This window comes from Bombus pascuorum, chromosome 12 (genome assembly GCF_905332965.1).
Source record: "Bombus pascuorum chromosome 12, iyBomPasc1.1, whole genome shotgun sequence".
Lineage (NCBI taxonomy): Eukaryota > Metazoa > Arthropoda > Insecta > Hymenoptera > Apidae > Bombus > Bombus pascuorum.
This window is the reverse complement of record NC_083499.1, coordinates 10,417,532-10,489,620: the sequence shown is the minus strand read 5'-3', so window position 1 is coordinate 10,489,620 and position 72,089 is coordinate 10,417,532. Positions and strand designations below refer to the sequence as shown.

The 72,089-nt window shown below is 39.9% G+C and overlaps 1 long non-coding RNA gene across 2 annotated transcripts; it reads right to left on the bottom strand.

Moving 5' to 3' along the window:
- Positions 1 to 15,200: 15,200 nt before the first annotated feature.
- Positions 15,201 to 60,218, bottom strand: LOC132912570 (uncharacterized). Of its 2 annotated transcripts, none has more exons than XR_009659236.1 (2): positions 59,254 to 60,218; positions 15,201 to 15,695 (listed from the first exon to the last, which is right to left on the bottom strand). It is a non-coding gene; the product is annotated as an uncharacterized LOC132912570 (long non-coding RNA). The 2 variants fall into 2 exon arrangements; XR_009659237.1 differs by lacking the exon at positions 59,254 to 60,218 and adding an exon at positions 21,834 to 22,229.
- Between the last annotated feature and the right edge of the window lie 11,871 nt (positions 60,219 to 72,089).

Sequence of the window (72,089 nt, the reverse complement as noted above, 5' to 3'; positions counted from 1 at the left end):
CGGCACGTAACGCAACGCGACGTAACGTAATACGGAGAAATAATAGGTTGATGAGGGGGATGAACGTGGTTACACGTTGGGAGGGAGGAGGAGCGGAGGAGGCAGCGGCTACGCCGGCGAGAGGCAGCCACGGGGAGACAGGGGCTTGGCGAGGCACGAACCGAGCTCTAGGGGGTGGCGGCGTCCTGTTCATTATGCAACGACGCGACTGTATCCCCCCGGTACAACGAGCGCCGGTTCTCTGTTGCACCGGAAAACCGGCGCAAAGTACAATCGGGAGCCCCCGTGGTTAATGAGTCGACCGAACAAAGCGAAAAACCGTCCATTAAATAATGCGCGATGCAACGTCGGACCGCTGGAGCTCCTGGATATGCACGGAACCAACCGGCGAAACGGGATCCCCCTTTTCCTGGAAATTCACCGTCATTGCACCCAACGGCCCTATGCACTTGCGATTCGCGATTCGCGATTCCGACGATGGGGTCGTGAGTGGCCAAGAATTCGCTTTGGTAATTTACGAAAGTTGTTCGTGAGAATATTTTAAGGTCCAAACTCTTAAATAGTTATTATACCGACTATTAGAAAATAATGTGTATAAGCTTGAAGTGTACTGGAAATTTTCATACAAGGAGTTTGTCAGTCTGATTCAGGTAGACTATTCGAAAATCAAAGTTATAATCAGAGTTAGGATAGCATCATTTTAGAAATGAGTTTCGTTTGGTTGCGTGACAGATTTAATGCAACGGAGAAAAGAATATGCGCATTCGAGTTGGTTATTAGAAGGGAATAGAAAATATTAGAGGAAATTAGTTTAAAATTGATAATGAGGTATAGTATCTGTATTAATTTGATATGATTGAATTAACAATGGCAATTAAAGGATAATGGCTGTTTTTCTAATTTATTGGATAAACTGATCGAAATTACCTTTTAAATACCCGTTTTGACCAGTATATTCGCAATATGAAAAAGAATTATCGAAATAGTTCCGGTTACAATAATTTTTATATAGCATAGCGTCATTGGATCCGTTCATTCGTTTAAAAATTTGCACATTTTTTGCACAATTTCAATTTTATAGATAAAATTAGCTTTAGTCGCACAAATGATTAAAACGTTAGGCATCGTTTCTCACGTTAGATGGTACCAAAAAATTAAACGTTAAAATGTACTAACATGAAATGTATGCGGTGGATTGTTTCACATTCCAACAACCACTATGGTACATTTATTAATTTTCTCGGTATTAATTAAGTGGTTTCTCAACGTTCTCTCTTAACCAAGGTCCTTCCGCTATCTAAAGATTTCCGATATTATATACAGAATATATTATATGCAATTACGTTAAACCGATTACGCTTGATTATTAAAGATATAATATAGTGTATTAATACTGCCACTTCATCCACGTTAACAAAGAAAAATTTCTAGATGTTAATGATGCGTGTTTTATAAATTTCATTTCTCGTTCACTTTCTCGATTTCTCCATTGATGTTTCCATTTCCTTTCTTGACAAACTATTTCACCATATTGTGACTTTTTGTTATATATTTTCGTATTATATTATATTTCGTATATCATGTCGTCATCATTATATAGATATCACAATAAATAAATATTTGCAACTTCTATATTCTAATACTTTGATGGAGAAGTGATAGCTATGAAGAAATAATCTGGTTTCCTTAGATATAGCTCTGCTACGACCTAAAAATGGTAAGAATCTTTTTGACACTCGTAGACTTATAATTTTAGACATGTTGAAAATTTAATGAAATTGCATGATTAAACCAGTTTAATAGGACGAATAAATCAGAGGCGAAGCAAAAGTATTTTGATAAGAAAATTATTTTCTCATTTCATGACTTATTCATACGTACAGCTGCGTTTAACTTCAAGTTCTCTATTTGAATTCGTTGAATTACTAAATAGCCTCGTAAAAATATGTTTAAGAAAGTTTCAAAAGAAATCGAATTTATGTTGATAGAAATGATATTAATTAAATATTCTAATATAAGTTGTACAAAGATTACGTAATATTCTGCGTAAGATTTTCGAAATTACAAAACACAAATGGACTTTGTAAAACCACTGTAGTTTCACATTTATAAATGTTCAAAGCAATTAAGAGGAACAAATTGATATTGACGGAAAATATTAATTATTCTCAATGAAAAACTGTACCGATAACATAATGTTTAAAATAGCCATACATGTCTAATAACAGCCGATAGAAGAAATAATACCTTGCCACGTGAAATAATTTGCCAACGTAGACATAAAAGATTCTGGCCTGGCTGACGAAACGAAAAGGGTGGCTGGGTCGCCATTCACATTCGTGCGCGCGTAGATTCCCGGCAAGCAGTCTCGGCGAAGAGCGAGCTGACGCACCCTGCGTTTTATCTAAACTTTCATCTAAACTCCCCTATGCATCTAATCGCGCCACCCCACCACTATTTTCTATGAAAGGGCCAGGAAAGGAGTTGGAGTGGGGTTGGTCGAGGATGGTGGGGAAACTTGCACACACGCAGCTGCGAGCGAATAAGCGTATATGGATCGCGCTGGAAGGGGTAACAACCCTTAATAAGTGCGCACTCGAAGAGGGCGCAGCAGCTCGTGAAAGAGCGTTAAGAAAGATCGTCGTGAAGCTGTCTTAGGGAATTAACCTACAATTTTACGACCCTTTTATACCGCGTAACAATCATCGCGACCTTCTAGAATTCTAACCACCCTTTCTACGCTTTTTCGTGTCTCTGAATTTTGAAACGACAGGATTGATCGAATATGCTTTCGGTCGACGAATAGAATGTTAGTAATTTTGTATAAAGGTAAATTTTCAATTTTTCGCTTTTAATTATAGTTTTAACTAGTTTTATTCCTCATTTTTAACTGATATTTATGAAATATAGCAAAGAGGCTAGAATATTTAATAGGAAGATCGAATATTGTTTAAATATCTAAACAACAGCTACTATGAAGCCTAGATAACTATATTTTAACAAAATCTATTTCATACACGTACGTTGAAATATATTCTTTCTGTCTTAAGCATTTTTCAGCAACACGTTTCCATTCATTAATAGGAGTACCCTGAAACACAGCGAAACATAAGCGAAGCGTAAAAACCAGTAAATTAGAAACTCTACATTTACCATACCTACAGACTAAAACATTTCCTTTAAAAGCCAAACTACCCTTTATCATTTTAACAGCAAAAAGAAATATGTTGATTATTTCTTACGTGTGATAAAGTATCTCATTCAAGGTCACCGATAATCAATTCATTCAATCAATGGAAACGACGTTCATCTCAGGATAAATCGATCCGTCTATTTCCATTAGTACTGGTCACCGCCTCACGGTTTCACCAGGGATTTGTCTCGCCGAATCCAATGTCACGCGGAATAAAAACTCATTCTCTCGTGACGCGCGAGAAACGTCGTCGGAAGATTGCTAGGGTTTAAAAGAAGCGAAAGAGCGAGGTCGAAGGATGGTCAAGGGTGACGATCGCAGGGCGAGACGCGTCATCTCTCTCTGGAAAGGACGGAATTTTTTTTCTCCTCGCGAAGCGGTTAAAATGTAAATTAAGTCGACGTGCTTAAGAATGTGAGATTATTAAGAGAGACTGCCGCTTCCGCGGGTATTACATACTTGCGAAAACATTCCTCTACTTTTTATTTTTTCGTCGGATACGACCGCGCATTATAAAGCACATATTTTCTTCTTTTCTTTCTTTTGTCCCTTTTCCCTTCTCTCCGTGGCACCGTTGTTGACTTCCTCGAGAGACGCGACCACGCTCGTCGAGTGCTTCTTAAAGTTTCAACGAGCAGACCCTGCCCAGCTCAAGTTCGTTGCAGTTAGAAGAAAGTCCACGAGAGTGTTTTCCGCGAGAAAAATTTCAGCCTCGCTCGTGGACTTTGCAAGTAGATGGTACGGAGTAAGGAAAGAAAGTTGAGTGCACTTTTTATGTTAAATGAGACTACGGCGGTAATGGAGATCTGGATGATGGCGAGTAGAATTAACGGTAGCGAGAATCGTAATTTTCAAATGTGCACGGAATGGTATAATTTTACGCGCGTAATGATGCGGAAGTGAGCAAATTGTGAAATTTATTTAGAATCGTTTCGCGTTTATGGATGAATAATTGAAAGAAATATTATGACATTATTGGTAAAGTTGGAATAATTAACATTGAAAGTTTCTAAATAATTGTGGCGAGTTATAGGATATATGTATGTTTTATATATCGTGGAACATATTGAATTTAAAACATGGAATTTCTAACGGATTTGCAAGACACTCAGAAATATAGAAATTCGATAAATTTTATACTTCTACATGTATTATATTGTAATATAAATAGGTTTCATTAAATTGCTCTCCAAGAGTCATAGCGAAATTGCTAAGGGAATTTCTACATCGAACATAATTTAATTGTTACAAATAACTGAATTTGGAGACTTGGTTTGGTATTTGCAGAAATTTGTCTGTAACTGTATCGCATGGTCTAATTAATGAAATACAACAAATGCGAATATTAGAGCAGGAAGGTACCTACGAATACTTTACACATGGACGTGAAAAATTAATTAACGGGAGAAATGTAGTATATGTATAGTTTTATCAAAACGTGCTAACTTTAAAAATTACTTATTTGTAGTTCTAACGTTGCTTCAGGATTGAACAAGAATATATCAATTTTGTACATTAATACAGAAATTATATAGATGTCTACAACAGAACCCCATTGACAGTAAGTGAAATATTTTAATTAGTCAGTACCCAGTATTTAAAATACTAGTAAGATACTATTTGTATCGTCAAGCATTCTAAAGCAAAAATGTAAGTATATTAAAACCATCATTTCGATGTACACAAAGTAGCCATACTTCGTTGAGAAAGATTCGTATCGTAAAACAGAGCTTAAAAACCACCCCTCCTTTATCTCAGAAATTACTCAGAAGAAAACTTGTCCGTGCAATTCTCGTATGCTTGGACAGCAGTAAACTCTTCAAACCGGACTATGTCTAAGGCACGATTCAATAGCTAAAGGGGTCCGTACGATTAGATTCTCCCCTGCGCTCGATATTTCCAGCATCCCTCGCGAAAAGAGGGCGCCACGTAACCGTGCCTAGAACATATCGAATTAACATTCTTCGCGGCCCACGTCAAACCGATCGACGCAGGAAAAATCGTTCGCTGGCCGCGAAAGGTAAAACTCTCGACTATGCTGCGCTACTCTCTGCGTACATATAAGTAAAAAAACCGTCGAAAGACCGAGGAAGAAAACGGTAAAGGAAAAGGAGAAGGCAACGTATGGAGATAGTATGGAGGCAATCAGTGGCAGCGTTCGCAAGGAATCGCCGAGTACCGATTACCCGAGGCCATAATCGAATCAAGCAGCGCTATTTATTTTTCCATCCATTTAAAAACGTGTTAAAATGCAAAAAAGCGAATGGCAGACTACGAGAGGCAGGGATTGTGCGACGGTGGAGCGCGGCAGGACGGTTGGAAACACCGGAATCTCGCCGGAGGAAGCGGCGGAGGAGGAAGAGAAAGAGAGAGAGAGGTGGTCCGGGAGGAGAAAGATCGACGAGCACGAGAACGAGCGAGGCTGCTAGCGAAAAGGGATGCCAGGGGGTGGCCGGGGCGCACGCAGGAGTCCCGACAGGGGGGTGGGTAGCCACGATCAGGCCGGGTGCGGCGGAGTAAAGGGTGAAAATGCAAAAAGGCGCCGGGGGCCTCGCTCAATACCGAAGCGGCGGCGCAAGCGCCTTCATTTTGTTTTTCGTACGTCGCCGCGTCGCTTTCGTTTTTCCAAGATGGCCGCCCGCTCTCGCGTGCACGACGTCGGTAACTGGTCCCCTTGAAGTGGTGCCGTACCGCCGCCGCGCATTCTACTTTGCCGGCCGGAGAAGAAATCACCGCCGAAAATGCGGCCACGCTGCGGCGCTTCGCTCGCCGCGGAATTACTACCCCTTTCGAATCTCACCCCGGGAGACTTCGATACTGGTGGAACGACGACCTTCGTATTTGGATAAAAAGTCGCAGACGCTCACGTTTTTCTGAAATTGTTTTTATAATTCGAGTTTCTGCTTGAACGAGATAATAGTAACGTTCCGGTCTTTTTTCTTCAATTGAATTGATGTTATTAGTAAATTTTTAGGAATTACAAGTTACAGGATGTCGCTATCGATGAATACTCTTACGTAACAGTAACTTTTGTAACAAAAGAGATTAAATTTCAGAAATATTTACAAATTGGAAGGTATCTGATTATTATATTTGAGAAAAAATTATAAAATTGTAAAAGGAACTTATAATACGTCTAATTTTCTAATAATTATATAGCTGGTAAATTACAGTGCAACGACATCCGACCTCTTCTGATATACAAGTTGAGAATGATAATATTTTCTGAATTTTTTCATAATCACTCTTAACCTTTCATTGAATTTTTTGAAGCTCAATATTCTTACGGGGATCGAGTATTTTAAGTTATATAATTGTACAAGTGGGATTCGACCACGGATGGCTTAATTAATGTTATGTTATTTCATAGATATGCATTTCCCTATATGTATGCAATTTAACTTTTCTGTTGTAACAAATGGCTTGCGATAATTAATTAACAAAGATATTTAAATTATATTATAGTTATCTAAATATCGTGAAACAACAAATATTAGACATAAACATTGGACTGTTTTCATAGAAGATAACTAAAAGCTGATGTCGCTGTATAACAAAATTTCCATGAATGACGAAGCTCTGTATTCGTAGAGAAAAAAATTACCTAGAGGATAATATTAAAATCGAGAGAAGTTTTATTTGCACGTAAATTTCATATTGCTATTTCATCTTGTATCAGTATACAAAGAGAAAAAAGTACGACCGAGTAAAGTACCAATTTTTAATAAGTTCAACAACAGATTAGAACATTTCGCCTTAGAAGAAAAGTAGCACATAAAAGTAGTATATCATTACACAAATAACACGATACTGTAAATACATATATATGTAATTACATTATATTGCGAATAAATTCTAATACAATTCTGTATCGTCTACAACTTATAGTATAGTAAGGACTCGAGAGAAAAAATATAACAACATTTATATTAATATTAATCCACTTGCACGAAAATCTCCATTCTAATAAGCTAGTACGGCATATTTTAATAATTGAAAAACGTAACATTTTTCTTGCAACAATGAATTTCAGGACATCTTGATTGACACACGAAATCCTGAAAGCAGCACGTTCAAATTATTTAATGTGCGTCTGACACGTGACTCTGTTGAAATATTTTTTTCTCCCCCCGTTTCCTCCCTTTTTTTACGGAACGTCTCATTTTTGCGGTACATTTCGCTTCGTGCCTGTCGCTCCGTGTTAGATTCTATTAAAGGACATTTTAAACTTGACTCTTTTTTCCTTCTTGAAAAAATGAAAAGAGAAGAAGAAACCGATAGTAGATCGCGTAACTGCATTCTTGCCTCGTGTATTATTTTGACTTGCACCAAAATGCTTTTAAAGTGTCTTTCAGCGAATGCACGTGAACAGATCAGACGTTGGGATAAGTATCTTTTTTCTTTACGCCAGACGGTTTATTACGAGTATATAATTATGCATTTTCTTACGTTTTTTGAAAATTATTTATTTTGTAATACTTCTTTATAATTCCACAACTCGATGTACAATTTATAAGATATTATGAGACATTGGGGTATTAAAAAATAATCAATGTCGTATTGGATCGAGCAGATCGATTTCGAACGGGGACATCGGTATTAGCTTCGAGAAAAGTTTTTAAATATTAAATATTTAAAATTAATTATTTGTTACAAGACAATGACACGCTCTGGTTTAAACATGTATAAAATACCACAAAAAATATCTTTCAAATTTTAATCGCAACTAGAATGGTAGAAATAGAAGAACATATAAAAATATCTTAATAGCGAGAAATACGTATGTTAATATTTTAGGAGATTTTCACGTTCTATGCTCAGTCTAAATAATGCTGGCTCCCACAAATGAAATTCAAAAAGTAAAATTTAAACAGAACCCATCTGTCAACCTTCCACTCTCACTTTCCAATTTGCTAATGAGAGAATCAATTCCAATGTAGATATCAATCATAATCCATTAACAAATCTGAATGCAACTTCTAGATGCACATATCCCTTTGGACACTGAATATCCTCAACATCCTGCTTATTCAATGTCCTCTTCCCAGCGAATAATCAAAGTAATTATCATATCTGTTGAGACGAAACTGTAGTTCATATTGAATTTTACTATTAATTAACTAAAGTTTCCTATTTTTTCCATGTGTGTCCATGATCAAATTTTTCAATACAATATATAAATTTTAACATCGGAGATTAAACGTTATTATTTTAGTACATTAAAAGTGTAAAGTATATTAGTATCAACCTTAGGTTAATACCTGAACACTAAGGATACTATTACTTACATTAAGTTAATTACTAAGATTATCTAACTTAACATGCCCTATAGTTCGAATGCTCTGTTTCTTTAATTTGAATTGTCATCTCATTAGTACCTGTCACGATCGACTACCAATTATTCAATATCGTAGTAGCGTGACAAGAAAGATAATTCGACTTCCAGACGATTTATATATAACTTGTAGCAAACGAATTCAATTACAAATGCATTTACTTGGGATTCATATCATAAGCTTTATTGATAATGATTATGTGTGGGAGTATGTACATATATATATATATGTATCTTTTTCGTTCCATCCGCGATCTACACTTTCCTGCCACATAATTCCATCATTCGACATTGCAATTTCTGCTTCAAAGGGATATGCGTGCTGAAAACTGCGACCTCTATTTGTATTGCTCTTTCAACAACGTTCCACGTGGGACGAGTTTTTTTCGAGCGCGTCGCTACAGATCTGAAACGTAGAATAAATGATATCGACAACCGCCAGAACTTCCATGTCGCGTATTCTCGCGACTGTCCTGCCTAACGATTTCGACACCGCTGGAACTACGTATATATCGTTGAAAAACATATTAACAACGACTAGAAAAATGGAATAAGATGGCTGAAGAACCTTGGTATGTAATCAGTGAATGTTCGTTTCGTATTTATATTTCACATGTTGTGGTAAATTTTGTATCGCGTGATAGGTATATCAAGCGATGATCATTCTCTGTCTGGTAGATGAATTTGGTTATAATATTCATGAATATCTTGTTTTAATATGTAATTAGATAGTTCGAGTGGAGTAACTATTTCAGAAAGGTTTCGGTGTTTCAGTGAGAAATGTTTGTGTTAAAATATTAGTTCAATCTGAAGTTTAATTTTAATATTTGAATTTGATACTTACACAGAATTGCTCTATATTCTATTTTATAAACAATAAAATGTTACGAAACTATTAGAGCTGTAATTTCTTAAGATATTAAACTTAACGACACCCTACATTTGCGGAATAATTTAAGGAATCAACTTATAGAAAAAAAAAAAAAAAATATATATATATATATATATAATGAGATTCCACTATAGAAAAATGCATCGATGCACCGAGAAAGTTCACGCCATAGAACGATAGAGCTCGAAAAATATCGCAAAATCTTTCTCTATATTTTTTTTCAATTTCACACGAAACAGATGTAGATATAGTAGGATATATTTTCAATTCCAAAATATTATTTCTTAGATGCCTGAAAAATTCCAGGTGCTTAAACAATCCAAATCGGAGCGTTTTATCGTAAAACGGTCACGATGAATTAAAACGATGCAGAGTAACGTTTCAGCATGTCGTTCGCCGAATATCATCGCGAAATAACGAGAACGATTTGCAGTGAAAGAGGCGGCGTTTGCCGGAACGGTAGACCGCGTTGGGAAACAACGAATACTCCTATTTATCATTTCCGAAACGGTCGTTTCTCTGTTCTCTACCATTTTGAAAATCGCTACTCGCATTACCGCGGCGTGTCGACCGGAAGCAACTCGAGCTTCCCGGGTATTCGCGGTTTTCGCAATACCCTCGCAACGATCCGCTTCACTGGGAGAAGCGTCGAATACGTTTGCGCGCGACGAAACCCGAAACACTGTAACACCAGTGTCTGATAATCGACTGATAATTGCTGAAACGGTCCACACGCTTCAGAATCCCATCAGCGGTACATTACGGTAATAAGATTGTCCAGCACCTCGTTCGAATTCTTTCAGTATCGCGCACGAGACCGAACATCGACCTATCGTGGCGTACACATTCAATGCCGAATATCGTATCGTGACACGGATTTGTTCCAGTGACAAACACAAGAATATGATTTATACCTACATATTTTTGACATTTACGAGGTGTTTTCATTACATATATGAAATTTTATATTCAACATATAAAAGTTAAGAAACTTTATAATATATATATATTACTGTTTTATTATATTAATTCTAACTTATACAAAAAAGAAAATTACATACATTTCTAACATATATTTTTATTTATACATAATATAATTTACATATATCCTTAATATTTATAAATTTGTTTTATTGCGCAAACAGAATTATGTATTAACTATATGTGTGTAAAATGCATATGTAAAATTAAGAAACTCTATATATTTTACTATATTATATATAATATTTCACTGTATTAATTCTAGGTTTTCAAATATTAGAATACTTGAATTTCCCTAAATTTTCGTCAAATTATCGATAAAAGGAAACTGAATTAAAAAGTATTGTAAATCAATTTAATACGTGTATTGTACTTTAATTTGATATTGGCGATTAATTTTGAGTCAAATATAAGAATATAAGAAGTCACTTTTCACCATATTTCGAGGATATTGTTTAAGAAAATGTTAAACTTAGATACTCATTTTTCATTCCGCGATCAGCGTTTTATTCATTAGCGAAAATTACCGTATGTTCGTCATCGCAGCGAGAAAAAGTTACGCGCAGCATGCGTTTCGCCTTAATATCGCAATATTTCGAGAAGCATTTTTCTCGACGTAGCCATCGTGCATCGCTACATCAAAGAGTATCATTCCTACTATGATTTTTTAATCCCGCAATAAAATAAAATGCATATATGCCTTAAAGCAATCGTCATCTTGAATTGTACGTTGGATATGGGAATTTCGACTTCCATAAGCTTTCCGTGATTTTCATGAGCTGCTAGATCTACTTAGCAAGCACGGAACAATGGTGTCGAGCATTGTTAGCAGATAATACTGAAAATGAATATAATTCGAACATATACTCTAGCAAAATACCGTGATATCCAAATAGGAACGTAGACTAGGATTAGACTAACGCTTAGTAATATTATTATTTATCTAATCCAATATTTATTTATGTCGTTTTATGTTTTTTCTTTTTTGTTTTTATCAAAGTATTTTTACATGTAACAAAAGTTTTCATTAATTTGGAAAATTAAATAAAATCGTACTTTTGGATCTATAATGAACGTGGTTACGAAACAGGTTCTGCTTTCGATCCTTTAGAAATCTATCATTAATCAGCACGTCATTTTCAATATCTACTGTTACGTTTAAGTAAAAATATTCCGTAACATTTTTCATATTCGGTATGTTTAATTACGTATAAAGAAAAAATCGCCAATATCAAATTAAAGTACAATACACGTATTAAATTGATTTACAATACTTTTTAATTCAGTTTCCTTTTATCGATAATTTGACGAAAATTTAGGGAAATTCAAGTATTCTAATATTTGAAAACCTAATGACAAATGAAATCAATTTTTAGATAAATCGATAACAGGTAATTTGAAATTTTTTATTTGCTTAATGTGCGATTACGTTACACCCAAAGAGGAGAAAGAACAATATATTATCCGAATTATCAAAAATTTTATCACTATCGGAAAATTATCCAAAAAAGGGGAAGAATGCGATATCGTAAAATCTACATAGAAGGAAAAACATTGCTTTTGTTACGAGAGAACCCATCGTGCTCCTTATTAACTTAAATAATTTCATCCCGAAATGTTAGTAATAATTTTCTAAATCACATTTAATCTTTTGCAAAAAATCTACTTTTTTATTTTTCACTTGTTGTTTAACTTAATTATCCACTGAAGTTTCAATTTTTCCATTCGCGGCCATATTCCTTTATTTTCCTACATATACAGAGTGTATTTCATCGTACAGTAAGTAACTATGCAAAGGAAATCGATACTGACCTTGAAAGCCTCGAAAAAAATGGGCGAACCGAATATTTTTTTTTAATAAAATAGAATATAAATTTCTTTCGAAAAAGAGCAAAACCTATTACTACTGTTACTAGCTTTTATACAATTTTTCCGGAATATACGGAACAAGTTATAAGTAATTTACTGACGCTCTATTTTGCTGTTTCGAAAACATTTGCTTTCAATTTTTCGCAGAGTAAACGTTCTGATATTTAATCATTTTCTTAAGAGATATGCAATAGAAATTAAAACATTTTTTAGATATTATTTGCAGCCATTATTTCGCGTGATACAATTTCGAAAACCTTGTGAAATACATAAAAATCGTAAAATGCTGCAAATGGAATAATATTGAGATAACAAGAGGATTGAATTTTACATAAAAGTTTTTGCCATTATTACCAATGAAAAACGTGTTTGTTTAAAAAAAAAAGAGGAGTAGCGCGCAAAAAATACAAATAAACGTTTAAAACATACAAAGATAATATTCAAATATTTCACTCTAAAAATTCCTACGCGTCAAACAATCGCGTATTAAAAATGCTCGAAGCTACATCGCTTCTAAAATAAATTAATAAAAGAGAATCATCGTTGGGTACTAAAAGGAACCTGTAACGAGGTACAAGGACGTCTCCCTAACACACGAAGGTGTGAAATAAAAAATTCTACGACATAGAAATAAAAACAAAAACAAGCAGTAACAATAAAAAGAAACATCAAAGAATCTTATTCAAGATCGTAGGGTGGAAAACAAAATGTTCTCCAAGCAAGTTGCTAAGCCCTGGCAGCGTTACGGTATCGTCGACAAGTAGCGCAGCGATATTATACCATGACATTGCGTTTTCCGCGACATTACGTCGTATTGGCGGCCATTAAAGCAACTAGAACAGGCGTTCGCGAGTCTCGCTGAGTTTTAGCCGGCTGATCTCGCTCGCCTCGTTCCGCGAAAGATGGGAACGTGGCGGAAAAACCAGTGTTGAAAAAAGAGGATCCTCGTGACCGTAGATGCCGTGCATCGTGGCGAGACCAGATAACCGGCGATATTAAACATAATTCGCGCGTTTATCGCGCCGCGGCCGCTCGTAATCCGGCATTCGACGCACCCGCGCGCGATGGCGCCGCGACGACCAACGCGGTCGTTTACGCCGCGTGGAGAGCCCCGCGGAAAACAAAAGAGAGAGCCGACCCTTCGAAAACACGCTGCGATACCAAGAGATGGATAGATAGAGGGAAAAAAGAACGACGCTGGGTGGTCGCGGGACAGAGACAAAAGACCAGAATCAAAGAGAGCGCGATGCTGGTCGCGGAGAGGAGGACGCGATAGCGACGAAGGAAAACGATAGAAGGAGATAAACGGGAAACGAACGAAGGAATGAAACAAGGACGGACGAAAAAGAGGTTGTCGGGATGAAAAAAGGAAGCACGGAATAGGCTGGCGGAACAGAGACGGAGATAGGTAAAGAAAGGACGAAAGGACGAGTAAGGGTGGACGCTGGGGAAAAAGAGAGTTGATATCAAGCGAAAAGAGAGAGGGAGGCTCACCGCCGTTGGACATTAAGAACGTTTCGTGCGGCAATTTAACCACCTAGCAGGGACGCCGAGAGCGGCGCAGTCAGCGTTGCTGCTGAAGCCAGCCTGAACAGCTATATAGGCGAAGGGAAGGTATATAGCTGAAAAGAAACGCGGGAAAAGAATCGAAACGAGACGGACAGAGAAAAGTAGATAGGTTCCACCACGGTGTATATGTATAGCGGAGTTTATACGACTTCTTCGCGCGTGCGCCTGCACACCTGCAGATTAGGTTTAACAGCCTTAATTTTAAAAAATTGCCACCTCTCCCCAGACGATTTGCTGTCTCCTCTTGCCCCTCGGGCGAACTTCCTCTTGTTCTTCCCTATCCGACTCGTTCGACCGTTCACGCCACCCCTACGTATCACCTCGACACCCTTCCCACGACGAAACGAAATTGCGCCGCTTTGCGCCGTTTAGAACCAACTTCTCCACGGCCTTCTCTGTTTCTCTCGAACCCTTGATGGTGTTTCTACGGTCAAGAACTACAACCGAGGCACGTTGGCCATCGTGGACGTGGAAAAGCACGGACAGGCTCAGGCCATTTGCTGCTTGCCTATACGCACCGATCGGGATTAGACGTCACGAAGTGGCAGGGATATGTCGTCGGAATTTTGGGGAAAATTGTTTGGGGCTGACTAACGTGGACAAGGGTAGACACCAGGGAAAATAAAATTGCGAACCAATGGAATTTTGACCAGAGACTTCCTTCGTTTTAGGTTGCTGCGTTCACATCATAAGATAGTTAATTGAGGCTTGGGTAATACATATTTAGATGTTTCAATGGAATTAGTATGTTGTGTTAAAGATATTTCATTTTGTAATTGTCTCGAATGTAATTCGACATGTTAAGAATTGTAATTATCGCTTTGCTTTGTTTTTGTAATTGGGAAATTGAAATGCTGAACGATGCAAATCCCACAAGCGATGTTTTCTAAATCAGGAAACGTATTTATGTTAATACTAGGGCTTATATCGTTCATCGCTTGAATGCCATTCACCAACACCTTTATGAACTTAAAGGGAAAATAAATAGTAAGTATCTATTAGTTATTAGTTAGTAGAAACTTTTAATCGCGTGTTTCGAGATTTATCTATGCACGATCCGACTAATTTCCAAAACTAATTTGACCAGAAGCTTTTGGTTAATACTACTATTAACTAGTTAATTCTAGAAATACCCAAACGTATTTATCTAGTTTTAATTAACAACACACAATTAATTTTGTAATTAACTAGAGTAAACTAGTTCCTATAGACGAAAAGCATTTGCAACTACTATTGACAGAATTCGGCTTTTACCCATAACACGTGTACCAAATTACCTTTATCTCGCCTAAAAATACTATTCCTAGAAATACAACAAATACTCTAAAAGATAAGTAATAGTAAATAATAGCAAGGAAAAATTGACAGGTTGCCTGCATAAAATTTCCAACACTAATCTGTTACATACAGACACATATATTTCTCTTCTATTCATAATGCATACATTTCCATATATATATTTCTGTCAGAGGACAAATTGATGAACTCCATTTTTTATCAAGTTCTTAATTTTATTATGTACGTAATTGATCAATAATTAATTGCTAATAATTAATTTGCATTTAATTCTAAGATAAATTCTAAAATAAACGTAGAAGATAGTATTTGTAATGTCATCAGTTTTCTGAACTTTTCGGCGCAGATCAATTAAACGTCTCAACGGCTTATACGATATATAGCGGCTATAACGAGAAACAAGTTAATTACTAATTTTGGAACGCCTTTGATAACGCAAAAATTATTCTTTGTGCAATCATCGTCAGAACTCGATCATCGCCATTGCATTCTTCTTCCAGAGAATTTGACTCGATCTCCAGCCAGCCTCGTCCACGATCGAATCAACGTTACTGGTGAACCTGTAAAAATAAAACGAAGGCTATCAGCGATGTGAGTATAGGAGATACTTCTTTTTTAAAGTTTCGCGATGCGATCACGTGCCACGACGCGTATCGCGACGACGCGACTCTGGAAGCGGAAGAAGTTGCCGCCTTCTACCATTAGGCGCGAGCCAGCCGAATAACTCAACACGCGTGGCCCGTGTTCGCTTCGAGCTTAAATTGATGATGCATCCGGTGTATTTGCGAGTTTCGTCGGACAAGCTACGTAGAGCGTCAGAGAGAGGAGCAGAATATCTAGATGCCTAGATTAATTAACAACTTCGTAGACCGTCCCTTCTCGTGGACCCCTTTCCGTAATTCCGTGGAAATTTTTGCCCCGACCCCGCCCTCTCCCTCTTGGTAGCCGACTGTGCTGGCCGGCCGCAATAAAATCCACGTTGAGCCAGGTTCCAGACTCGTGTGAAATATCGCCGCGAATTATCATACCATCTGAAATTAAAGGGCTGAAATTTCGGGCTGGTACCGCGCCGGCGGTGGTGCCCACTGGAAAATAATTTTGATGCTCGCTCTCTACTTGTACGCACGCTTTTCCCACCCCCCGCCATCCTCTATGAACCCCCTCAGGCCGCTAATCCCGCTGTTCACCCTCTTCTTCCTTTCCTACCTTGTCTCCTTCTGTGTCGACTAACGTGGAACAGACAGAGCCGAGAGTAAAGTCGCGAGCAGAGGGACGCGAGTGGAGAAGGGACGAAAGCAGGCGGCTCGGTAACCGTGACGCGATGGGGATGACAACGATGGAGAGCGAAAGAGAGGTAACCGAGCCAGCTCTCGGTGAAGAAAGAGCAGGCCGAAAAGCGCTACGGTTATACGATGTTCTCGATCGTGAAGCGGAGAGACTACGAGGAAAAAGGAGAAAGTTCGACGCGAGGGACAGAGAGGACACGAAGGGTAGCAGAGAGCGACGTGGAAAAAGAGGTACCGACGATACTAACGTAGAGGAGAAAGGAAGAGGGCGACTTCCGGCGGAGCGAAAGGGCGCCCTCTTTGCCCGCTCGTGCGCATTTGCCTCTCTCTTCCTGTCCTCTTAGCCAGCGACCCCCGCGCCCTCCCTGCACCCCGTTTTTTTCTTTCGCGCAACGCGTCGCGCGTTTCCGGCACGGCGCGCGCTGCTTTTCCTGGTCGCGAGCGACGATTTTTCTTTGGCAGCGTCTGCGCGGCCACGCCCTCCCGCTGCAATGGCCGCGGGACCGAAATTTCTCGCGGGGGCGGCACCCTTTTCCCTGCTACCCCGCGATCTTTTTCCTTCTCGCTTGCAACCCAGCTTTCCCCTCGTTCGTCCTTTTTCACCTACTGTTCTCCCCCAACTACCCCCCACCCCAATTTTTCTAATTTTTCCACCGGTTTTTTTTTCCCCTCGTTAACTACTACCCCTTCACACGCTATACATCTCACGGCCTCTCTCCTCTCTTGTCCTCTCCTTCTCTTGTCTCTGTTACCCTTTGAATGAGAGCGACGACGACGACTAGTACGACGACCAGCAACAGCTCGCCGACCAGCTTTCCTTCTCTCGCCGCTGTGAGCTGCAAGGGTGTGTTTTAAGAGGTCTCTCAAACAGGCCCGTGGCTACGACGCCGACTGTCTGTGTGCATTGTACTTGGCTCGTGTAATGTGTACGTACGTCTTTGATCGAGTGTTTATACGGACTCGGCTCAGGAATCGATTGGTCCCTATGGTTAATGAGTCGCGCTGAATGCTATTGATGTTTCCGATCGATTTATGGAAGCTGCTCCGCTTCCATCGTTATCGAAGAAGAAACACAGGACAACCGTGGCGGACTTGGTTAGACGATTTGCCTCGATTGTCGTATCGATTTCGTTCGTATGCTTTTTAATTGATCTGCTAGTACGTAATTCGATCGGGATTTGTCAGGATCGAGCGCAACCCCAACGTCCACCAAACACGCTGGTTCAGCCTAAATTTGAAAGCAGGCAACGAATTTAGCATCGGTCAACCGGGCTTGTTTAGAGGCAGGTTTGACGCGATTTCACGAACCTTGGTTTTCGATGAATCGATAGAAAATCGTACTTGGTGGATGTTATCGTGGAAATCGATGAATCTGACTACGTTATAAAATAACGCCCTGTGAAGTGGGACCGCAGCGAGGACTCGATTTAACAGCCGATTATGCCGAACGATTAGCAAAGCTCGTGGATGTTATAAACGATAGATTTACAGGATTTAAGAGTTGATATCTGCGGATTAGAATTTGAGATATAATCCGCACTCGACGCGCTGTGATTACTGATAATGTGCTCAGCGTTATTTCATATTTACGCGACAGCTTGAAAATATTGCGAACGTAAACGATTAAAAGTAGTTAAGTTAATATACATACGATATTCCGTAGGAACGTTTTCGAAAAAGTAAGATGAATTCAGGTTTAAGAACTTCGACGAATTTTTCAAACACTAAATCACGTTAAAAACATTCGATCCATTCTCGTATTGTCGTGGAATATTTTCTTAATTAGAGCTAATTTGATCCGATGAATGACCATCTCTCGATCGTGTGTATCCAAAGGAGTCAATATTTGTCCGACTTGGAGAAATGTGTACTTAGCTCGTGCAAGCTTCTTGAAGCTTGTTTGGGTCGATAATTCGTGCTCGATGCTAATCGAACACCTATCAATCGTTCCTATGGTTGGTTTATCGCCTTTTCGCATGGCGGTGCGTTCGATCAGTCCAATTTGAAAAGCAACAGAAACCAAAAAAGATTCAATTAAGAAGAGAATGAACTTTTCATTTCCGCTTGAAACCAACATGAATCATCATCATGGAAGATTAAACATAGTTTTAGCCGACGTAACAATAATGAGATCGAGCAGTTCGTTCTTCATCATGGTGCGTTTGTAAATGAACGAATGATTAACATCAAATTCGCTGGAATATCGTGAACAGCCATCGACGCGATACCATGTTGCACCCATCCGCTGAAATTTGTCTATGAATTTTGTCATGAAGCATGCCAACTGAATTTTATTCTGAATACGAGCCTAAATTAGTACCGTACAATTCCTGTGGCGCTTTATTAGTACGCGAATGTTAAAAGAGGAAGTTAGAAGGGAAATTTTGAACGAGGAATTCAAAGGGAATATTAAAGAACGGGATTCGTTGAAATTACAAAATCAGATGATTTTTTAATTCGTTGTTCAAAATTACGTACCACGTAAACAACAATTTTCATCTACGGATAAAATATACAAAAATTTTCATTAAAAAAACACTATTGACAAAAGTTTTTTTTAAAACAGTTACTTACAGTTAGTTTGTTTAGAAACAGTTTGTTTAGATACATCGGAATACTGATTACAAGGAAATGAATGAATCGAATGAAAGAAACTTCTATGATAAAATATGAAAAACAATTTTCATTCAAGTATAAAGAAAGCAACATTTTTTACTCTGTAACACAAAAGAATATTAAACAAAGATTTAATAGCAAAAAGATTTGAAATCGGCATATTAATCGAACAGCGTTAAAGTAAGTCCAGGGAAAGAAATTTTCATAGTAAAATACAAACAAAATTTTCCATTCTAGAGTATAAAGGATAATTCAGAAAAATGTTTGGAGGTGGATATTACCGAGGAAATCGGAAAAACTTGAAGTAATTGGAATAGTAATTATACAGGGTTAAATAAATCGAACGAAAGAAGTTTCGATGGTAAAACGTGGAAGTAGCAAGAAGACAAACAAAAATTATTCAAACCATGAAACGCGTTTGTTCGACTCGCAAATCTTCCACGTAATTAACATTCTTCCAGGAAAGAAAAAGAGAAGCAGGCGAAAACGTTCCGGCTGATAAATGCAAATCCCGTTGGCTCGGCTATTTCGCGAGATGTCTCGCAATTATAAGGTAATCAGAATATAAACCTACCGTGCAAAACAATAATTTAATGCGTACAGAACAACGGTATCACGGTAGGCGGTCGCCTGTCTGCCGGTTGGTGCGATGTAAATTGTTAATTTTAATTCGACTACTCGTTATTCTGCCTAGAAATCCTCACATTGCCAAAAATTTCACAAAGGACCGTTATTATTCGAACAACAAAGTTTTCTAAAAAATTTCTTACACCAAAATCAAATTCTTATCTCGTGAATCGATATGATGGAACGAAGTGCACGAAAGATCATAACTTTGGTTTAAAGACTTAACTTTACTATGGAGCAACAGACAGTAACTGTCTCCACTGGTCGAAGATCGTGCTTTAATTGTGTTGATATCCGCGACGATGAAAATTAACGAGATTCATCAAGAGGTCCAATCCGTACAAACGTTCATAGCTCGTCGTATTACGCACGTATGAACAGCTATGAACTTCTCTCTAACGGTAGTCTCTCTGTGGCTCTATCTCTGCCTCCCTTCACGGCCCTGCAGCCTGTAGTGCACGAGCGCGTGTAAAATTTAACGAAATTTAAAGGGCTGGTTTGTGAGCTTCGATAATTATAATTATGCCACAGCCGCGTGTAATTATCCCTGGATTTCCATCGGTACGCTCAATGGCGATGCGTTGGCACGCGCGCGCACGCCTCGCTTTCGAAACGTCAAGAAATTATATAATCGTGAAATTCGCGAATACAATGAAACACGTCAGTCTCGTGTATCCGTTCAATGACGCGAAAGGAAGAGAACTCGTTTCAACCGAGGCCGTCCTCCTCGTTTTTCCCCTTTCCCCCACTATCGTGCTTTTTTTCTAGTTTGGTCCATTTCAACGCTTTCCTTCGACCAGGTTACTCTTCCATTTCGTTTGCTCATTTCACCGGGTTGGACGTTTTGATCGGGGAACACGGGGAATATTGGCGAAACGACGGGGAACAGTTTACGCGGACGAACGCGTTATAGAGAGAAGTTTGTATTGGCGTCGTTTAGTTCCGAAGTCGTTAATTGCAGTAGTTTGCAGATTTAGTAGAGAACTGCCACTTGGGGGGCTGTTTCACGGTACGCAACGAACGGAACTAGAAACGCGAACAGTCATGCGAACGGTTTTATGATAACGTAGTTCTCGGTACCAGCTTTATTCTTCCGCGTAATATTCGATCTTCTCGATCGTTCGTTTTATCCCAAGTCGTAAATTGGCGAAAAACAATGGCCTGGCGAGCTTTCGACGCTTAAAACTAAGGAAATTTGCCTGCATTAAACTCTCGGAAGCAAAAGTCCGCGCGGCTGGATAACGAGCGGGGTTACTCTAGCTGCGGCTTGAAAATCCACGAAGCGAAAAGCATCTGCATCGATGATGCGTTAAATGGTCGACAGCGTGCAATTACGAGACCAGAGGTGCACCGTCTAACGAAGTTCCTGCCGAATTTCACGTAATTGTTTGATACGGTGGACGAAAACTGCCGCGAGAAACATAAATTATCGTCGAGAGACATGGAAATTGCGCTGGCGGCGTGGTCGAACAAGAGGTTACACGAGAGAAGAACGTATATTCCGCGTAGAAGCTCGGCGACCCCGGCGCGTCGAGAGGCGCGCGTCGACGCGACGAAAGCGTTCACCTCGAAACGTGGCACGTGATCGATCGGACGTAGTCGCGATCGGTCGCATCGAAGTCAATGGGAACGGCGGGAACGGCGTTTCGTACGTTCGACTCGTGGAAAACAGATGGCCAAGTATTTGCACCTCTCCCGCCCTCTGCGCCGATACGGGGTTGGCCGTGTTTTCCGGACGCGCGGGGCGAGTGAAGAAGATGGAATTCTCAGGCGAGCGGAAAAAGGAAAAACGGGAAAAAGCAGGCAGGGGAAAAAAAGGGTGGAAATGAAAGGTAAAAAAAAATTTGGGGAAAAAAGAAAGGTAGTCGACGACGAACAGGTTGGAAGGGATTGAACGAGAGTTTTGCGCAGGATACGTAGCAATGGTGGGGAGCGGCTGGAGGGAAAAAGACGAGCGATTCGGAGAAGCAACGATGAGGTGGGGGTGTAGGTTGGTGTAGCGATCGGTGCACGAAGGCGGGAGAGGGGTTGGCAAAGCAAAAAGAAAGACAGAAAGAGGCGTGCAGCGACGGTATCGGGGGAAGGAAACTGAACAACGCAAGTCAATCGTGCGTCTCTTAATAGAAAAGTGGGGTCGATTTATGGGTTATAGGTAAACTCTGCACTCACCCCTCTGGATCATCGAGCCCGTGTCCCTCCACCCGGCATCCACACCCCCTTTCTACATCGCCTACACACGTCCAGTAGCGGCCACCGATCGGCCGGCAGATATCGCTCTTTCGTTTCCCATCGACACTATCCCCCTTTTTGTCAACCGCGTACTCTCCGCGGCCCTGACCGACTGCCACGTGAGAAAACTTGCACGTGATGCGCGAACGCGCGCAAGAACCCGATCTCGAGGAATCCTCCGGAGAGGAAACACCGCCGGAGATCCGGCGATTTCTGCTTGCCCGGAAATTTAAGTGTGTCTGTGTAATTTGGGATTATCGCCTCGCTTCGAGGATATCTCAGTTATTTGTTGTTGCACCGTTATTAATTAAGTACGTTGGGATCGATTACGAGGACTTGGTTGGGTCAAGTTTTCGTATGTTCGATTCTCAATACAGGGAATGATATCATTAGGAAATTTAATTGTTATCAGATTGCGGATTTTTATGCATTTTAATGTTCTTATGAGCGTAACTAGAGAAATGGAATCTCTTATGCATATGTTTCTACTTTTAGGTGTTAGGCACAGAACGCATAAATGATAGCTTTGTAATTACGTGTTGGAAATATGAAGAGTGAATGAAACTGGATTAAAAAGTCGTGAATTTGTTGGTTTTATTTCTAACATTATGGAAAACGTGATTCGACGATTTTATAGAATTTGCTTGGGATAAATGTTTATGGGGCGGATTAATTATATCGTTTAATCAAATTCGTTGTAAGCGAAACTGCTTGCAGAAAGGGAAGAAGATTGTAAAGGAAATTAAAGTTAGTCAGATGATATTATCTACATCACGAAAGCAATTCGGTAATTCTATTAAATATGTATTTTCATTTCAAATACCTTCGCACGTTTAGGATGCCAAATTTATCTACAGAGAACTGAAAATATATATTCAGTTTAATCTATGTATCATGCTTCCTTTCCAAATGGCGTATAATATTTAATAAAAACTATTAGTAATAAAGCAACGTATTAATATAAGTAAAGACAAAATGAAAAAATATGATTAAAAAAGGTCGAACACGCTTTAAGTTTCACCATATTTATATTGTAATACATCGAAAACTTCGTTTACATTTCAAAAATTTCATCAAGCTACCAAATGTATTAATGGGAGCTCTTTAGGAATAACAAAAAATTGTTAATGTTAATTTCGGTACTCTTTAAATTTAAATATTTGCTCGCATTAACTGCATAGTTAACTATCCTCGAATTATAATACGTTTCAAATCATGTATCTTCCATTTACATTACGAAGATGGAATTACCAAATATATCGATACGAAGAGAAAAATTCGACGAAGGATGTTTAAATGACTCCCAAATCCTCTAAGAAATTATCTAACAAATAAATCGTACAATGACCGAAAACTTCATCCACTGCTCGAACTTTATTTAAAACGCTACAATTTCGGCCCACCAAAGAAAGTTAGGCTATCTTAACGCTTGTCCAAGCGGCGATGTGTTCGCGGCGGGGTTGATTAATAGTCGCGTCCCAATTTCCGTGGCGGTCGCGTTTCCGCAAATGAAGCGTGCCGCGTGGCCGACGTTATACTATTTAAAAGGCAAACAATTGAAACGTATGTGCCCACGCACGCGAAACGAGCACGACAACACTAAAAAGGGAATGGTGCGGAGATACTGGACGTATAAAGAATGAAAAAAAGAATGAAAAAAAAAAGAAAGAAAGAAAAAATACAAAACACGAAAGAGAAAAAGAGCAGAAAATAATAGTCAGACTAGAATGAGACTAGCCAGAATTTTTTCCCCTAGAAAATTTGTCCTGCCAAGAGACGGCTATGATACACGGACACATTTTTGCAATCGTTACGATTCGCCGGGACGCTGATCGCGTATTATGAACGCAGAAAGCTGTGTAATTCTCCTTGGTCCGGAGTTATAATTAGTTGAATTTCCGAGATTTCGAATTCACCAGGAAAGGAGACTCGACGTTCCCGCCGGTATTCCCCGTAATTTTTTTGTAATGTGCGCGCGATTGCGTGCACCGTGTATCGCCAGTACAGGGCGGGAGCCATGACTGCGCTCTTTTTTCAGGAATACGCGATACACGCGCAGGAAAAATTAGCTCGTGAGAATGGCCACGGGGTTTCGATCTTCGTTTATGGCTCGCGCCGCCGTTGATGGAGGGAGTAATCGATTAACGATCGGGGAAATTTTGTTGTCACAGGTCGTACGCCGTGAATTTGTAGAGACGTTACGAGGTTGTTCGTGCAGGGTTTGAGTGAAAAGTTGTAAAGACGATGGATTCAATTTGCTTGGAAATGTGAATAATAGCGTTCGAAATACGAGTAGCGATTTCCTGCGCTAGCTAAAACGAATTGAAAGAAATCAGAATTTGAATTATTAGATAAATGCGTGGATGATGCGAAATAGAAGCAAAGAGCAAAAGTAAGACTAAACCTGCCTACATTTGTTTTAATATTGTCCGCAGTTCTTGGAATTATTCCACGTTAGATTAATTATAGCAACAACCAATTTATAAATTTATGGCAAATCTTTTTTATAATTCTATCGACATTTACGATCTTAGATATATGAAGATTGCGTTTCAGCTGCAGGAATAAAAAACGAGCTATATAAATAATCAGCTTCGCACTGAAACTAATCGAAATAACGATATTGAATTGTTACCTGAGCTAATTTGACGAGTGCGTGTTAGGATTTGAAAATTTAACAAACCGCTTCCTCTTTGTATTTTTGGAAATGAAGGATGGTTTTTAATACGCTTTAAATTCCGATAATAAATTTTTATTCCGTTTCGCTCATCGATTTCTTTCTTTCTCTCTGTTATATCAGATTATTATCAGATTACGATATTCCTTCGAATTTGCATCTAAAATTTACGAACCAATCTCTACCAACTAATCAATTAACAAGCAAGAGATTCTATTTTGTTGAGAACTGTGTATCAATATTTTCGTATCGCGTAACATTTAGAGTACTGCAACATCGAACAAATTATCCTCGATACACCGAGAAGATATGTGTAGATAATTTGAAAACGCATAGGGATATTACTGCCCTAAATGGAGACGCCCGGAGAGTGACACGTAGAACAGAATAGACATTAAACGGACATTTCCATCGGTGCCTGATGTAACGTGGACGCATAATTTCCAAAAATACATCTATTCCCCGTGCACGACCACTATCAGCTATCTACAAACATTAGCGATAATTATCATTATTGCTAATTGATGTATACGCAGAATTATATCATTCTGATTGATCCGTTCCACATCAAAGCGGCGGTCATGAATGAGTAACAAAAACAGGCAGCCTCTCGTCCGCCACTCCCCCTACGCACGCTGATGTCACGGAAGAATCCTGACGAAACATAAATAATCAGCCCGGACGCGCGAGCAATCGAATTAATGACAATACCAACGGTTCGGTGCCCGTTAGAATCGCGTTATCAACGAGAGCGATCAAGGTATCAACCGGTTACCGGTTTCTAATTTTGTATGCAAATCTGTCACGACCGACTAATTGAATCGAACGTAACGCACGAAATTTATCCGGTTGATCGAGGTCCCTGGAATGCACGATTCTCGAAAGAGAAAAGCGGCAAGACCGGCTACGATACAGCAGGTGCAGGACTTTTTAGTACCGGTCGAAGTGAAAAATTCGTAACGAAGTAATGGAAGTTAAGCGACGACAAAGGAGATAAAATTCGAAACTTTCACGATCGAATTGAAAATGCTTGTAGACGGAAGAAGACGAGGAGAAAACGGGATGTGGAAGGTATTCATCGCTGATTAAAATAACACCACGATCAGACGAAGGTATACGGTGAAAATAAAGAACGAAGAACGTAACGAGACTGCGAGGCGTCGATCGACGAGAAGCTCTCGCGATCCGGAGACTAATAACCCGATTTCCTGTAAATTTCGCGCCGGCGGGCCGCTTCTTTTTTCCCTAGGAAATAACCGGTTTAATCAGGGACGGCTTCCTTCCCGTGCTATTTGCACGAAATTTCGGAGTTTCGAGCCCGCACGATACGTGTGGGTGGCACAGCTGCGCCGAATGCCTGCTAAAATTAGGATGTGCCCGCGTGCGTATATGTGATCGTGTGTCTGGCCGTGTATACGTGTACGCGCGTTCTACTCGCGCGTTCGTCGTTCCGTGTGTCCGTAGTAAGCTTTTGCGCTCTCTCGGCCGTGCTTCGCCTCTCTCAATCCTATCGCGAACGCGAGCTCACGTACACAGATATACCAGCCTGCTGTGCGCTACGCGTCGCCTCTCTTTTTCTCTCGCACTCTCTCTCCGCGAATCTCGATCTCGCTTCAATCCTCTCTGGCTGCGTGCTTTTTTCTCGTGTGCGCGCACGAAGGTCGGTCGCTGGCCAGGCGCGAGGACGAGGCGAGCGGAGAGAAAACGCGAGAGAAAGAGAGAGGCCCGGTGGACTGAGGGAGGAAAAGAAAGGGTACCAGGAGCCGAGAGGGTCGATAGGTGGGCACCGACCACCCCAAAAGTCCGCGCACCACCGCCACCACCACCCTTCTGCTCTTCCTCGTTCCTCGTTCCTCCTCGTCCTTCCTCTACCGTCGCCTCATCCTACGGCTCACCCTCTGGCCTCCTCGTGCCCCCTTGGACCAACTGCTGGGGCGGGGGTGCGACGCCCGCTTTATAAATATCTACCGTGGAACGTTAAACAGTTCGCTAGTTACTAATGAAAAAAGAAATAACGCTTGATATTAGTTGCTGCTGCGCCCTTGCGCGACCATTTGTCGACGAGCCGCGTTCCGCACCGACGAGACGGAAGGGTGGAACGACGCTCTTTTCAGTTATTTTCCAGCCGGTAATCGATAGGCAGAGACGCTTTTAAGAATGTGCAAATTAAAAAATCCATAGTTTTAAAAAAGTCCGACTAAACGCTATAGAGCGATTCAACGAAGGATCAACGATGATTCTAAAGTTTCGAGTTATCTTTGTCTATATTCGTTTCAGTGTTTGTTAAACATCGAATTATTTTATACAGGGAGACTACGATGATTCTGATATTTCCTTTTTCTATATTCAACTTTATTCTTCTTAAATACTGTATTATTTCTATCAATTATTTTATCTCGATGATTGTACGACGAAGTTTACTTCAAACGTGTCATTAACTTTGACAAAGGATCCTGTTTAAATAAAAATAAATATTTATCGAGTAAATATCGAGTTGCTAAATTTCTGGCAGCTTGAACGATCAATCGATTTAATCTGAACCAAGTTTTCTAATCAAACTTTCGAGTAATCTCGTGCGACGACATATAACGACGGATTATGCATATTCTTTAAACGGAACGAAGTTCCGAATTAAAGAGGTATGAATCAAAATTCAGTAAAATACGTGATCGAAAGAAATTATCTTGATTAAAATTCCAGTGCCGCGCCATCGGGTGACTCGCGAAAAAAGAGCGCAGAGAGCATCGTGTAGGCGCGGTTTCGTAGATGGTGATCGATATCGGGGGCAGAGGGGGCGAGTTTTTTAACGTCGCCGGCGATAAATGTTAACGACCACGGGACGAGGTACGCGGGGGGAGGCTATTGAAGGGTGGTTACACGTAAGAGTGGCGATAACCGGCGATAATCTCGTTTGGTCGGATACTTACTTATTCATGCAAATATTTATAATTCACCGTAAGCGTTTTAATTGCATTAGCACAGTAACGAGTACTTGCACGCGTTCATTAAGTATGGAAAAATGGCAGGGAATAGGTTGTCGGTGGTTGCCGGTGAATTTTCAAAGGAAAATATTGATCGCGGTGCCCTCTCTAGCGCGTGTCTTCGCCTCTCGCGAATTTATTTGCACTCGCGCGACGCACTGCACGGAAACAGAGAAGAGACGACGCGCGGAGGCGGAATGGAAAGAGAGAAACAAGAGGAACAGTGAAAGAGACTTGAGCCATAAAAAAATCGGGCAATTTGATCTCTTTCTCCCTCTTGTAGAACACTCAGACCGTACACACGGTCAATTTCATTAGCCGTGCATTTCGAAAACGGATTTGTTCTTTGTGCCTGGGGTCCGGGTAATAAATTCCGCGGAAATGGAGACGATGGGAAGCGAACGTTACTCTCGAAACTCGCCACGCGACGCAAGAAGCATATAGTAATTATTGATACCATTCCCGCCACCGGCATGGTTTAATCATCGAATTGTGATGAAACTGACGCAAGAAAGGAGGGAAAAAATGGAAGAGAGTAAACCAGGCGAAATAAGTAATCCGTAAACGTCAGGTGTACGCGCTGAGTATCTCTATCGGGCAATCGAAGAAAACAACGATCAACGGTGGTTCGGCACAGAGATACGTCTTTATTATTAACGCATAAAGAGTCGGTTAATTGGAAATTCATATAAGCGCCTAAAATATGCAAATTCGGGACAAAGAAATTCATTTCGAAGTTTAATTAAAAACGAGCGAAGCAAAAAAAGAAGCGAGAGGAGAGAAAGAAAAAAGAGAGAAAGACAGGAAAACAGGAAAAATAGGGGAGTAAGAGAGAGAGAGAGAGGGAGAGGGAGAGGTAGGATTCCTAGCTATTATGCGTCAAACTTGGCGCACCTGCTTCTCCCTGTCAAATATGCCGCGAAATTAAATCAGGCTCAAAATGTTCTTGTAATGAGAGTGCCATAGTGAAAAGAGACGAAAGGGCGAGAAAAAAAGTACTGCACGGTCAGAGTTGTCGAACGGGAGGAATTGCGCTTAAATGCTCGAGCACGGTGCAACGACCACGCGAAGAAGATCCGCTTCCGGTTGAAAGTTCGCGTTACAAAGCGGAACACAGGCTGTTCCGGCCACCCGGTGGATTCGAGCGTACATGCACACTCGTCCATCCAAGCTCTCGAAGAGAGTTGCGCGAGCGAGCAAGCGAGCGCCATCCCGCTTCGGAGGGCGCTGCCTGACGTCTGAGATTTAGAAGCCGCAAAATAACAAAAGCTTAAACAATTTCCGCCTACCAAAGCGGGACCATTCTCCATTCTCGTGTCGGACGTCGCGTCATTGTTTGGTCTTGCAATCCGCGATGAGGAAGGGATGGACTAGTCCAGGGCGTGGAATGAGGAACGAGATGCCACGGTAATATGTTGCAGACATATCGCGCAATATCGCTTTAAATAGTACGTCGCGTGGTGCCCTATTAAGAAGGACACCAGTGTTCTATGCTGGTAACGAGCTCGTGAAATATTTGGCTCGGCGTTTTTTTCTAATGACCGCAAATATAGGGTTTTATTCGGCAGGAAAGCGGCGTCAAGCAACGTTTCAGTATTTTTTTTTTTTTTTTTTTTTTTTTTTTCGAGAAATAGATTGAGGTGCTTCGAATTACGTTTTTATTAATGCTTCGCGAGAGTGTCAAAGCAAGTCTCTTAGCAAAAGAGTTTACACATAAGAATAATTTTGCAGAGGAATTTTCTTTGTAAGCTCGAAAGGGTAGAATCTTGTGTTCTTAGATTTATACATATACTTTACGAAAATATTTCTTAGAAAATTAAAGATTAAATCGTTCCAATAACTTGAAACTTGCACTACTTTTCATTTACTACGTATTTAAATCGGATGGATTAATTATTGTAGAGATATCGATCAATTTTTTAAGTTCCGCAATACTTCCCGCAAGTTATGAATCAGATTTGTTTGACAATAATTTATCCTCGGTCCATTAAAGGATTATTCAGTCTCAGTAGCGATGATCGAGAGAAAAGTAGCCTGTATGTAGTTTTCAAACTTCTTTTATTAAAGTTCTTTATATTTTACTGATTCAAGTAACGTAACGAGCGAAAGTAAATCAATTGTGATAGCGATAAAACATTTTCGACATCATAATGCTATCTAGTTATAAACCTTGCAATTAATAACTATCAAATCTAATTGGATAAAATAGCAATAAATAATAATCGTTTGATATATTTTAGCGATATTTCATGAACGTCGATTAACGAAATCTTCGGTTGATACCTGTGACACAAAGAGGAAAGGAAAAGAAAGTAAAGAAAAGTAGAAAAATAGAGAACAGACAAAGCTCACGTCCACTCCAAAAGCACGATCCTTATCCTCGGCTACTTGTCTGGGGATGTTGCGCGTAAAGTAACTCCGCCGATCTACGTGCGCTGAAATATCAAAAGACCTTCCCCACCCGGCTAAGGGAGGGACGACGAAGAAGAAGAAAAAGGGGTTGGAGGTCGTCGCGGTGTGTGTCGTTGTGTCTTGCAGCAGCTTCGTGCTACGTTCGTAAGTATGTAGTGGTATTAGCAACGTAGAAGCTAGGCAGTATTCTCGACAGAGTTGTTGTCGACTCTGCTCGAGTGCTGGTGGTAGTATGGTGGTCGGTGGGTGGTGGTTCGGGCGACGGTTATCAAAATTGCGCGTGCCATTATAATTTTAAAGCCGGCTTTCCTCGCAGCACCGCCGCCTGGTCGTTGGACCACAGGAGGTGGCAGAGTTCTGGCAGTGGGTAAAAGAGGAGGAACATAGAGAAACGGGTAGGATGAGAAAGAGGTTGGAGGAAGTGGCGGCGAAGGGTGGTTGGGTGGCACGGAGGAAGTGGAAGAGGAAGAGGAAAGAGGTGGACGAAGGGTGGCAGCGGCGGCAACGAGGGTGTTGGTGGGTCTGTGTGCACACGCTGGGGATTGAAGTTCGGGACGGCACGGGGGTGGACGAGCAAGAGAAGGGCCAAAGGGGGTGGGTCATTTATTTCCCTCCCGCACGGCATAATTTATCGCGAGGATTTTCGCGAGAACACGCAGAGAGCACCGCGATAGAGGAAGAGCTAGGTAGACGAGAGGAGAGAGGAAAGTAGCAAAGGGAGGGTCGGGACAGAGGAAGGGTGGAAAAAGGGTGGTCTGCCGGCGGCAGCGGCCGCGGTGGTGCCGGTGCCGCGCTGCTGCGGCAGCAACTCGCTCGGGGCATCAAGAAACTGATGTAAATGGAGGCAAAGTATACGTCCTACGAATGCTCGTTCTCGTGTCCTCGTCTTTGATAAAAGGACCCTCGATTTACGGTCGTCTGCAGCCGGAATTTTGCACGCGAATTTCGAATTACGTCGTTAACGATTCCAAGCAGCCCGGACATTGTCCACGGCGTTCAACCTCTCACGAATTTACCTTCTATTCAGCCTGATTGTACTCTGCTTGCTGAAAATATTCTCCTCTTAGATTTCAAACGTTCCGATTGGACGTATATCTTATATCGATTTAAAGAAATATTTACAATTGTGTATTAGAATTTTTTGAACGATGCTTTACGATTTTTCCTCTTTCGCGTTTCTTTCTTGTCTTCTTCGGAGACATCGGCCGATCGGTAATCGCAATTACTAAATCAACACGTTATTTTCACGGGAGACACGACGATAATGCAATTTATTATTTCCAACAGCGACCGATATCCGTCCCAAACGTCAATTTCGAGGCTGGTTAAATACAAAGTACAACTGAAACAATCGTAACCGGTCTAGAATCGTTCAGTCGTGACTATTATGCATGTATTTACTTTAGTTCATTATGAAATGACAGGCGTCATAATTAATGCCAGATGTATTGCGCGATTAGAATCGCGGAAGGGCGCACATTTTCAACGTAAAACAGACGAACGCGCGAGCGCACGCGATCGAGCGAGCGAGCGAACGACGGGCTTTGAAGCTGGCGCGTATCAACGCATTTACAACAACCACGTATGACGATTTACGTGTGAAATTTTCATGAACGCGTAGCATAGTTGACAAAAATAAAGAATTAATTATAATTATAGTATGTTTAACTCGGTAGTGTATTATTCGGATATTGAATATTTATCATTAATTTTTAAACGATTTCGATGGTCTTATGACTATCAAATTTTACTATTTATTTGTTACGATTCAACCAAAATTCATATATAATCGAATAAAGCGATCGTCTGTGAAAAAATTGATTTATTATCGTCAAGAAAAAAGAATAATAATTTATGATATGTAAAATTTCGAATTTAAAAAAATTATTAAATACAGAAGGAAACTACATCAACTTTCGTTTTGTTGCATTTTCTTTGCAATTTCTGTATCAAGTGGAATTTTAAATAAACACGTGACGAAATAAGACTGTGACAATTTTGAAGATGTATCATTACCAAGAAGAAATGTAGTTTAAACGACGTGTAGAATTTCGAATTTAGGAAAGTATATCGTTACTTAAAACTGTGTTTTCTTTCATGAGTTATGTCTATGTTTTCCAAGGCTCAGTAGATGTAACAGGTTTGTAATTTCAGCAGTACCATGAAGATCGGCATCGATGAATGTTAGTAGACGGAAGTGGAAAGAAATACAGACACACCGTATCAGTTATGAATCGAAATTTTGCGGGGAATGATAGCTGCTAAAAAACGTACCATGCCCGCAGTTATTTATCCTGCGATCGATTACTTACGTGTTATTGTTTCATTAACAAAAGGGAGGATGGACACCGTTTGCGTTCAAAAAATATTCGAATTTTGTCCTGCGGTAACGGAATCGCGACGTGTTCTTTCTCCCAACATCGGGAACAGGACGTTTTTTTAGAATCCTATTTGGTTTAAAAATGTTCGGGAGACGAGATGGAAAATGACGAAACGTGGATAACCTGGACGATAAGCAACTATATCTGTACAATTTAAACATTCTATATAAATTTATAATTATGTAATTACTAATTATTTATACGACGATCAATGTAATAGAGTACTCAAAGCGTTTCCGAAATCAAGCAGGGATTATCGATTAGAAACAAATCACTCTTCGTCTCCGACATAACCTGACACAGTTTAAAGCCAAGACCATATGACACCCTCGACCGCGTGACACTATCATTCATACTCGTCCATCCATACATCGAATCCTTCTCATCTGTATATCGATCAGCGTCCACGCCGCGACCGAGAAGCCGAGCATCGTTGGGGTAGGGGTGGTCGAGCGGAAGGTGGCAAAACACGCGAGGAGAGCGAGCCTTGAGGACGCGAGTTTCACTCGACACCGATACACCATTCGGTTATGGCAGCGAAGAAAAAATTAGTATTTTTTACATCCATTAGCAGTTATAAAAACGGATACAAAAAACAAAATAAAAACAAAAAAAAAAAAATAACTGAAAAAGTGATAGAGCGTTAAAGAGTTGGCCATGGTATCCGCGGAATTCCAATCGATTCGAGAGCCTTGAAAATCCAAGGCAGATTATTTTGAAATTGATCCCAAGCTCGGCGCCATCGTCCGCGGAAAAGTAGCGTACTGCGCACACCCGTGCATGGATAGCCCCTTCTACAACCCCTTTTCCACCCCTACGATGCCGACGAGGACGAGGAGACAGGGTCCGAAGAGAGGGGAGGAAAAGCTCGGAAAGCCACCCTCGCACGACTTCAGAGGGGAAAAATACACGTCGAAGTGAGTGCGGGACGTGAGAGGGTAGCGGCGCTGACGATGTCGCTGTCGTTGTGATAGTAGTAGTGGTGGTGGTCGTGCCGACGGTGGAGGTGGAAAGGTAGGCAAAAAGTACGGCGGGTCCGGATTGGACTATTAGCCTGGGGTGGGGCACCTTTTCGACTGTCGTTCCTCTTTCCTCGCTGCCCCGAAAACCATCGTCGGGCCGAGCCACGTCGTTCACCCTCGCTCGTCAGCTTTCATAAAAAATATTTTTCCTCTGCGAAACGGCACTGTACAGGGCCCCGCGGAAACTCCATACACTCCTGGTCTTTTACGCGATATCGGTATTGTTTTGTGATTCTCAATTCAATCTAACAGACGTCCACCGATTTGCTCTCCGCAGGAAGATTCGATAATATTTTTAAGAAATCCGCGACATTATTATTCCGTAGGATTAAAAGAAACCTCGTTGCGAAAATTTCAAGCTGAAATACGAGTCGAAAGATCGAGTATTAAGATGAAATTCTGGTAATTTTATATCGGCTCTCTTTATGTATAGGATTATGATAGAAAAAAGTGGATTTGCGATTTATATTAAGACCAAGACAATTTACGAACTTGACAATATGCATGAATCGTTGAATTGAACGAGAAAGGAGTCCACGATTAGAGTAACTAACTTAAATGCGTTTCTATCGCTTGTCTTCTTCGATTGATTTACAGAAACGTGTGGGAGATGTACAAGAATGCGACATAATGAAATATACGAACACTTTTAAGAAATCTAGAGGGGCACAAAAAAGCTATTTAACGAACATCGAGGTCACAAATGCATTTTAAATAATTAACCTGCGTAGATTATCAAAAACTACAAAACTGAAAATCTTTGGCTCTTTGATAACAACCTACGTTACGAAGAACACTTCGAATTTTAAAAATTATTTATAAATTACGACGAGTCGTCATTTTGTGCAGAATTCCAGATTCAAAATTTGAATAGAAAAACTGGATTTTGGAAAAAACGAATACCTGGCGGAGGTGTCTGGCGTCTTTCGATACACAGTGCGGAGCAAAATAGAGGAGAAAATAGAAAAAAAAGCGGCCGGTGACCGGCTCCTTGTCGCCTAATGGAAATTTCTCGTTTCAGCGCGACGAACGAGCGGCGAGCCGCCCTCGAAACGCAAAAATTGTCACTTTCAGCCGCGCTGCTGCATAATACGCGTTACGTAGCGATCAGCATTCATAGAATAATTTCGTTCTAGAGACTCGCGCGCGACCTATCTGCCCGTCACGGTTGACAGGCTTTCCGCGGACCCATTTTAATTATCTCATCCTCTAAATTATTCGCCTGGGAAAGTTCGACTTCCTACAACATCCGCCCCTTTTATCTCCCTCGCGACGATTCTCGAATTGTTCGAGAAATACTTTGCGATTAATTCAATCCATTTCTCAGTCAGAAGAAAGGGCAGGATTTCGCGCCGAGGTGAGTTTGAAACTTTTAGTTGTCAAGAGATAAATTTCAAGAATATTTCCGAGAAACATCCAAAATCGTAGACAAAATGAAGGGAGAAATACCGGGGGTGTAAGGGATCTTAAGGGGTGCAACCGATCTTGAACTTTATTTATATTTCGTTTTACGTTTTATATTTGTTAGGAGAGATTATTAAATTCGACGTAAAGGTGCAAAGTTTTAGAAGATTTGGAATGTTGTTTGTAATTAAAGATTCAATAAATAACGATCGCAGATGTATAAATTAATGGAATTATTATGAGAGTAGATTATTTTTGTTAATTTTGGTTGCCATGTTTTGTTCGATACAATGTTTAACACCGCAAGGCGGTGGAACTTAGAAAAATTTGTCTAATTTGTACTTTTTGCAAGATACGTTCCAAAGATGACGAATTTGAAGCATTTGCTACAGGTTACACTTCTCTAGAGAAGATTTCTAAAATCGTAAAATAGTTTAAACATTATGAAAATATCATGATATTGAAGATTTTAATAATCCATGTATTTGTTTTTTAATATTCATATAAAACGACTTTTTAATATTATATATATCTATAAAGACTATAAATAATATAAATATTATAAGGAATACATAAATAACGATACAAAAAATGAATAATAAAGAAATAGTAAACTTTTTTAGCAAACGATCTCGTTGAGTCGAATGAAAATCCATGGAGTCGACTGTTTAATTATATTTCGTTGTGGGTGAATAGTTAAAAGCATCGGCTTCAATGCTGCTACCTTATCATTTGAAAGTCAAAAATTCTATCGGGCGATAATTTGCACAGCAGTTCCCCTACATCGGGGAAGACCTCGCGATAATCGAAAGCTTTCCGGTCGCGCTCAATTTATCTTTAAATCGTCCTCCCGAAGGCGTCATTTTATTCAGGAAATCGTTCACGGCCGGATGCCTTTTCATAATTCCCCGTAATGTCCTCCTATCGGACGCGTTTCGACCGCCACCGGCCGAGGGAAAGGACGAGAGCAAATAGGGTGGATCTACCGAAAGGAAAGAAAAAAAAAAAGCGAGAATCGAGGCAAAAGAGAGGAAGGTACGATGAGGGAAAAAGAGAAAAAGGCGGACCTCTAGATCCCGACACCCAGCTCGACGCGATAATTAATCAAGCTAAGAAAGCCGTACGACCGTGAACCGTGGCGTCGGTCGTGGGGGTAGTGGTCGAAGGGAAGAAAGAAAAAAGAAGCAGAAGGAACGAGGAGGAGACACGAGGCTGAATTCCAAACAGAAAGGTGGCAGCAGCTTGTAGGCAGGGAATTTGGCGGGAAAAACGAATCCAAACACGACGACGGGGAACACGCCGAGCAATACATCACGTTCTTCTACTAGCGGAGGGAACAAGTGGCAAAAAGTAAAAAAAAAGGGGGCGGGAAGGGGAAGGGAAAAAAGAACAAAAACTACGGCTACCTTCGAGAGGGGGATAAACGATTCTCCTGCTTTTTCGATTCCTCTTCTTTCTCTCTTCTATCTCTCCTTCATCGTTCCTCTCTGCCTCGATCTCCACGCTCCCCTACCATCTTCTCCCTCGTTTTTTTCAAAGCGACGCGTCACGGTGGGGAGGAAGCAACTCCACTCCCACAACCACCGACATCCCTTCTACTTTTCTTCCACCACCGCGACTCCGCACACCACCGAAAAGAGAGAAAGAGAGCGAGAGAGGGGGAGGGGCAGAGGTGAGACTCATAGAGGGGACGGAAAAGCGGGCGGAAGGTAATTTTTAAAACGCCGCTTGTGGGAAAATAAAAATTAGGCGGGGATGGGGAAAGACCTGGCAGATCGGTGGTCTTCCGTGGTAACAGAGGAGAGTCGTCGAGTGGAGCACGTAAGAACCGAAAGGGAGGAAGACGCAAGACTCGTGGTATGGGGATCATTTTTCAAGAGGGAGAGAAAAAGTCGGGGAACGAAGGGTGGAGAGGTCAGCATCGAAAATTGGTGGGGGCGAGAAGAGAAGGGGCAGCTGGAGGAACATATCGAGGGAACCACACGGTAGTCGATGCCATGCCACGGTCTCCGTGGAGAGGATTGGGAGAAATTTACAGGATGTTCCAGAGGAGGCATCGTTCTGACTGACTCCGGTTGACACACACGATGCTTTACTCTGAGGGTAACGTGCTCCACAGTGATCGGTTTGGCGGGAAACCGTCGAACGTTACAAGATAAAAGTACGCTTAACGACTGACCGATACACGCGCCACATTGCACGGCTTTGATGTTGTCAACGTCCTGATCAACGAAATTCTGTCGAGAATCGACATCAGGTCAAAAGAATAATTTACGTAATTCGTATTAAATATTCCGGCTAAACAGGTTGATTATTTTTATTGTCAAGATTTCTATGGAAATAGAATCGTCGATAATTACGTGGAAACACGGACACAATCAGATGTTGGTAGTTTATGAACGACGATGAAAAATGCAGTCACAAGGAAGAAGCTTAGCAGCGATTATTTTGTTCAGGATCAATTGACCGTCACGGTCGAAAGACACTGAGGATATATATTAATGTATTAATAGAGACGGCGGGGAAAAAGTGAATTCATCGAAGCAGCACAATCCCTGGCTCGCCCTCTCTCATCGAGGGAGGATCAGAAAAATTTATAGGGTGTTCCAGGAGGTATCTGCGCTCCGCGCAAATTTATTGGCACGTGCGATGCGTCACGGAGAACTACGTTATAGCACAGCTACGGATCGATCAATTTGCCACGGGAGTTATAGGTTACCTGACAGACGCGCATCTTTAATCCCCGGACTGGCTGGATGTGGAAAAAGTTATAAAACAAATAAGCCCGCACATATCTGATGAGACTCGCGCGTTATAGTTTCGCGTAAAACACAATATCCTGCTACGGTAATAGGAATTTATTATCGTGATCGAATAAATTAAATTATCGGAAACAAAAGCGAAGAAAGCGAAAGAGAGATCGAGACAGGTTATAGATGGACCTTTCGGAAATTTTCCATCTACGTATCTTTCTGCTGGAAACCTTCCATTACAAAAAGATTTCACAAATAGATTTTAATATCAACCGAAACAAGATATTGCATTATTATGAAACTGTAATTTATTTTATGAAGATAGAATGAACAAAGGTTTCTAAAAATCGTTGGAACTGTCAATTATAATTATTAAACTAGCTAATATTAAGAAATTAGATTTAGAACTTTTGCGATTTATGCGATTTGCCATTTTGTGTTATGGGCTCATTTTCCAGAAAGCTTTTGGATCGTACGTGTCGATATAGGTCATCAAGGAAATGCAATTTATACATCTCAATTTGCTTTACTATTGTCATTGTTTAACAATTTTGAAATTACGATTACGAGCTCTCTCAAATTACATCGAAAGTATTACTCAAGGCGTAAGCACTCCGTCGAATGAACTTCGGTAACTAGCCAATTAGTAATATCAGAAACTAATTTACATATCACGCATTGACGCGTAGTTGTTTCACAATTACGCAACAAATTACAAATTATCGAAACGCGTGAAAAAAGTTTCCCTTCAAAATATTTTCTAATTTTCAAAAATTACTACGACTATTGTTGCCTTTAGCGAGACAAATCGTTCATACGTCACTGCTATTTACGTATAAGCGAGCGTAAACGTGCGTGCAAGAGTGCAGGCGAGCGCAAGTGGCGCTATTTTTCTATCCTCCTCGCTCGAAATTTAGGGAGATTTAAAACGCTAGCTGGAAGTATTGCTCTGTTCCCATTTATTGGCACGTGCGATGCGTCAGGAGAAAACACGTTACAGTACACTGACTGATCGGTTTGGCGGGAACACGTCGAACTTTCCACGGTGAAAGTTCGATCGGGCCGCGCGCACTGCAACGAGCAAATGCACGCGAGGGTGCATCTAACGGATTGCGTAACAGCTCGAACGCCGCTCCATGGATACGGAATCATGACAGTTCCTACCATTTTTGTTCGATCCTCCGCTCTTTTCCGCCCGGAGAGACACACTTGGGACTCCTCTCTTTCGAAACTTGGGATAAATTGTTTCCGTCCGTCCGTTGCCCGGCTTTCAACAAAATTTAAACGTTATACCGTTACTATCGAATTTCTACGAATTAAAATACGGCGGAAAGGATTTTTTACATGAAAATGTATAGCGAGGAAAAATGCTATTCAGAGAGTGGTCGCGTTATTATTTCGGTGAATTTTAATGAATTTCAATGTAAAAATAAATGGCGAGTACGTGACGTCTTTAAAGTGTTTTCTACGGTAAGAATTTGTAGGTACCCGGGTTTGAGTGTTACTTACGCTCTGTGCAAAGTAATTTAGCATTCCGAGAAGAAAACACGAGGTGTAATAAGGAAACACGAAAAGCGAGATACGGGGCGCGAGAAAAGATGACTAAGAATGTATGCACGTGTGTACACAAGAAAAAGGTAAAACTGAGGAATAATCGAGGAGCATACGTAGAAAATTGAAATAATCTTCTTACGGCAAAAGAATATAAAAATACTCGGCATATCAAGTTAATTCTCCATGTTGTATATTTTTATAAATTCCTATAAATTTATAAATTTCTACAAACCAATGTTTCTAACTTGGTCAAAAAATCCACGAAAATTTTCCATAGTATTGTTGACATCTTAAAATAAGCTCTTTCGCCTGTGTCAAGAAACAAAGAGATTCCCCGTTTTTGCTGTTCCAACCAAAAAAACCTAGGAAATCCACGACGAAGGCTGGACGGTCGTTTTTCATCTGCCAAAGGAGCAGACAAAACTTTCTCATGACGGTTGAAAATTACACCTGCGTCCACCGATGGCAGGGACGAGGAGAAGGGACGTCCGCGACAGAAATTGCGAGTAAAAATTAATTATCGCTCGCGCATCCGTTTTCCTTCGATTTTCGAAACGACCTGTCATCGAATTTTCGCCAACCCCGCGACAAGTCGAGCCGCGATCGAATTATCCTCGGACTGTCCATTGTGAACGCGCGACTGGATCGCGTGCGCATTCGTAATTCGTCGCTGGCCGCACTTAGCCGCGCTAAATTGCGTTCGCGAATCTCGTTAGCGCGGCGCGTTTCTGGTGCGCGTCATTTTGCACAGGGAGAGAGCGAAACTTGGAAGGTGGCGGCCATGATTCTCGGGGTCGCGAACGGGCCGGACATCCGGCGGGAGATCCGCAATTAAACGCGGACAGGAAATCGCGCGCGAGCGAGCGAGAGCGATCGGTCGCGCGCGCGCCAGCCACGTAAATTGAAAAATTTCGAAATACCGTGCCGGACGACCGCGCCGATCATCCGCTTGCGGTTTCGTACGTGAAACGTTGCTCTCTGGACGTTTCCCCCTGGCTGTCCGCCGGGAAATCGTGTTAGAATTTCACGATTCGATTGGAAACGATTGGATCGACCCGTCTCCCTTGATCTGCTTCCGAAGGAGATCATTTTTCCAACGTGTCGCGTAATATAATTTCTGTTGATTTCATTTCTCTTTTCGTTTTAGGGACTCGATGTAGTTTACGATACCCAGAGAATATTGAGTTAAAGCGGTGGGCTGTTTCGTGGAAATTTTTAGAGCGTGTTGTATGAACTGTATTAGGTATTTCGTCGTCATTTTTAAGGAATTGAACGCGATATGATTTTAACACCCCAACAATTTCTTATTAGATAGAAATATTCAAAAAAGATTTGATGATAAAAGAAATGTTTAAAATTGAAGAAGTACGTATATAAATTACCTTGTTATAAATTTTGTTACACAAATTTTTATTCGTAAATGAAATGAAATATTTTGACTTCGATCCTTTACATACATAATTATGTATTGATATTTAAAATGAAACATTTCTATTTTTAAATTATATTTTTACTTTCATGTTCTTTTCGGGGGAGGGGATTATAGAAATCAATTACCACTACGAAACATCAGTTAAAATTCTTTGTTTGTTTTCTCATTCGTTATAGCTGTAACATGTTTCCGACTATGTAAACACAAACCCAGGTACAATTGATTATTTCACAGAACGAGAAGTAATCATTAAGAATGCACACGACAAAAACGATGCTGTATAATTTGAATGGTTGCAGACAATAATCTATAGCAGACCGCATTTTGCCGCGCTAATTTGCGCTTGCGAATCTCGTTAAGGTAACGCCGCCAGTCGAACATGTTCCAGCAATTTTGGTACGATGTACATGAAAGGGAGAATTGCTCTATGAACCGGCGGAACAATGAAATCTGCAATTAAGCTGAACTGGGAAAAGTAATATGCGCGTTACATACATTGGAAAATCTGGAATCTGTACACGACCGAAAGAACCGTTCAGAAACGTTCCAAATAATTTTTACCAACCCAACTACAGCGGCTGGGTGAACGCCCTGCGCGCCATGATTTTCGTGATTCAATCATGAAATCTATCGAACCGCATCGAAAAAAGAATGGTACAAAAAAAGGAAGTTACTAAGGTAACGTGCAGTAAAGGGCGAAGAATCAAAGTCTCCAGACTATAAAAAGACACGAATCGATACAGATAATTTATCTATCGAGAAATAAATTAATTACGAATAACATACAGCTCGTTATTAGCTTTTCGCTTCTGTTTAGAGTACAGAAACAGAGAGTTCCTCTTTGCTTTCCAAATTTACAAATAGTATTATTGAATTACGTGCGTTACTGCTGAAGCCTCTGATTCAACGTGATCAGATATTGCACTTTACCTCAGTAATGGCAAGAACGAAAAATAAATCCGAGTCGCAAAGTCAAATGTTCTTATCGTCGAAAGTGACACACTAACGTGTCCGATTGAAAAATCGTTTTTTAACGTACGAACGTCTTACTAAATTTTGTCGCGCTGTAACTGGATAATTCTACTCGTGGAAAGTGTAAAATGTCGGGCATACAGTTTCAACGGCGATTTCCCCCGGATCAATAAGCGATCTACGATACAAGAGGATCGTTTATTACAATTCTCTTCATCGGTCACGAAATTCCAGCCAGCGAGGTAAAGGCTAATTAGAAGGGGATGACGCAACGCGCTTTTAAATTCTCTGTCACATGAAAACCGTGGAATCCGTCTTAAGCCGCGTTCACTGTGACCCCCGCGATCCTCCGTCCAGTCCTGTCCTTTTTTCCCGTACGATAGAGGACGCTTAATACCCTAATTAATGTAATTTGGTTTCTATACCGACACAACTCCCAACTGTCCGACCGAAACCGTTCCATACTTCCCCCGATGGCCACCCCTCCTTCCAGTATCATGCCCCCACCGCCCCTTGTGTCTCCGTAGCGTCTCTCTAGCTTCTGTATATTCCAGCCAGCCATCGGGTCAACCCCTTTCCGGCCGCCGAACGGCTCGACGGTCATCTAAACTTTTCCCGTAATTAGTTATAAATTTCATTCGCGTTCTACGTAACAATATTCGTGCCCGACCTCGCTGGAACACCGTGTACCGGTGTGTACGTGCGAGGCCGACGAGGGTCGGCGGTAAAGGAAAAAGAGACAGAAAGCAACGACACTGTGCACGGAGGGGGTTGTGGACGTGCGAAAAAGAGAGGGCGAAAGGTGGTAGGAGTAGCTGAAACGGCAAACTAGAAGAGGGTGGAGAATGAGGGTGACAGGGGTGAAGAGGTGGAAAACGGAGGTTGTGAGAAAAAAGGAGACAGAGAAAGAGAGTGGCGGGAGGACGGAAAGAGCGAAGGTTGAACGGGAGACGAGGAGATTCGAATGGGGTGAGAAAGAGAAGAACGAAGAGAGGCTGGTTTCTAGTTGCCGGCGGTGGCGCTGAGCAAGCGGCAAATCGGGGAGGGGAGAGTCACAAGTATGGTGGTGGAAATGGAAAATAGAGGGGAATATTGTAGCCGGGGGACCGATAGGAGAGGGTTGAAAGAGGCTGAAGCTCCGCCGCCGGCAGAGAGGGGGTGCACTAACGAACGACGAACGAACGGCAAACGAACGAACGAACGAACGAACATACGGCGGATAGAAAGAGAGCAGGACGGAGAAAATTCGAGCCCTCTACACCCTCTAACCAGAACAGGCTGATAGTAGAGTGGGGGTGGCGGCCATTTTGCGAGCCGCGAAAAACAGCCCTACCACGAGATAGCGCGAAGGGGGTTTCTGCCACCGACCCCGCAATCCTTCCAACCCCCTGCCGTCCCCCCGATTCGTTCACGCCCTTACTCTTTCTCTCTCGAGTTTCTCTCTACCCTTTACGGAACTACGTCAACCCCCTCGCCGCGGACGTGTGTGTTACACGCACACACTCGCCGCTCTCTCAGCCGCTCTTATTCCCTTGATTCCCCCTACGATCCTGTATTAAGCGCAAAATGTGGACGAACATTAGGCACTAACGTTTTACTTTAAAAATACATTCGTGTTTGGGGGATCTCCGTCCGCCGTACGAGCCTCTCGGGCTTTTCCATGGGGTTGATTGTCTTCTGGAGGATGCATCTCGGTTAGATAAAGGGTTAAACGGAAACAGTTCTCCTTTGTTTTTTTTTCTTTTTTTTTCTTTTTCTCCTTCTGCTTTTTTCCTATTCGTTCGTTCCAGAAGGAGGAACGTATATAGCTTCGTATCTACGCCGGTAACGCTTTCGGTTATTGGAAATTACCTTTAAACCTATAGCACGAATTTACTGTTTCGTTGTTTCATAATCGACTTAAAAATACTCCCCTGCGGTAGAAATTACGGACTGAAACGTCGGCTCGTATTCAAAACATTGATCCCCGTTCTGATTATCTGATTGCCAAAATAATAACCGAAAGGTGTATTAAACGTTGTATATTATTTGTCTCTAATAACGTCCACCGGTACACGTGTATATATATATATCGTATCTTTCGCGTGATTTTCTCATCTGATAGAAACGTAACTCGAAACCTAGGATAATTTAACCGTCTATAACCCGATTTCGAAACGGACGGGATAGTAGACAGAAACATGGCACGTAATGCATACGCGATACTTAATTAACGCGTCGCCCGTGAAATCGAAAGTCCCCGTGACCCACATATTCGGGGAAATTAAATTATTGTTATTTTCGAAATCACCTGTTGGCAATACTCCATCTGATAATATCCAGCGAGCCACAGAAGCGAGAAACGGCCGACGCCGATATATCGTGCGCTGCGTTGCTGATTTTTCGATATTTTCCCGAAAACTTTGACACCCCGACAAATTACGGGCATTGGTCGCTTTATCGGTGATACCGCCGGCCTCGATATAATTACGTAATGCCGATGATTGTTATACTGTTTACATTATTACCGGCGTACCGGCTATTTATTTCGAACGCAACACGTGGCGCGTTTTTGCTTTTCGCGTTGTCCCGTTCCCGCCTGTCCCGTGCCATTTTTCACGACGCGAGCTCCGTTGTCGTCCGACACCGTGCCTTCGATCATGTGTTCCCGTTCGATCAGACACTACCCCGCAACTACCCAGCCACGCTCCACCGAGGGTTCCATTGATTTTAATCTCGAAATCGAATTCGAATTGCAATCGAATTCATCTGCTTTCTTTTTTCTCTTTTTTTACACCTACATGGTGGGAATAGGATGGTTTTATTAAAATATTGGTTTGTGGAACAAGCCGCTTGATTTTTCATAGCCTCCGTTAGCAGCTATTTATCGTAAGCAGTCTGCGAAGATTTACGAACTAGAAATTTTACGAATACAACGTGGAGATTAAGCTTTATGAATTATAACTTTAAGTTACGTGGTGATTTTATAATTGGCAATTTAAGCAAGAGATTAAATTTCATCGATTCCAAATTAAATACAGTGTATTTGTATACCATTGTCCATATACCATTATAATATACCATTGTGTCTCTTTACTAATTAATCGAGTCCGAGTAGGTATATTAAATCTTGATATCGTATTCTGTGTAGCCGCGTCAATTTCTTTTAAGACGGTTTTTTTCTCGGAGGAAATTGAACGCAAGGTCAATCGATTCAATCGAATCTATCAACTCGTTCAAACATCGGAGGCTTTTAGTTTCGACATCAAATATTTTACACGTGGCACAAATTTTTTCCAATACTATTTTTGTCGATAAAAATCGTCCAAAAAATAAGGTAATTCGATAAAGTCTACCAATTCCATCAAGGATAGGTCACTTTCCGTTTCGATATTCGATCTTTTCGTACACGCATTTGTCGATAAATATTTTAAACAGTAACAATTGAAAGAAAAATCAACTCTTCTTATCCGAACAAAAAGTATCTTGTTTTTATTAGTAGACAGATTTCAAAATCTCGAATATGTTGATAATTAAACTAGCAAATTTGAATATATATATTTCAAAGAGTCAAATATTCTGCGTATGAATTTATAATTAGATTTTGTTTAGCACAATCTTCATTAAATAAAGTTGAAAAGACACAGAAAATGCAATAAATGAAAAAGGTAGTTGCACACTTGTAAGTATATCTATCTGGACATTTACACATTATTTAATTAAATTCAAGTATATTAAATTTTCTACAATTTAAATATAAATAATTTGATATCAGTTGAGATATTTAACATTAAAAAAGGAAACAGTGGAACGTAGTTAAGAAAAAAAGAATTTATCTAGAAAGAAACATGGATACGTATAAATACTTGTTGCATCCACTGTAATCCGTCCGCTGAGATCTTAAAGACGGTAATTTTTGTCGGATAAAACACCTTTTCACAGACCAGATAATTTTTCCTTTAACGCATCTCCCTATAACAAAACTAAAAAAATGTATTTCGGAATCCAGCGATAATTAACTCGGACTGCGTGATTTCAAAATCAAGTTATCAACCAACAAACAAGACACCTACACCAACTCGATACTTAACACGCTCACTATTGATCGAATCTTCATTAAAATGTATTTTCATATCACAAAAATTTACATCCGCTTTTCGAATAAATTAGATACTATAAGAGTTCTCTCCAAAATTTCATTATTTTTGATTAATACATCAACAACCTCTTTAATATACTTTTCAAAATCAAAATCTTTGATATGAAATACAATTTCGATTGTCAATAAAGCATTAATACGTCGTATTCCAATGAGTATGCGTAATCGTAAAGGTCTATCCCGGCTCGAATTCAAGACGTATTATGCCGAACCTGTTAAACCACTCAAAGTTGAAGCCATTCGTTCAACGGGTATTCAACGCACAGTGTCACGTATCGAGTTGTCGAGGTCGCGTGTCACCTATCTCCTTTATTCTTGCGGCATAACGAAACGTCACCCTTAAGCTTTAGACCGGTTGGCGATCGGTCGTCGAACAGGCTTCCTCCGATCGGTGCGGTGGTGGGTCTGCCCCGAAAGCCGCAGGTGCAACGAGCGAAAAATTGATGCCGTCCCCTAACGCGCCGAGACTTTGTTTGGAGAGGTTTCGCGCGGCGTTATGCCGGAGCAAGTGATTCCTCGGGAGAGGTAGCGGGTACCCGTGAGGGTTGCTCCGGACTGCGTAGAAAATAGGGGCTGGGGATATTTCCAAGGCAAGGATAGAAACGAGCGAAAAACAGAAAACGAAGGGAGCAAGGGTAGGAAGGAATAGAGCCCAGCCGGAGGACAATCGAATTCGTAACAGCCGTCTCGGACGGCTCGTTTCGTAGCGGCCCTCTCTCTTATTTTCTCCCTGGTCCCCCGGTGACGGCCACCCTCATCCACCCACCTCTTCGCCCCTTTCCTTCGAGCGCTTTTCTACGACTCGCTTTTCCAACCGGAATCCTCACCCTTTTCCGCCCCTCTTCACGCGTTCGTAGCCCTTTTTCCTCGGTCTCGTTGGTCGAACGAGACACAGCACCCGGGACGAGGGCATTACGTCCAATTACAAGAAGCTTTCAGCAGATCAAATTCGGTAGCGTGGCGGAGTTTTGATCACGACCCAGAAGAGCGGCTTGGATCAATTGGAAACGAGGCGGTATCCCCGGGTAAATTCGTTTCTCCGTAAGAGAGCGACCGGACACACCAGCGGAGCCTGGTCTTTCCTTCTTTCTCTCCTTTTGATCGACTCCGCCGGACCATGTCCGCCGTGCGTCCCTTCGACTTTATTTCGCCGCGCAACCGGCTCGGCCGATTGGAAACGGACGCGACCGGGCACAAGCGTTTCTTTCTTTTTCTCGCTCTATTTCTGTTTTTCTGTCTCCCTCGCTCTGCATCCGCGCGCTTTTATAGCGCGTTTCTGATCGTTGAAGCACGCAGCCCGCTCGATACACACACGCGTACGATCGCGGGATACGCGCGGCGCGCTCTGGCAAACGCTTCGAAAGTTCCTTTGTGTTTTCCAGCGTTTCCTGTCTGGAAAGGGTATCCGATATCTCTTGTCGCGCGCCGTTGCGGCTCAGATAAAGAGCTAATTCGCTCTCTTCGCCACGCTTTCGAGGAACTGTAAGCGCTCGTCATTTTGCAATTTCGCGGCGCGCTGCGCGCCCGTTGCGTTTAAGGACGCTTCAAAAGCAACGAAACACACGGGTTTTGCTTTTTTAAGAGAGATTATGTTTAGGACCCTTTGCCAGTCTCTGGAAGCACGACTCTCCAAGTGTATGAGATGTTTAGTCGGGTAATCGTATGTTAAAATTCTTGTGTATGCAGCTTTTCATAGTAAATTGCTTCGGAACTCTTGGAAATTTTACGGTAAAATTGATGCCAAGTCAGACAGATTATGTCTTTCTCGTCGAGTAATATTCATAATTTATTCGAATTATTTCGTCATTTTCAACAGAATATCTTTGAATAAACGATAGATCATTTCTAGAATGGAGAATCAGTGAAATGTATATTTTCATAATATTATCACTTTTTGATGTTATAATTTTTTAATTGTCGCGTTGGCCGCTATAATAGGTTATTAGCGACTCGGTTGAAATCATAAGTTGAATTTTATAAAAATAACTCTTTTTATTTCCAGAAAGATGAATATGTTCTTTAAAAATACAGAATGAGGAAGGATCTATTCGAAGTTTGTTGAAAAATTTGCTAATTGGAACGCATTCGTTGATTCCCATTATCATGGATTTTGGAGCGTATCTAGCACTCATTAAAAATTGAAATCAAAGTTTATTTTGCTACGTTCACCAGATATTTGTCTAGAAGTATTCGTTGTTATAAGATTACGATATTATTGTCGATAGTATAATTCGCTCCGTTTAAGCTCGTTGCGTGATGAAGTTATCAATGATGGAATAATTAATATCTTTTTCGCCTGTTTTCATCGATAAAATTACAATGTGTATATATTTCGTAATTTCATATTTTTCTCAAATTTTATCTCTTTTTTTATTCCTTTAAGAAAAGTAACAATATTTTTACTTTCACTTACAGAATCGCGGAAACTTTTCCAGAAATACGCGACGTCGAACACCAACCACGTAAAATAAAAGGAAAACGAAGTAGTCTGTACAACGAAGTAAGTAATTAAGAAAAGTCAATCAACGTGAAATTGATTTTACAGAAGCCATCAATTCGATTTTCATCAATAGAAAGTATTCCTTTTAATCTCAATAGTAATCTCATTCTCGTTAATACACGCGCGATATACACACATCGTCTATTTTACTATGTAGATACCACGTTCGAATTTCTCTAAGCCCAATGAAAATCGTCTGACGGCTTGGACGCCGCGTTACTCCATCGCGAAATTCAATCACGTACTGCATTGTACGCGTCTGAGAACAAATTATGTTCCTCCGTTAATTTCACGCGGAAACATAATACACAACGGTCGGAGAATAGCGCCTTTTATCGATTGCTAAAACCGAGCGGCCAACGTTTCTGTCGGTGGTGCACTGTAACCGTGTATTTCCTGCAATTCCCTCGAGAATAAACACGTTTATTCAGATGCTAGACATTAGCTTGAACAACGCCGACAACTACGAGGTCGTCATGAAAATTACCTATGCAGGGCAGAAAATTACTTATGCAGGGTGGTCAGTGGGCGGTGAAGAGACGCAGACGATGTAAACGCTCAACTACCGTGGAAAAATGAATGTGCCGTCTGCACGAGAATGAGTTATATAGATTGAAGTTTCGGAAAAAGTTCGTTAAAAATGGCCAAGAGGAAATCTACCCGTGCGTGTGTGCGTTCGCGGAAAGGGTGCTAGCCCACGAGCGCGCGCCCAAGCGCACGCGTATCCGTAAGTCGACGTTTACAAACGACCCTTTACACTTGTCGCCGCCGCGCCGTGAGATATGTCTTATGACTGAGAACCACGAAAAAAGATCTGTTGCATCGCGCATTCCGTGTTTCCCGCTAAGCATTCCGCTTACCACATGCTAAGCTCTTTTTGTAAACTAACGAGATTTAGTGGCATTTCTCCCTTCCTTTTGCCTGTTTAATTCGGAAACAGATGATAATAAATTTTCGCATGTTTCAAACTATTCGACTGTTGATCAATATTCGTTGTTAAGTACAAATTAATGTCTTATTAATTATTTATAACTTGCTTACTTTGTTTACTGTACTCTGTACAATTCGAAATAATCTTCAGAGAAAATGTTACGTAATGGCAATAAATCAAGTCTTCTATATCGTATATAAGGAATCGAAGTTCGATTATAATAATTATAATCGCGTAAATATTAACAATAAATATCATCGAACAGTCTCGATTAAAATAACTTTTCAATTTATCAAACTACGTCATACATTCATTTTGAACACCTCGTACAGCATACGAGAAAATGGAACAATCATTAATTACAAAATTTTCACTATCTCCTCGCAACAGTAATAAGCAGATTCACATTATTCGATCTTTCGATGTTCACGAAACAACATTGACAGGATACTTTTTATTAATCGTGGGACGTTGCACGGAACGTTAGGTTAGCCGGCACCGCTAGGATATCATCGAAAATCCCAGTTGCTCCGGACAATAAAGAGGCTGGGCAGAAAGTTGGCGATGCAAAAGGTACGATAACGTCGCGGGAATTCAATCATAAAAACTCCGGGGGGTAGGTAATCGTTTCATGCGCTAAGTGGCCTCTGAAAGAAATTTCCGCTGAAAGGAGCGAGATGGCCAGAGGACGGAGACTGACGCGCTTATCAACAGCAAAGAGTCAAAGGACTTGGAAACATAATGAATCTGAGAATTTCTCGTAGTCCCTCGAAACAAAGTGCTGTCACGTGTCATGAGGCAGGACGGCGACGACTACGACGACGACTTGGTCCCGCGGAGAGGACGAACATCGGAAACCTGTCGTCCGCGGCCAAACAAACATTAAGTAAGAACGATAAGAACCAGACCGAGAATAGAACGCGAGTACATAGAAATCGTGTAAAAGTTATACTGTTAACGGTTGAAACGCGAGACAAAGATATTAAACAAAATGAAGGATTCAAAGCTGTGTGACGGAAATTCTCATTTGATCTTGGTGAAGCGGGCGTGACGATCCATTCCCGGAAGAATTTCGAGGTGGATGCGCGCATTTCCAAGCGGTGGCGCAGGGAAAAACGGGATGGTTTTTGCTATGGCGGTATAAAAATAATAAATATCTGGCCGATGAAAGAACGCGCAGATCGCACTGGGCTTAAAGCCCGGGGCTTACATTAAGCGGCATGAAAATTCCTGTATTAAAATGTACGACAAAGCGGCCCAGGATTCGTCGCACGAATACATATTTTTTTCGAATAATTTCAATCCCATGGAGCGGTATTTTTTTCTCTCCCTCCCTTTTCCTCTTTTTGTTTTGACCGATCGACCGGCAGAGGCCCATCTAATCGAACCTGCGTGTCAAATAATCAACTTTCTATTGTTATCGATCTAGCGAGGGGAATAAATTGTTTTATCGGTATTCGGGGACACTTTAAAATATTTCTGCTGCGCTGTTACTGTTTCACTTGCTTTAAAAAGGGATTAAAATATGATAGTCGACTTTGGAGCGAAAAATTCCGAAACGCATTCGCGGATTTAGACTCTATTAGCGGTTATATTTTTCAGGAGTAAATAAACGTATATGTAATATATAATATATAGTATATACAATATATATAATAAGCTTATGTATATATATAGATATATACAATATAAATTTACTCCTCAAATATACATATATATGTATTGTATATAAAAAGTGTAAATATATATTGTATAATATATTTATAATATATTTATAATATATTGTATGATATGTAATACTTATATTTTTATTACATATGTGCTATGTAGGTATATATGATAAATGGTAACACGTTTTCATACTAATTTTAATATTTATATTTTCATACAATATTTGACGCTGATCCTTATCTTGTGTCTATTAAATGGCGACAATTTTTAATCAAAACAATTTTATCGGTAAATATATGTTGTTACAAAAAGTTATCAGTTATAGGTAGTCAATAATATACCATTGAAAACAATTTTTACAGCAGTATGAATAACAAAATCGATATAAAGTACAAAAAAGAGGAGCGACATGATCTCAATTTTTTAACGATTTAACAAAACCGACAATTCATGAACAAATCCAAATGTTCGACAGGACAAAGTCTACATGGCTAAATCCTCGAAATATCCAGTCTCAAATATCCCTCGCAACCATCGAACATCTACATTCGACCAAAAAATGGCGCCAAAAACCATGCTCTCAAAGCCGACTTACCAAACGAAACTGTGTTTCTCGTTCAATGACAATTGTTTAAAGGGATTTAGTTAGTTTAAGAATCTTAAAGATTTAGTTTGACAAACGGACTTGAAAGAACCAGTTTGTAAGTACCGAAGTTGCTGATTAATCCCTGAAGAACCAAGTGGTAAATTGTCGCAATTGTAAATACGCCGATTTCTTTAAATTATACAAAATTCTAGAATCGAGAAAGGAAGGAAACAGTGACGAAGGAAACATTTAGCGAATTTTTGAAATTTTCTTTCGTAGCCACAGTGTAAGGAGACAAAAATCGATGATACAAATTTATCGAAAAAAGGAAGGTCGTAAATGAAATTTTGCATTAACGCCTAATGATCTAAGGAAGAACTCGATTATGAACAGATTAAACACATTTTACGAACGAATCGATCGGTCATTATGCAAAGAAGTAAGACGCGGAGCGCCAATTTCCAGGCTCTCGCGCAAAGTACACTGCGTTAGCGCACACGGATGCTTTCAATCGGCGTAAACTCTCGTGTAAACAGTAATCGCGCATCGGCATTTCCGGTCGATCAAGCAATCGCAGGTCAAGCATACCGACGAGTACGTAACGATGGGTTAATGTAGCTGTGGATATGCAGAGTTCCCTTGTGAACGCACCTTGTTGTTCTTACGTTGTCGCCTGTAACGTTATTTCTCCGTTCCTCCGACTGTCCCATTCTCCAACTACAGTGGAACGACCACCGCAGCGGCCCGACACGCCAATAAACAATGAATACATGAATATGAAAATTTCCATGAGAATTCGCCCGCGTACATCCACGGTGACGGGTGTTCTCAATGCCGCGATTATATTAACACGCACGCCTCATATCGGCACGCATCGATCGTCTCTGATTGGATCGCGAGACCGTGATTTCACGCATGCCGATGTGCGTGGATTACGAGCACACGTTTTGGGCGGAGGCGATCGCAGGATTTATGTAATTTATAGGTGTTTATGCATTGGTTAGAATTAATTATAGAAGATATTAGAGAGTAAGGCACTTACGTTGAGTAGAGAAAATAAGAGTGTTAATGGTAAGAATTTTGTCGGATTGGCTCAGCCACGTCGTTTTAATTATTTTCTAATCAATAACTTTCTTCTATCTCTAAGATAAGTTTTTAGCTTTTAATCATGCGGGAAATATGACGAACTGTGCAATTTCTTGTTTTAATTTTATTATAAAAATGCAGAAGCATTGCGACAATTTACGTAAAGTTTTAAGGAATCTGTTTGGCTTAAGAATTTTATAAGATTTTAATTTAATGAATGAATTTTGGAGCGCGGATTAGAGAAACGTGTTTGGGTATTTTATGGGGGATTGTATTTCAAATACAAATGTAATATTTATTTATGAAAGGTTATAAAGCAAAATTAGACCTTTTAAATATTTTATCTATCGCAACATACGAGTTGAAATCAAAATAGGTATTATTTCGTATCGGAAAAATTTGAAATACGTATCGCTTGCAAGTACCTATATCTTATGCTTGTGTAATAAATGTAATAAAAAGCTGTTTAATTACAAAAAATTCTCACCGAATAGAAACAAGTAATTATTCGTATTTTTAAAAATTCAATAGGGATTATCATTTTTTTCATTAATGCATTAATATACTTTACGATTTTAATATTCATATTTCCAGATTTGTGAATATTTCCATAATACCATGAACTAACTGCATTGTCTTATCATAAAACCTGTAAAAATCACGGGATAGGCGAAACGAACGAATATGCTCGCGAATCAAAAATACCAGCCGGATGTTATTCCAGAAACAAGCCCGAAAGCAGTTCAATCTAAAGACAAAAATGTATGTTTATTAACGAAAGAACGCCGAAGAGCAAGCACAAATCCTCGAAATAGAGGAAAGATAAAGAACTCGAAAACCGATACGAGAATTCAAACTCGATTAAGGACAAATCGTAGCTGGGTGTAGTTCGAACGAAACATTACAACCGTGTAGAGGAAATTATTGCCAAAAAGACAAGAAATTGTGAGAAAAAGTGGCAAAGAGGTACAAAGGGGAGGGAGTGAGCGCGTCGTTCATTGCCGACTAAAATTCCCAGGCCCGGGGGCGTTTTCCTCCACTTTCTACAGGACAGTTGAAACATCGAAACGCGGTCGAGCGAGCGGAGCGAGTGGAAGGAGACGAGGCCTTTTCCATAATAACAGATGTAAATTACGTGCGTACATGGATAGGTACGCGTGGACAACGGTAGTGTACGCGCGCGCTACCAGCGAACGTGTGCGTGGTCAGAGGAAACCGGAACGGTAGATGAATGCACACGTTGTCGAACGACGAAGAGTGCACACGCTCGACCGGTGCGTGTGTCCCGGCACACGCGTATAGCCGCGGGTCGAGAATATTTGCAAGCCAAATTTTAATACCGGAATTAATTTGACCCGAGGAGGCAGACGAGTTTGAGGTAGTTAGGTACACCTCTGTACGCGAGGACGAGGACCGTCAGCCGCCCCCTCGTCGTTGATCCAACCACCAGAGCTCCTCCAGTCTCTTCTGGTGGAAGCCGTAGAAACAGATAGAAGAGAGAGAGGGAGAGGTTTGCTGCTTCTTCCATCTCCTCGGCCCTCGTCGTCGCATTATGTAAAAAGTGTAAGCTAATTTATCGACGTCGGACGCCCAGTGCACCACCCCGAAACTTTCCTCCGGCCAAGGTACTTTAGCTTTATATCGTGAATTATTATGGCCAGCCTGGCTTCAACCCCCTTCGCTCCTTTTCGGAGACCGAGGATTCGACCTGTTCCTCGTCTCTCTTCATCCCCCTTTGCCTTTCCTCTTATCCCTTTCTCCCTTCCTCCACTGTTTTTATCGTCTTTCTCTATCTATCCACCTCTTCTCTCGTTCTATGCCGCGTTTTGTTCTCTTCTAGCCGCCTCTTCTCCTCGTTTCACCTCGTGTCGTTTGCGTTCTCTCCGTCCCGCAAGCGTCCATCCGTCTCGCTCCTTTTCCTCGATACAAATGGCCAAAGTAAACTTCGCCATTACGAACCGTGCACGGAGGTCACCCCGCTACGGAGCCACCATTTTGGCTCAACCAACACCGCCGCCACCCTCGGGAGAAGCCCCCATCTGGAGTCAGGAACGAGAGAAAGGGGCCCCCTACCACCGCCCGCCAACTATCCAGCTTTATGGCGGCTCAAGAGGGGCACCAGAACTTACTCCGCCGTTGTCCTAATTGGTACTCGGTATTAAAAAGAGTTGAGGTCGAGGGACGAGGAGGGGGAGCGTGGCATGCGAGAAAAAAAATAAGCTGGAACTCTTCTGAAGGTAACTGCGCCGCGGAACGTTACGTGGGACGGGTTAATGAGATCAGGGGTTTTTAGTTGAATTAACAAAATATGCGTACTAACTGGAAAGAGCGCCGCCGTAATTTGCAGTGAGAAATGAAGCAGGTTAGGCGGTATGTATGAAGGTTACTGGATAATACGGCTGCTCCACTGCTTGGAGGCGTTATACCCACGAGTTATCGAACGACTTCCAGTTTTTAGCGGATTATCTGATTCTTTAAGAGCATAATCGATTAGTATCAAGAAGATTTAAGGCCGAAGAGGAAGATATTAACGCAACACCTTTGAAAAAGAATCATCGAAAGTTCTTACCATGAATGGATCATTGAAATTCCATGAGAAGATCCATATCGAACGTTACAATCATTAGAAAGTAATAAAAACTGAGATATTTTCGCTACTGAGTAATTTCAAATTTTCAAATATAAGTTCACCCAAACTTGCTCCAAAATTCAACAGATAAATATCCTCGATATACATATATCTTAACTCAAGTATCTTCCAAATAGAACGGATATCTTTCAAAAAGGAGAATTTCTCAAACGCAAGGAATTTCTTTGAGGTGTAAAAAGATAAAAAACCAAATACCAAACAAAATTCGTGGTCAAAATTCCTGAGTGAGGGCCTCGTTTGGCGTTCTTATCGCTTGGGCTGCGAAGGCATCGAACCACTTAACAGCGAGCGGGTAATTAAATTTCGTAATCGGCTCGGGCCCGTTCAACGACTTTAATTAAAATTATTTAGAGGCGTTGCACGAGCCGATAATTAATTAAGAGTAAGGATACGCCGGTAATTAAAATCCCCGTGAAGAAGAGGCCGATCCATGGGAGAGAAGGGCGTGAGAGCGTAGGAAGAGTATCGAAGAGGACAGAAACGAAAGAGGATTGGGGGAAAAGCTTTCTCGCGAGTTATGCCAGTTGACTCGTACCGGGAGTATCTCCTAGGAGTATTAATTCAATATCTAATTAACCCGAGACGCGGTCTCACGGGCGTGCTGTTTCTGTTTTTACGTGACTATCGCGAAAACGTGGTGTCGTCGGGTTATCGCGACGAACATTCTCTCTCGCTAAAGAGAAACGGAGAAAACAGCTCGAGCAGGAGTGTAAATAAGATAGGTGGGCGTAATTGACCGACGTCCAGGTCGGGACAATGCGCCACGATCAAAGTTATTAAAAAGCACAGCTTTTGGAACCACCGCTGAAACGTCGCTTGCGATCGTAATTGAATTCACGATGATTTAAGCGGTGAACACCTTCAACGCGACCACCTCTGCTCTCTTGCGCGTCGACGCTCTTCATTTTTCTTGTTTCCTTTTGATTCTATAGACCGACCGTACCGTGGGGAGTGAAAGAGGAATGAACTTTTCTTTTAAGTATATATATACGCGACGCGAACAGAACTGTATATTTTTAGTTTAGATTTAGAAATCTTTTTTCATGAAATTCATAGTTTTAAATAATGAGGGATATTTGCATTAAATTAGTGCCGAACGAAATGGAAATAATTAGAATATTGTTACCTGGATATTTCATTTTCAATTGTATTTCATTATGACAATCGTACGTCATTGTATTGCCACGTTTAAGAAATATATATTATTTGTTCATTGTTTTGGTAGAATTAATGGATTTTTTCAAGGAATTATGTGACGGATTCATTTTCCATTACGTATAGATTAATTTTTTTACGACTGGTGTTTTACCAACATAAAACTAACATTCGTTTCTCAATATAAATTTAAATATATATTATCACAGAGAATGGTATAAAATAACGAAATATTTCTTCTATTTAGAATTACGTATATTGAAGTAATGCATAGCTCATACACATCTACTACAGGAATGACAGACTTCGCATTTGTTCTATTCTTATATTAAACCGTTTAATACTGCTTCGTCACAAAAGCAATCACCAGTAGCTGTAATTATTTGAAAAATTATTTCACAATTTCATGAACGACTTCAAAGAAATTTCATGAAAGAATCCAGGAACTTCATTTACCACGACGGATTTATACTTTTCATGCTAAAGCAAATCTAATAAGCGCATTAAGTATTATTGAAACTAATCTATCTTTATCGCCCTATCTCTCTTTGTACACGCGTTATCAGACAAATTTCGACGTCCAGTCGTATCATTATTAAACCACCCTGTATATATCCAATATACTTTCACGTTCTGTTCACGTTCACGTTTTCCACTCTACCGTTCATAAATATTAGCACACTTACGAAAACTTAAATCAATTCATGCATTTAGGAGAAATTTGATGAAAATCTATGGAATATATGTCGTACAGAATGCAAAAGACACGCGAAATATCTAAAATGTAATACTCGTTAAAATATCTCTAAACAGATCCTATTTTTCTAATCGTATCAATCATGATATATATTTGCATAAATATTCATAACGTAATTATCAGGTTTTGTATGAGATTAATACTGTATCTCGAACAGAAGTGCATACATTATAGAAGTTCCAACGATCTCGAGGACCAAGTCCGTGACAATCATCGTCATTAACCATCAACTATCGTCGCCTTTTAATAAATACTCCGAGCACAGCGGCAAAGATCGATTCGGTGTCTAATTAACCGAGCCTTCGGAGTCTATGGTTCTCGCCTAGTCTCGTGGGCGTACCGTTCCTATTTTACGAGCTGTCGTGGAAACGAGCAGCGGTAACCAACCACGAGCGACGCGGCTACTCTCCAGAGGAACGAGGGAAAATCGCTGCCACGTACTCGTCCCACGTCCACGACCCTTTTCGTACCCTTCTGCCATTCGATAAACTTTGTCGATTACACTTTTCCGTGGAGTTCGAGCGGACTGAACGGGTTGCCGCGTCCGTGTAAGTTAATGAATCTCACGTCGAGACACAAGGTGGACCGATATCCGTCTAGAGCCAAGGAGACGCGCGCACACGGAATTGCTGAGTTTCTCGTGCACGAGATAAAGGAGGAAGTCGAAGGAGAATAAGTCGCTAACGACTTCCAATTGGGAGCATCTGCTTCTGCTCTGTTTTTTAATCGACAATGTATTTAGTTTTTTAACCTCGTGTTTTGTACTAGTTTAATGGATATTTATGCATTTACGAGAACTTGAAACACGTGGAATTGTACAGATTACGTGTGATATTTAACTCTTCGACAGTGTAATAAAATAAGGAAAGAATTTAGAACGATTTTAGACAAAATTATCTCTTTATCTTCGTTACGTTTCTGATATCTTCTGATATGAACATTATAATCGCGTTTGGCATTTAAAATTTCATATTTGACAACTTGTCCGAGTTTTCGGATTGACACTATCAAAGGGTTAAAAATGTTCAGAATCAGTAAAGTATACAATTCCTTGCTATCGTACTTTTGATGAATAAAAACAGGTCTCATTTTTTAAATTATATTTATGAGGATGTGAGTTTGCATAAATATTCGCAATTTACTAATAGCTTTTGTTCAAACGAAAGATGAAAATGACACGTAAGGAAGATCGGATGGGTGAACGGGGAAAATAATTAATAAATGATGCGAATTATTAACACACTTACTGCCGAATGTAAATTTTGCTTTTCTTTCTTCAGATACTATTACGATATATAAAGATGTTATTTAAAAAATGCTAGACTTCTCTCATGCTAGTGGTAAACGGACAGTTCTGGTATGGAACGTAAAAGAATTTATAGTATTTTATTAATGCGAATATTCTTCCAATCGAATCAAGTACCTTTTCATCATTTTATGTTTAATTCATTCAACAGTTGTGTATTTTATCTTTGTGTTTAAAACAGGAATAAATTAACCAATAGTGAAGATAACTGTTTGCTAATATAAAAATATTTCTCAATATAAAAGAAACTGATCGAACGACGGAATACTCTATGGATGAATTAGAATCAATGGAAATGTGTAAGATGTGTAAGATGTCTAACAAGATTCGAGGTATTTTTCGTTCAAATTTCAATCCACTTTTTTTGTCAATTTGGAGACTAAAACTAATCAAATAATTTTATAGATCTACAGAAATTCCAACAGAATTAGTCTGTAAGAGATTCTACAATTTCGCTAAAGCTCCAGCAATTTCGAATTCTTCAAAAGAATACTGCACACGAAAATCCAAATACGATTGTCTAAACTAAAAACGAAAAGGAACATAACGATCCGAATGGAGACCACTAATAATGCAAACGAACATAACGATAAACGTCGATATATCTAAAGAAGAATTTCGCATGGCCGAGCAAAAAGAATAGCTTTGCATAACGGTTAGCTCGCTTTAAGCGTATACGTACTGCAATCAAAGTGGCTCTCGTCTCTATCGATAAATTTAACGATATCATAACACGACGGCCGACGGAGTATATATACGGAATTCATACAATGGTATTTCATTTGCCGGACAAAAGAAGAGGGGAAAAAAGTGAAGAGTATAACCGAGACCGTCTACGATCGCAGAGCGGAGGCGCTCTTTGATTTTCACTCTCGGCATCCTTGACCTAGAAAGGGGTTCGATTTCAACGGTGGCTTCAATTTTTTCCCTCCTTCCCTTCTTTTCCCTCTTCCTTCTCTTTTTTTCTCTTTTTTTACACCTCCGATACTCACCGTTCTCCTAGTCACCCATTCCAAACCGCCTGCGCTCCCTTCGACTGCTCCTTCATCCCCTTCCTCGGCGAACCCTCTCCCTTCTTCGTCAATTCTCTCTGCCTGCTTTCTCGCGTCGCCATTTTGCGCTCTTCATCGATCCTGCGCCCACGCACGCTCCGATTTTTCCCGCCATTTTTCTCCGCGTTCACGTCCCGACACCGTCTTACTCGACATGGCTGCTCGATCGTCTTCCAAGCAACTACCAGACAAGTCCACGAGTTCGTCACCGTTTACGAAAACCAAGTGTGTCGAACAGCGGCCGATTTTCAACTGATCGAGCAGCGCAGCGCGTTCTTCGATCTTGAGCCTGCTCGCCGAACGATTTGCATAGAGCTGGCGAAGAACCGGAACGAGATAGAGTTGGAAAGGGAGGCACGGCGTGCTAGAACAGCTACGACCTTTTATGATGGAGCAACCGATCATTGTTGGACCCCCAATAAAGCTGCAGCTCAACCCCCTCCATCGTACCCCGTGCTCCGCGTGCAGACCTTGCACGCGTCTGCAGGATGCTGCAGAAGTTCACGAGTTCTCCACTTGGTGGAACTGATGGTATCCTTAGCTTCTTGCAGAAGAGAGCGCTCAAGTGGACTAAGGATTGAAATTTAATGAAAAATATAAAGAAATGGAAGATGAAGAGTGCAAGTTCAGCCAACTAGTTAGTTTAATATCTATTCTGAATAATTTATTATTTTCGATTGTATAATTTTGTTGAACGTGTAGCGACTTGGTAAGAGTTCAAATGGTCGATAGAAGAGAAATCTAGAAATTTCTGTAGGTTTGTTGTACGTGAATATTTTTGAAAAATTCGTACATTTTTTCTTCTCAGCATTTTCGCCCTTCATGTTGCGTAGATTTATCTAACATTGTATTTTGATAAATTAATATGTAATTAAGTAGAATATATACTTATTTGTTTTCGGTAAAATTCGTCTGATATTTTGTTGCATTTTATCTTCTTTACGATATTTACATTTTTTTACATTTACTTTACATTCAAAACATGTGCTTCTATTAACTATAATTAGTGAAAAACAATTTTCCTCGGAGGGTAAAATAATTTAGTTATATCCTTCACCTTTATCCCATTATCTTTTCAATAAATTATCAGAATCTTTTTTTTATAAATTATTTCTATGTGATAACGTCTGATATATTATTTATACATGTATTACGTATGTGCTTGTAATATTTATAACGACCATAATATCTTATTATTAAATAATCTTCTCATTCCCCTTTTCTACTTTATTTAGCTTATAGTAAAATATTACTTAATGAATTTATATTACTAACTCACTTTACCTCTTACAAAAACAAAACGCAATAGACACAAAGCAGGAACTTTGCTGGAATAATTTCACAATTAAAAATAATCGTTCAAGAACGAAGATATTCATTAAAAGTGTAAATAAAAAATGAAATAAAGTTAAAGACATAAGTAGATGAAATAAATTTCATTATAATTTAGAAGAAGCTGAGTAACTCTTTAGCTTAAGCATATGGAAGAAATATCGCAGCAGATGTAATTAAGACTTTCACGAGAGGGAAAGTGAAGCTGCAAAAGAATTAAATGAAGGTAGACGTAAGTCGTAATATAGCACCTTCTACTTACTCGATTTACGCGCCCGTTTCTTTTAATTGCACTTTAAGCTAATATTTTTTTCTTTCGTCTCCAAATTTTTATACTTTTACGATATAAATATTTCCAAGGATATTCATAATTACGAGCATTTTAATATTATTTGCACGAACTGATTTACAATTAATTTACTGTAATCTAAAAGTTATTTAATCTGAACAAGTTTTCCACTATTTAGAATTTAATATTAATTTTTTTTAGAAATGAATTTTTTATCTATTTTAATACCCTTTATGTGAAAAAATTAGGAAAGACATTATTTTTCTCATCAAAAATATAATCTCGTTCCATATTTTACTAATAACTCATAATTCATAATTAAGCAAATCTAAATTAATTCTTACATACGATAAAAATTGTCTATCCGGGAATATTTTTCTGGACTAGCTATATAAACGTAATACAGATATTTCTCGCTATTATTGTTAACTAATAATATTATTTCTCGATGAATAATTGAAATTAATATAATATATTTATTGAAAATAATATATATTTTAATTAATGACCGATATTAGTAAACTTATTTTTTCTTATAGTAACATCGTTACTTCTTCTTTCGCATTAAATTCCTTTTACTTCTTTATTATAAAAATTTTGTCGAATCATCCAGATTAATATACGAATGCAATAATTCGTTAATTCCTTTCTCTACAAATTTCTAATTCATGCAAAGCATTTAAAAGAGAATTATTACACAATAAGGATAAAAATTTCTGAAAAATATGTCAAGCTTCGAAGTTAATTAAATTTTTCCATAATTTTACCTCCAGTAAAATAATAAAAAGTGAAATTATTGCTTCAATAATTTTTTTTTTTTTTGTTCATTCTATGATCCGGAAACAATGTTTTGCGAAGTGTCAATATTAATACCAATAAATATATATATTTCAGTTAAAACGCTTTTTAAAACGCTTTTCTGTACTTCTTGCGAGCTATGTCGGTTAACTAAAAGTTCTTGAGGAAACACGTCGCTGTTTCATGTTCAAACAAACAACGACGTTATCAAGCTCCGTTTCAGAACGTCTCATGATACGTCTGTGAGAACTTTTCGTGCTTGCGCCTCGAACTATTTGCGGTTCAGTATGCCGTGCTTTCAACTTGCACAAAGTTCTCTCTCGTATCAGTCCTTCCAGGTCGTGTCGGAAAATGGTTGGAATGAATTTTGCGGAAAATACTTGCGCAAATAGAAATTAACAAATTTTCGCCGGCATTGTGTCTTTCGCCACGCCCAAAATGAGCAGTCATTACGTCTCATTAATTGGTAATAAAACCACAGTACCCGTTTATTACGAAAATAATTTAATCATAACTTTGAGCCCTGATAATATCTGAAAATTACTTAATCATGCTCAAAAAAGTATGTAGAACTTTTTTTACTATCAATCATATACCACTGTGCCCTTATACTCTATAAAACAATTTTTGTAAGGTAGACAAACAAAATGATTAAAGAAATTCAATTTAACAATTCTATTAAATATTTGCATCTAAAAGTTTGAATCACCTTATTGTTTATTTTTTTTTAAGAATATTATAACTACAACATTCGTGTTTAAATATAATTAATCCCAATTTCAATATCACTACAAAAGAATAATATAACGATTAGTATTGAAAGATTAAAATAAAAATTCTCACGAGGTACCTTCTCGTACGTGTTTACACGATATCATTTATGAAGAAAGACCTCTTAATAATCCGCTGCATATAGTACGATTAATTTAATTCCAGTTCTTACGAAGTAAGAACTTCACGAGCTGCGAATCCCACAATTTCGTATGCAGGAGTTTATCGTCTATCCTTAGATATCAATCCATCGGATTCTCATTTCCCTCGAGCCATTTTTTTCTAAAAGTTTAAGAACCGACCCTTGAAACTCGAATGCTCAGACAATGACCTCTGGTTTCGAGTTATCGTATAACATCACCCTTTCGTGAGAATATCGTCCTAATGAATAAAGCTAAGCAGTAGAATGGCACGAAGGATCGCATTGATTTGAGAAACGTGCAAACAGATCGTTTCTTGAACGATTTCTTTTCCCTCTGTAAGGACCCCCAGCGAAGAACCGGTTATTGCAGACGTGTCGTGTAACATCGTCATTGCAGCTTTATTATAAACGAGGGTCAAAAAACTGGTTTGAGACGAGATCAACGACTAGCTAGGGATAACAGGTTGTTCCAAAAGACTACAGAGCACGAGGTCTCGACCTAAAGGTAACACCTTTGACCCTCTGCAGGTATTTTTGGTGTTAGGGTAAATTATTCGGTTTGAAGATTACATTAGCTGGAGATGACCTCTGAAACGTATTGCTGGGTGGTGTAGGTTTCGAAAACTTTTTAAAGTTGTTAGAAAATTTATTTAAATTTTTAATAACATTTAAAAGTCTTGAAAAATTATTGAACCCAGTGGGTATAATCTGGGTATAATTGTATAATCTTTTTGACGTTTGTATTCTTCATCCTGGAACAACGTTCATTCCTCAAAATCATACGAGATAGTTACAAACAATTTTACAAAACGACGTAAGTTTTACGCGTACTTCGATTAGCGTTATAATGCAACTATGATATACGTTAAATTTTTAATATTGAAATTCAATGAACGCATAAATTCATTGAACGTTTATTCTGTGAAGAAACATGTTTAGTAAATTATATAATAGACATTTGTTAATCACGGAAATAGACACGGGGTTGAATAAATTTTAGATTAACCCCGCAATTGGGCGTTTGTACATTTATGGTTGGACAACAAACGCTTTTAGAAACGGTTGAAACGGTTACCCACACGCGCCCCATAACGAATATTAGTTTTTGTTGAAAATTCTAAATTGATAGATTGTCAATTTGTGAACTCTGCGACTATTAAATTACGTGTAGAATCGGTGTACAAATAAAAAATACATGGTTAGGATCGACATAAATATAAATCGTGTAACCGTACCTGTGAACGTGATTGGAACGCACACATTTGGGAAATAGAAAATATATCCCTGATTGTATTCTCGTTCGAGCATAGCCAGTCCTGTTCGCGAATAGCTGTTTTCGTCGTATCTTTCCCCTGTTACGCTTTCCTCTGCGTATCCCGATATTGCATACCAATAACTCACACGGTTTCTGTCATTAATGCCGTGTTACACTACCGTTGTCCTCTATAATTTTAATCAACGCCATTGTTTTAATTTTCCAATTTTAATCTATAGAAAGCAGCGTTAATAAATACGTATATGTTAATATCTGGATAAAGCCAGAGCTTTATGAGAAATAGTTTGCTTTTTGTTTGTAAATTGTAGTTACTCTCGTGTAGCTTTTTTTTTACAAACTGTATAATCCACCAACCAGTCGAGGGAAGTTGATCGCTTCGACTCCGCGATGTCTAACTTGCGTGCCGCAAGTTTAAAACGTCTACTCTGACATTCCATCGAGATTCCTCGAACTCGTGTGTCGCGAGCCCCTTCCGACCGTCGATTTAGCTAGCGAGTCTGGTTGCATCGGCAATGAACGCCGGAATCATCCATGTTAAACCGGGTTATCTTGATCGGGTAAACTGCATCAGATCGAGCGACGTTGCATCGGCTCGGCTGGACGGCCAGTTCGAGGGCCGATCCACGCGACATAGGCCTATTATGTAATCGGTGTGTATCGTGCTGTGTATCAATATGTCTGGTGTACATATGCAGGCACGTCTATGCCATCGTATCCCGTGAACAGTATCGGACAATGCGCGGCCGTGTGCCGGGTATAACGGGATGGCGTGGCGCGGTTCAGCGTGGCGTAGCGTACGCCGGCGTGGCATGGCACGAAACACATGTCGATACGGCCACATAATGGGAACATAACCGCTATGTAGGTACTCGTAGTATTTAGGTGTCATGGTGTCACAGGTTAATTGCACATGATTGGTTATTGTCCATCTGCCGTCCGCGCCCGTATCCATTCGTGTCATCTACTTTCGCTTTCCGAACGTCGCGACGTACGTCACGGAGCCCTGGAACGACTTTCTTGCGATCCTTTCGCATTTGGAGGGAATGCAAGCTAAATCGGAACGACTAGATATGCGAATTTGGTATTTTCCTACCAGCCATGATTGGAATAGCCATGGGAACAACACGGAGATTAGAAACGTACGTTTTAGCACTCTACTCGCTCTTCCATCGATCTAGATGTGGATAAAACTATTTGGACCAGTCAAGCAGTGGGCAATGTTTTCTTACGTATGTCTATTTGTATTTATAAGAGTATTCGTCAAGCACATAAATTTATCGATTTCAATATGATTCACACTCGATATGGCATTGAATTTCGATGTAGATACTTTGAATTTTATACGAAGTCGGACGTAATTACTGTCGTCATCAGACTATCGTGAATATAAAGCTTCGAAACACTGCTAACGCGAATACGACAGAGTAAGCCAAATTTAGAAAATTTACCATGACGCTTTAGGTATTTGTACTTTTTTTATTTTTGATTTGTATTTTTATTCGAACAGTTTCCATAGAATAGAAATTGTAAAAGAAAGATAACAATAGCATAATTCGAAGCTTAAAAGAAACACATCTGAGGAATATATTTCTTTCTTACAGGGAACGAATTTTTTAATTCAGAACATTATCAATCAGTCCCGTGTTCCCAAAATTGTCTTTTCATTTAGCCGTCGCTGTATACTCGTAAATAGGAACGTATTTAGCGAAACATTAAAGGAATTTTCATTTCAGCCTAAAGTTCAAGTTCGAAGAAACGAAAGTTCAGCATTTGTAACACATGTCCGACTGATCGATCGTCTTCGTGCGCGCGATAGAGAGAAGACGTAAACAGTGGGTATTTCGTCACAGCGCGTCGGCGGACAGGTGGAACGCGACATTCGATTCGTTTTTCGATCAATGCTGCAGCTGACCGCGGGAAAAATTGAACAGGAGCAAAAAGAAACGCGCACAGTCGAACGGCTGACCTGACCGATTTATTGCCGCGTCCGCCGACGCAGCTTTTTCCTTTTCTTCGCTTGTTCCAACTGTTCGCCGACCCCTGCGTTTAATCCGCGACCTCTGTCGCGACGAAGATGCAATCATCCACGTGGGTTTGACGAATAGACCACGTGGACGACGTGTTTTGTCTCGAATGATACGAAACAAATGATTTCTTTTTATTGAATTATATTTACGATAATATCGAAGATATTATGATGGTTTTTCAAACGTCTTCTTTAAATATTTTTATATGGAATATTGAAATATTGGAATTTTTATTTACGGAAAATTTTAATTTACAAAAATATATAGAAATTTATAATTTGCAAAGGTATAAAATCCAATGTAAAGTGTTCCTTGTGATATTTAAAAGATAAACTCTATCTAGATTGCACATCTAATTTATCTAATTATATATCCGTATGCATTCACAATTTAATTGGAAAAATATAAACATTAAGTTTAAACATTTCTGTATATTCAATAAATTTTAGAAACAAAGAATTGAAAAATCTTTTTATCTCAGTTTTGGTACGAAATTAGAATTTCCATGATGATTTCGTTATGGACTATCATTCAATACATTATGAATTATTAATTTACACGGGAAAGATCGTTTAAGAGCACAGTGGAATTTTCTGTTTCAGAGTTCCTTTCGTAAAAGTCGCTTTTATTGTACGTCGATGAGCTTAAAAATCGAAATTTGAAAGAGAATTTAGACGATGGACGTAATGACTCAAACGGTCGTCTTATCGTTGCTCTGTCATCAATTTGGCAGCTGTGTCGGTCTCGAACTGACCACGAGATATGTTCAATAATCGATGATAATGCGATGACGCGTTGGAGAGGTTTGACCTTGACACTGGACCAATTAACGCGTACCAACCCCCTTCGTGTCCCTCTATCCCTTTACCACCCCCGATCTGTGGTCCAATGCTACTGTACATACATGTGCCAGGTTAACAGCCACATGCACGAGACCGGACTGTATACTGGGTGGATCGTACCGGTTGGTATGCAATTCCATGATTATATAGCAAAGCAGCTCTGAATGAACGTTGATGTTCTAAATCAATGGCACGCAGCCTTGTCGATCTTGGCATAGTTCCCATATATGACACAAAGGTACAACGTGTCTATTTTTCTTCGATTCCGACTTCAAAACCAGATTTTAAACTTACTGGTGACATATAAAATTCATTTTATTTTTATAGTTGCTTCGAACTAACCAAAAATCATGAAATGTAGTACTTTATGTGTAAAAGACATCTGAGATCAATGAACATATTTATATTGCAATTTTATGTTATATTGCTCGTGTAATAGTTGTAAATGTTGTATTTACGGTACATGATCTGTTCCTCCAAATTATCTGATATTTTCGATATTGTATAATTTCCATCTACCTTTACACCATTTTTACATAGATTGTTTGGTACTAAATTCAGAACAGGAGAATGAAAATATTGTGACATTTCAGAAAAATACAATAATCATTTTCATGGAACAAAGAAATTATCGTCTTTGTCATAAGTGCTTTCCAGCACTTCCAGGAAAATGCAGGAAGGTACAACAATAAGAAAAATACTTGAATTACAGTAAAATTCCTGTAATAATAACAATATGCAAGTTGATATGCTCGTGCTACTAGAAATATTCATTCTACCCTTTCAAATACATAACTTGACTGATCACCTTCGACGTTAACAGATTGATCGATAAACTGCAACAACCGAAAATGTAACAAATCTATAACTACAAGCATACACGATGTTATGTTTATCTTATCCACTTCAATATCTTTATTACTTTTGCAGATGTAAACGAATGTACGAGGGAAATGTTTGGTTTAGAATGGCGAATATTGTGATTCATGTTCCTCTCCCTTTAAGGTCACTTTTCTCGAATTTTCATGTCCATCCACGATCTTTCAATAACAATGGCATATTTTTATCATCACACTATTATAGCTGATAAAAAATGCGTTTCAAATAAATGTTAAAGGTACGTTGACCTTTAAATAACTCTGAGTAGGAAAGTCATGATAATTTGAAGAGATCTAAGAAATTAAACATTTGCTTACTTTTGCCCAGAATTTGTATTATTTTACAAGAAATGTTTGATGCGACTTTTGTTACCTATGAAGGAAAATAAGCATCATAATATTCGACGTTCTAAATCAAACAACTTTCTTCTCATATATTTGTATCTGCAAAAGTAACGAAGATATTAAAGGTGACAAGATTAACGAAACACCCCCTGTATATATGTATATATGTTATAATATAAATAGAAATATAATAAATATAATAAATAAATATATAATATAATGTATGCATAACTTCGAACGAAAATATTTTATTCTACATCTTCTTCTTCTTCTTCATTTTTTCACAAGGAATCACTTCCCACTCTTGTTATGCATTCTGTATATATAAATGCATTTGACTGATATTTTACGTTTCAAGACTACACAGACATAATTGTCTAAATGATTATCTGGAAGGCGAACGATTTCATTAAAAACATACAAGGGAAACCAAGAAACGGATATAATCTGTTTGCAGAATTAGTTGAGGCAATGAGGAGAGAATCGAGGGGGATCGCTCGAGCAGATGGAAAGTCAATTCATCGTCGGTCATTTCAACTGATTACGCACCCTGTCTTCATTAGTGGGTCGGCGCACCGGCACCCGGTATGTGCGTGACCGTGAACGCACATTCTCCGGAACATTGCGGAACACTATCGCTGTCAATGACCGATATTACGCACGGCCGTACGTCCCGTTGGCTTCTGTGAATCCCCTATGGCAACGTGGCGTGGCCCATTTCAAGGGCCGTGTACCTGTGAAATTGCTGTCGCGGGGAAATCCCTTGTATTGTAACGTTACAAGCACTAGAATTTCCAATCGAGATAAGTTTAAGGAAAGACAAAAGTATAGGAAGCCAAAATGACTAACTTCGTGAACTGTACAAGTTATTTTTAACAATTTTCCTTGGAATTTACATTTATTTGCATCGTATGTACGAACAATTTTGCTCAAATTTTGATCGATCCATTCGAATGATGGTGTTGTGAGATTTACGAAAAGTGGAATTGATCAGTTTGAATTAAGAGAGGTTCGTACAACAATAATTCTGCAGACAAATCAAGTTATAAACTCTGATTACATGATTTATAAAGATTTCATTCCAATATTGGATTTAATAAAATATTCGATTAAGTTACGTTTACTAACGAACGAAGTTGCTGCCTTGAAAGATCTGTGACTGAGTGGAATTAATTTAATCGAGCTTAATTAAAGGTCGATTTTAATTTCCACCTTATTCCATCACATATTATTTAAATAATTCTGTGCCAAAGGCGAAAAAATTTCATTATAGAATAATGTTTCTTATTAAAATAAAATTATAATCGCTGTATTAAACTCATCGATGCCTATGTATCAACCCCAAATAACTAACGAAAAGAGTGCATATTAATAATTAATAGCTGATTTAAATTCCTAATAAATTCTAATTATTAGACTGCGGATATTTATGTATTTATGGAAAATTTAAATTATGTAAAAATATACAGATCGTATATAACCTGCAGAACGCATGAATATCAAAATAAAGAAAATAAACAATAAAGTACTCGTTATAATATTTAGACGATGAAGCAAATTTTTCTGTCAAGAAAAACGACCCTAGAAAAATAAATAAAGATTCTGAATGAGTTAAAGGATCGTTCGTTTACAAAAAGTCCGCTATAATTATTAATCACCGTATGTTAAGAGTATATAGAAACAAACAGGAGGCACCGAACATTGAACGACGGATCAAGTGCGACATAAAAAAAGGAAGAAACGCGAAACGAACTACCGAATAAAAATAAAGTAAAAAGTCAAATGAACACGCAGAAAACGAAACGATACCGGCACAATAATAGGGGAAGAGGCGCCCAAGGAATGATAAAACAGCTAAAAAGAGAGAATGTCCCTGCGGGGATAGGAATGAGAGGGACTGAAAAAAAAAGAGAGAAGAAAAGATGCTCGTTCAACTCGGACAGCTTTCCCTATATCGGTGTCAATCCAATCAATGGTTTATTAACCGACGTGTGAACGACGAAGACAGCCACCGGACAAGTGCGATGAAGACAACACCGTCGAATAGTACCGGAGGAAAAAGAGAAAGAGAGACAGCTGGCACGGTGAGCATTGTATCGCGAAGAGGATCGCAGGGAATCGACAGGCGAACAGTGAGAAGGGCGAACGGGGTTCGAGGGGGTTGAAGGGCCAGCCAGTCGGTTCGCGGTTTGTTTGGACGATGGACCTTAACACATGGTCCTGTGGTACACATGCATCGTACACTCGCACAAAAAAAAAGAAAAAAAAAATTCAGAAGAAGGTAGAAGAAGCGAGAGAACCGACGTGGTCGAAACGACCGAGGTAGAGATAGAAGAAGAACAGGCAGGGATGATGGTCAGGGGTGAGCGAAAAAGAATGACATATCGAGAGAGGAAGCAAGAACGAAAGAGAGGAATACCGATGAAACAAGAGGGACAAAGGCAAAAGAGAGGGAAAGCACACCCTCTCCCGTGAATGCTGTATTGTTTCTGTATCCCCTGTTGTTCGTGGAACAGAGACAGGGAAAGTTTGAAGAAAGAAAGAAGGAAAGGTCGGCAGAGCGAGAGAGGGCTATCGGTTATTGGAAATCTGTATTTTTGTAGGACATACCTCTTCCGCGCGTTAACCCCCGCATACAGTCTATAGAGGGTAAATCGCAGCAATGGGTCACCCCGATCGTCTCCATCGAACGATTTAGAGACGTGGTTATGGTAGCCGGAGCTTTCAATCTGCGTATATACATGTCTCTGTTCGTTTGTTTCACCGTTTCTCTGTCCTGTCTGAACGACGCAACAGCCACGAGGCTGAGAATCGTTCTCAGCGATTCCAATCTAACGTACAATGCCGCGTATTAAGGGTTCCATTCGGCCGACCGCGATCGCCGAGTCTATGCGAAATTACAGCCTGTTGGAGTATCGGGCTTCACTCTCGTTTCGCCCTTTGCTCTCAGCCTTTCTTCGCTGATCTTTCGCGCAAGATAACGATTGTGTGGAGGAATTGCTCGTTCTCCATCCATCGAGGGTGGTCTGTACGAATGGATGGATGAAATATCGAGGTGATCAGATGCTGTTGACGAATTACGTTCGGTTCGATCGGTTATCGCGGACCAGCAATCTGCCTGCTTGTTCTTTGTGTTATTTTACCTTCGGAATAGTTAGCTATTTTCTGAGGTTAATTAAATTTTCATTATTATATTTCAATTTTGGATATTTTAAATTAATTCGTTAGTAATATGAATTATCGGGTAAATTCTATTTATTATTTAAACGATTTAATTATTTAAGATCAGTTTCTTCATTCGCACTGTAGAAAAAAGGATATGTACGATTACTTGCGCGTTCTTATCTCGTTAAATAGAAGGTAAAACACAAGGCGAAAAAGTATGATTTATGTCCGCTTGTTGTTGCTATAAATTTGGTTGAAAAGAAAAGTATGCCCGCGAGATCCATCACGATGTAAAAACAGTTTAAAGCGTATATAAAAATGGAACAAACGCTTCACTATTTAAGCTGCTTTTGTGCTTACCTTAAAATGTTATGAATTTAATTCTAGCCCATTATTATTCCAATATGTATATTTAGTAATTCACGATAAATATAATAAATTCGAAACTTTTTTAACCTAAATTTGTATCAACTACCTTCTATGACATATAAAATAAAAATTCCCTCGTTCAAAGAGACAGAAAATTGGTATATAAATTTTCTCATTGTGACAATTTAAATGTAACGTTCCATAAAGAACTCGGCGCAATTTTCTCACGAACGACTGCTCGGAGCGTTTAAAACATCGGGTTGACCGGTCAAGCAAGTCGAACACGGGTCGATCGACGATCTCTAAGTTCACTGAGTTTCGATACGTAGCCTGCAGGGTACCAATTACCGCAGAATAAACGTTTCCGCACAAACAGTATCAGTAATCAGCGGTCGAAACACGAAGTAGAAGAACCGGGGCAAATATTAGACGATCGCCGCGTTAATTTCCAGCCCGTCTGTGCCCCGTGTCTTCTCATTACTCGTGAAAAAGGAGCCGGTCTCTGACTTCGTATTTACGTCTACGTCTGTCAGCATAATAAC